The sequence below is a fragment of the Squalius cephalus genome, assembly GCF_949319135.1.
Source record: "Squalius cephalus genome assembly, chromosome: 12".
In the NCBI taxonomy this organism is placed as follows: domain Eukaryota; kingdom Metazoa; phylum Chordata; class Actinopteri; order Cypriniformes; family Leuciscidae; genus Squalius; species Squalius cephalus.
In genome coordinates, this window is record NC_137133.1 from 18,966,970 (window position 1) to 19,039,058 (window position 72,089).

Here is a 72,089-nt window from a genome sequence, read left to right on the forward strand (position 1 = left end):
ATATGTGCACTATACTGTATATATATATATATATATATATATATATATATATATATATGTATGTATGTATACACACACACAAAATATATAGTCTCAATCTCCCCATTTCAGATTTGTGATGTTAGCAATAAGTAAAAAAAGGAAAAAACAAATAAACAAACACTCACTTGGTGGCAGAATACATGCAGGAATGGATTATTTCCTGTTATAATTAAATTCCTGTTCAATTATAAATTAAATTTCTAATGGTTTATTTATTTATTGGTCATTTTATTTATATTCAATATTATATTATATAATATACTGTATATATTATATAATTATAGTATATATATATATAAAAAAAAATCTATTGTTTATACAGATGACCAGTGTGCACTTTTAATGAAACTATGTAAACACAATCTAGTTGCGACATATGAAAGTGTTTTAATGAGTGAGCTCTGCTGTGAACAGCTCTGTCGCTTCAGACAAGTATGAGAACGGCTCCTGCGAGGCTCAACACAAAAGCTCCTCCATCTGTCTCACATAATGAGCTAAATGATCTAACACATTTAAAAGGGGTCACTTTGCAGGTGTGCAATGTTGAAGTGGTGTATTTTTAGTGCTCAATTTGACATTATGACAAATGGCGTTTGACTTCCCTGCAGGCGATAACAGAACAGAATCAATTCCTGTGTGTATTCTGCCACCAAGTGACAGTTTCCCCCCCTTTATTCATCTATTGCTTTATTGCTATAGGCAAAACCTTACACCACAAAACTAAAATAGGGAATGAGTCTAGAACAGAAAGTGTATTTTTAACTACATAGGCCTGTTTGAAACCACCATAAATAACCACTGTGACTTATTGTATAGGACAAGGATGGGCAACGTCGGTTCTGGAATCTTGCTCCAATCCTAATCAAACACACCTGAATTACCTGAACAAGCTAATCGAAGGCTGCATTCGAAATCACATACTTCCCTACTATATAGTAGGCGAAAAAAGTATGTGAAGTCACTGGCTTCCAGTAATGGCGAGTCTAGTTCCAGCGGAAGAGTGACCTCTGACCCGACACGTCGTATTGACAAACGCGGAAGCGCAGATGATAGAGCAAAACAAAACACCGTTCACGAATTAAAAGTCTAAAATGAGAATTTTTACAGAGAAATGTTGGGGGAGCTTCAGTTTGTTGCCCAGCTCTATTTGATTGAACCGCAAGAGTCATCTACTCTCACCTATGCTTACGCTACTCCAACATCATACATCATGCGTCGGGTCAGAGGACACTCTTCCACCGTAATTCGACTCGCGTACGGCCGTTACCGGAAACCAGTGATTATAGTTTATAAAGTTATAAATATGAATATTTTTCTTACAAAAACATAATTTCCATTTTTGGGTCAACTAACCCTTTACATCAGTAGGCAGGCAAGTCTAATAATTGCATATAATAAATCTAATTTAATTAAAGTCATATATAATTTTATATGTATAAAATGTTTACAGATGGCATTCAAATAGCCTATTATATGTATAAAATATTTATACAGATGGCATTCAAATAGCCTATAATTTTACATTTTAAAGCTATAATGACTTATTTTATTCTCAGAAGTTAAAAAAAATCTAGATATTTTAAACAAATATTTGTAAAATATACATCCTTATGTTCATTCTACATTGTGTTATATTGATCAGTAACGGCAAATAATCACATTAATTGTGTAATTAATTAATAAGTTAATTATTCATTTAAAAGTCTTTAATAAATTCACAATATGAAATGTTTTATGATTAATCAATGGTGTATTTTATATGGTACAGTAAATGTAGGGGGAATGTAACTGAATTTACCATGAATACTAAACAAATAAGACAGCCACCATGAGGATAACAAAGAGAGCATTCCTTACCAGTGGTGATGGCAGAAACACAAAGAAACATAATTAGGATTTATTTCACACTAGATAACCATGATTCTAAATATGACAATCATTATAACGAAAAGCTGTGCTGTTATATTTTAGTCCTGTCACACCCTACTAAAAAGGTCTTCCATGACAAATCTGTCCTTGGAACTACAGGATATTTACAGTACCTTCTTCAATCTCTGAGAGTGACTGTGCAGATGAATCCACTAGAGGGCACGATTGACCGCGATTTCAACTGTCAGATCTTTGATTCCGCCATATCACAATTCATCACCATTACTTTTAAATGTATTATATGACAAAGCTAACAATACCTCAATCCTGTTTCTGTTGAAATATTGTGATAGGCTATTAAGTAGCCTATTTACTAAAACTATTGTGTGTTCACTGTCTGTTGGCTTTTGGCTTGCTTAGTTGGGGACATTTAATATTCAACAATATTATTGATCTGCCTTACTTAAGGTGGACGATGACGCAATTTTCTTCTAGAAACAAACTTTGTTGTATTATTTTAATGCTATCACTGTGAAGCTGCTTTGATACAATCTGTATTGTAAAAAGCGCTATATAAATAAAGGCAACTTGACTTGACTTGACCACTTAGATTTCAGAAGACACCATAAAATCTCTATGTTGTTTATGTTCATTATTATTGTAATGTTATGTGCTTTGAGACATGAGGTAGTTTAACGCTGTGTCTTGTGAGCATCTGTGTGTGAGTGCCTTCATATGGTTTGGAGGAAGCGTGGCTTTGGACGTCGATTCGCAGGGAGGGTGGGATCGTTTAAATGCTAGCAGGCTAACGTTAGCATTTCCCAGATCACCTACTGCACCTTTAAACTGTCTGAAAACAAAACAGGGTTCATAAACTGTCTAAATATGTTCACCATAAGCCGTTTTTCCACCGTGGGAACTTTCCCCAGGAACTAGAGACTTTGAGGTGGTACTCTGTGTGTTTTGACCGCAGGAACCAGGGTCAAAATGACTTTAAAAATCTAAATGACCGGATAAAAATTTCCCCCTCAGAAAGCCCTGCTAAAAGTCTGTTGCGGTGCGTGCAGTAAGAGATGTTTGCTATTTGAATCAACAATGGAGTTTAAAAAATACGACCGATGGACAAGACAACGAGGTTCAGGCTTTATTAAGCTTAAATTCATAGGATGAAATCCAGCGGGAACTGGAAAGAAACAGCCTTCGTCGCGCTACAGTGACACAATCGGCCTTCGAATGCGGCCTTCAAAGGATGCAGCCTCAATATCATACATTTAAATGCGTTTACAAGGCAGGGATAAACTGATGCTGTATTGAAAGCTTGAAAAGATCAGACTACTGTATATCAATGCAAGTGAATCACTTCAATTTAAATAATTTATCTAGGTTCACAGAGAGCTCAAAAGAAAACATATAAGCTTAAAGCTTGTATTTATTGAATATATTTATATTAATTTAAATGCAAAGATTAAAATAAACTGTTAATTCATATAATAACCATATGAATATACTATGTGAATTCAAATAATTATAATTAATGTAAATGTATTAAATAATTAGCAGCAAAAGATAGGAAATTTTGTCTCTAATATTCTTTTACTATAAACTGCTTTCATTTTGAGTGAGAGATACAGGAGGAGTGGCTTTATTGCATCAGATACATGTCACTTTACTCACAGCTGACTGGTCCAGTTTTACCTGGGTAGCAACTGAAACCGGCTTCATGCAACAGGCCTCTGGGTTTATACCTCTCCCATCAACAGTCAGTGCAGCTACTCCATTGTCTCTTGAGGCAAGAAAAAAAAAACATGTATTTAGTCTTATCATGAAAAAAATGCTGTAAATTGTTAAAAGTAATACTCACTGCTATTTTTTTTTCCATACTATGGAAATCAGTGCAACTGCAAGTCCCCCTGTAGTTAATAATTTTATCCTTTAAAACAAAAATGACACATTTAAATGTTTATTTTTTTCTTTGAAAAAAGTATTCATGTCATAAAATAGCTTGGATGTAACTCTACACCCTTGCTTCATTTAATATACGCGTAATCATGAATATGCAGATTAGCCCCGCCTCCACTCAGATCCACTCGGCCAACTTACTGAGGTAAACACTGTTCTTTTACTGTCTATGGGTAAACACTGCACAATGGTATGGCTCTTTACAACGCTGGACACATAACGGTAATTAGGCTAATGTGATTAGCCTTTAGCTTGACTATGTTATCAAAAAATAATGTGTTGCTAATGTTACAGAAACCATGTTCCTGTTCCCATCTCAGAATCAGGCAGCTGCCTTCTAACAATCATCAGAAACTTTGAACAACTCAGAACATCAGTGGAGAAAGACATAGTTCATCACATCATCGTAATAATAAACATCATACACTCGCTATATTGCTAAGTCTACCCGATTTTTCATATCAACAGAAAAATATACCTGGATAAACTGGCATCTCTCGAGACTCCCCTGCTTTGCAATTAATGATATGCTAAAGCCCGCCGGCACGTTGATCTGATTGGTTACAAAGTTGTTTCTGACGTCAGAAACACCAGCGATTACAAACTGCGTTCTTGAGACTGCCTTTGATTCACTGCAGTTTTAAAGAGAAATACACTGCAGCAGGCTTGATCAAAACAGTATTGCACAGTACATCCACCACTAAAGCCTTTTTCCTAAAATGAGCAAGCGGATGGTGAGCGTCTTTTTAAAAAATGTGGGGTCAAAATGTTGGTATTATGAGTAAAACAATTTATGTATAAATCATTCTAAATCATACATGTTTTTTTTTTTTTTTCAATCATGTAAAAATGCAAAAAGTTTTGTGTGATGTGTAGGTTTAGGGGTCGGATTAGTGTAAGGGGATGAAATATACAGTTTGTACATTATAAAAATCATTAGTTCTATCGTCATTAGTTCCCACAAAGACTGTGTGTGTGTGTGAGAGAGAGAGAGAGAGAGAGAGAGAGAGAGAGAGAGAGAGAGAGAGAGAGAGAGAGAGAGAGAGAGAGAGAGAGAGAGAAGATGAAACTGTGCAGATGAATCCACTAGAGGGCGCAATTGACCGTGAAATCACGGGTCAGATCTTCTGTTCACTGTCCCAAACTATTTCAAGACCGATAATCTAGAAGATCATCAACATTTTGCTTGCCATTAATGATGGAGCTTCCAGATTTAAAACAATATTCTCTCAGCTATAAGCAAAGTTTACAATAAGGCATATAACTTAAACAAATCAATTTATTCAATAACATTTTAATTAAATGTGTCTTTTGTTGTGTATTTAGCCTATGTATCTCCGTATAATCAACACATTCATTTCAATATAAGTCAAGTCAAGTTAAGTCTTTTATTGACTTTAATTAGAGCCTACTTGTGTATAAATGACACACATGGTTCAATCTCAGGGATTTCTGCAAAAAGGGTTTCATTAGTCATAATATTTGAAACATTTCACTCGTTTTAATGTGGGAAACAAAATCATATATATATATATATATATATATATATATATATATATATATATATATATATATATATATATATATATATATATATTATTATTATTATTATTATTTTAATGTTTATTTTTGAACATTATGTTTAAATTTATATTGACCTAACATTGCACTGCATGCCCCCCATTTTTATTTAATAAAATAAAAATATTATTCTTAGCATAAAGATGATCTATTAGCCACTCAAGCCACTTTCAAGTGTTTTATGGGTTTGTCATAATTTGGTCAACTCGAGATTTTTTACTGAATATCTACAATATCGATCAGCAATAAAGTAGGCCCTATAATAAAATAATTAAAGCCCGCCGTACATATAGGCAAGTCAACGACATGGCCAAAATAACAGCATAAATGTTTTTTTTTTGTCCTATAGTCTGTTGCGTGTCGGCGTCATATAATAGTGTTCCTCTCCCAGAGGCAAAAACGGTAACCAAAACATCATGTTTTATTGATGAATCAGACTTTGCTCTGGGCTCTGTACAGAGTTATTTCTTCAGTGTGAAGCGATATGCCATTTATCATTGTTCATCTGCTTTAAGTGATGGGAAGAAGACTTCAAGATGCCTGTTAATTGTGCTTCACATCTATTTTTAAGATAGTTTTAAGGTTTTAAGTTTATAGGCACATACCTAAAATTGTTGTTATAATTCACAATGTCTTAAGTCTAAGATTCCCTACATTTTTTAGACTAACACACCTTTATGTGATTGGACTTTTAATTCAAAAACTTATAGTAAATGAGACAAACTAATATAGCCCATGTGACAACTAGCCCCTGTATTGTTTTTAGGCGTATTTCCCCCGTATATGTGCATATCTGGAGCAGGTGTCGTGAAACCTGTCCTAACCCCTGTCTCTTTTACATTCTTCAGGTCCACTGTAGACCATTAGGTGGCGCTATTGGCTTAACTGAAACAGGACAAACACGTGCTGGGGGCCTATAGCACTCCAGATTATCTACCATAAATCTGAGCAAATGGGATCTGCAATGTATAGGCTACAGATAGGTGTATACATTGTTATTTTGTAAATTAATAAATGCAAAAGACAGCAAAGGATATTATGGTAGAAAAAAAACACTTTTATTTTATTATAGTTTTGTAGTCAAATACAGCACCAGTTTCTATTGTTTCGCCACATTGCTTTTATTTCAGTAAAGTTGCAATTATAAATACAGGATCTCCCCACAACATTGTAAAAAGCTTTCAAACTTTTGTTCATTTGTTTTTACACTAACAGTGATGGCTAATACCAAGTTACAGAAATGTAAAAATATTATTCACTGTAAAAATAAGTCATGACAACATATGTTTTTACATTACATTAACTCATCAAAACAACTTTTTTAAGTTATACAAGATTCAACTATTTTTTAAGTCAGTTTAATGTAATTTAAGTTTAAATGTCTTATACAATCAAGCTGATTGTTATCAAAAAATTGTATGCAGCTATTTGTTTTTACCGTGTTATAACGGTGAAAAAATGGGAAACGCTACAGTAAAAATTATGTTACCCTATACATATAAAAAGTTTTAGCTATGAATTTTCATAAATATTTACAGCAAAAATCTTTTTTTTAGATGACGAAACAATGCATGTTCTAAAATTAAAACGTTACATTTATTTCACCTCATAATTTACAGTGTAAATCTGTAAAAAATGACGTGCAGGAGTCTCTGTGTGACGCATCACTTTTATGATATTATATTCATCATCAGTTATATAAGCTACATTGGAGAGTTTTATATAGTGCACTGGTGTTTATTGCATTATTTCACCAAGCGTCATACGCTGTAAAAAAAATCATGGTCAAAAAGTTAGGACAACATATTTTTACATTGCTTTAACTCATCAAAATAAGTAAAGCAATTTTCAAGTTACTCAGTTTTTAATCTGTTTGATGTAATTTAAGTTGTAATGACCTAAACACCCAAGGTGATTGTACTTAAAAAAATTAAGGCAGCAACTTCTTTTTGTGTGTGTGTTACCCTGGTGTTTAGTGTTTGTAGCTCTTTGAACCTTTAATTCAGCATGTGCTCTTCTGTAAATATTGGTTACATCAGTAAACTATATTTTATGGTACAAATCAGATTTTAGTTTAAGCAGGCTATGCTGGAATATTATTTTAGGTTACACTTTATTTTAAGGTGTCGTTGTTACAGTGTAATTATATATTTAAGTACTGAGTAGGCTAATATTAAGCAACTATGCACTATAGGGTTAGGGTAGGATACGGATTTGGTTTAGGATTACAGTAGATGCATGTAATTATGCGTAAGTACATGTAACATATGTAACAAGGACACTGTAAAATAAAAGTGTTACCTTATTTTATTTAATGAAACATTGGCATATACGGTTTTGAATTGAAACAAACGAGCACCAACATGACATCCCATAGTGTCTAAAACGTTGTCATCGTAATGTCGGTGAATTTCTAGCAGCCAAAGTTGCCGTTTTCCCAGTAAGTTTGGTAGTTTTCGTTACTGGAGGGCATGAAGACCCCTCTGTACCCAGACTGCCGCCACTAGTCGCCCCCAGCGCCACGCGTCACATCACGCCCGTACTTGAACTTGAATCCCATTCCATTCTTCAGAGGCAACCCCTGCCACACACACACACACACACACACACACACGCGCGCGCGCGGGCGCTGGGTCCTCCCTGAGACGTGATTGCTCGGGTCCTGATTGATCTGGAGAGGAGGTGTTGTCTTCAGAGGTTGAGCCATTCTGCGCTCTGATGCCAAAGCGCACATGGAGGACTGTGCCAAAGACTGCGCTCACCTGGCGAGCCCGCCGTCCACGGATCTTGGATTTCCATTATAACCGGACAACAACTGTTTTACGACTTTTTAACAGAAAGAATACGTGCATTTAAAGACTCGGAATCGATGTCGTCAGAGGTTGTCGTCGGAGTGATTTCCTCACATCGCTGTCTCAGGTTAAGTGGCACTTAGTTACCGCTTCACAACAGCCGAGACCAATTTATTCTGTTCTGAGAGGACAAGTGTTCGTTTGAGCCGTTGATAACGACCCGCGAACGCAGTGGGAACAATACCTGGACAGTGGAGGAAAGTTTGGAGAGCTTCGGGAGCATTAGTCCGAGTGTCCGTGAGATGCTGCTGTGAATGCGGGGCGATGTCCCGACGGAAGCAAGGAAACCCACAGCATCTGTCCCTCACACAGAGGGAGAACCGACCGAGTGAGTAGCCTACACACACTGTCTCCTACATACTTCATCAAAACTTTCTTTCTTTCTTTCTTTCTTTCTTTCTTTCTTTCTTTCTTTCTTTCTTTCTTTCTTTCTTTCTTTCTTTCTTTCTTTCTTTCTTTCTTTCTTTCTTTCTTTCTCAAGCGCAGAAGGTGTAACCAAAACAACAATCATTATCAGTTAGTCAGACTGATATCTGTAAGTAAACGCGATTAGCTTTTTTTAATGTAGCACTGCTAGTGTTACACGTTTATGATTATCAGCACATAAACCATATATAAGTACTTTTTTTTTTTGCCTAATGTAATTATGTGCACTATACTATTATTACAGTTTTATTTATCGATAATCGATAACAGTTTGGGGCCTGTTAGTTTTTATTGTTTATGTCAGTCAATCACTATGATGATACTGTGGATGATTCACATTTACTGCGAATAAATAATTTGAAAAATTTCCAAGTTCTAAATATAATTCATAGCTTACAGTCACCCAAAATACCGAGAGACCCCCACGCTCATCTGCTCTGTCCCACCTCAGCACACACACACACACACACACACACACACACACACACACACACACACACACATAGCTTGACAAGTTTATTTTTATGTTGTTTATTTAAAAGGCCAAAACGTTGCTAAATAGCCTGCCGTTCATTTACATCTAAAAACAAAGTGCTTATACGTTTATAATTTGTAGTGTATTTTTATTATAATCTCTGTTTTACAATATCAGGGATCAGATGCATGGATGTTGATCATTCATCGTTCATCCTTAATTTAGCCTTTTATCTAAGATGCTTTACACACTATTTCTTGTAAAACTTTATGTAAAAGCGTCAAGTGCTCTAAACCCTTATTTAAGTTTTCTTTTGCTCAGTTTTTTTTATTCACCTAAAAGCTTTTTTATTTTGCACAATAAAAAAGAAGCATAAATTAGCTGAATAAATTATTCAGAATTACACAATGCAACCTAATCTGTCTACTTTATAAAAGCTCAGTGATATAATCTCCACAAAATGTTCATAAGCGTTTCCAACACTGATTGTAGCCACAAACAATAAAAGACCAGGAAGTTTTTATCCCCCCATTAATAATACTTTGCATATCATTGATATGAATTATCCCGTACTCCAGTAACAAATTGTATTGACTGACCTCAAGATGCATTTAACAAAATAATTCATATTACAAATTATAAAAAAAAAAAAAAAAAAAAAAAAAATCTAACTTGACATTTTTATGCTCAGTGCTTTTTGCCTTGTTATTTATTTAGTCATTTCTGGTTTCACTGAGAATGTGTGTACAATGCGAAGGCGTGCCTTCCTGAAAATATCTGATTCAGTCATGAGTAGATGGTCTTTACACGTCAAATTTGACACTGTTTATGATGTTGGCGTTTTCAGAAAAAGTGAAGACAGGAGATGAGAAAAATGTGTTAAAGGAGTGGGTGGGCTTATAGAGAGCCGGTGGCCTTTAAATTCAAAACCACTGCTAGTCAGCCAGTTCATTTCACCTGATGTGGTTTATTTAGCAGCTAGTTTGCTCCCCCCATAGTTATTGTTTCTGGTTTCTTTCCAGTTTTATTGATTAACAACAAACATGAAAACGTCGTGTACATAGTGCTTACTAACCTGTCCAGTGTATGTTTCAGTGTGCAAATGTGTTGAGCAGAATAATTATACTGTGTCTCAAATACAAACATCATTAGTCTGGCAGTAGTGTGTGTCGCTTGGCAAATGTGCAGTTTACATTGTGCGCTCTATACACTCCATCGCATGTGTACAGAGCGTAAACCGACACTTTTTTAAAGTGGACTCGGCTCAGGTTTGCACGCCACCCTCCACCCCAGCCTTCACGGGGCAAGATCCTCGCGCTCTTTCAGGGGTGTCTGTCCGCAGGGGAAAACCCAAAGGTGCCCTCATTTGGCTATGTCAATGCTCTTGGCACAAAAACATGTTGGTTAGCTGGAGGTTGCACAATAGAGAGAGCGACAGGACCTATAGATCACACTCAAGGAAACAAGAATATCCACATACTTCCCGTCTTGAAATAAACGCGGGGTGCACTCTCCGCCCGCAGGTGTGCGCATTAGAAAAAGACGTTTCGAGCCGCGACCTAAAATGGCAGGGCTCTCGTAGATGCAAAATACGGGCTCTTGAGGAAGTCTTCGAGACGAAAGCGCTCGTATTTAGATTTCCGCAACGGCAGCCTCAGTTGAAACTCATTAGTTTTTCTTCATAAGAAGCATGTGAATTATGTGAACATGTATGATTCATTACATCTCTGCTTTTTTTTTTTTTTTGGTGGGTCGGTTGTGGGTGGGGGCCGTCCATTAGGGCCCTCACTGGCTTTTAAAATGCTAAAACGACTCTTGCTTTGAATGTTCACATGACGTTTTCCGTGATCTTTTAGTGGCCGCTGGTCACCGTGAACCACTGGACCTCTGTGCCTTTGATTTCTGAGAGTGGAAAGGGTCACATCAGCCTTTTACAGCTGGCTGACTTTTTTTTAGGAGTGATTTTATAGCACTCTCCAGCCTCTTTGTGTGTGTGTCAGCACAGCCTTGGAGAGAACTTCTTTCACAGACCGTGTGAGCCGAGAGCTGTTTGATGGACGTGCGGTTACCCGCTGATCGGACTCGTCTGACCTGACTTGGCAAATATTATAGGCGAGTCTCTGTTCGGTTTATTTCACGAGTGTCGTATTTGCTGTTTTGCACAGCTTCAGTGGAGTGTAAGTGTGCACGGTTGAAGCTGATAGGGGGTGCTGTAAGTCCTTACGAGAGGGAAAGTGATCGTGTGTGTGTGTGTGTGTTTTCCTTGAGAATCTGATTACTGCCTTCAGGAACCATGATAACTGTATTTATAATGGTTAATACCCTAAATTGCTATCTCTTCTCCCAAGTGTATCATTCCCACAACAGGCTCAGTATAAATCTCTTATCTTACGCTAAAGGTAATTAATTCAGTTTATTGCTGTATAGACTTCACCCTGGGGAGCAGTAATATAGACGCTGTGCTCCTAAACATTTCACGTCCTCGCCTACACTAACTTTTTAAAACAATGTTTGTGGTTCTGCTTTCAAATATAGAGCTTTATGGGAGACTTCAGTCACTAGCGCACACGTGCATTTCAGAATTGTGCGCATTTGTTTGGCACACGTCCAGAAGCAGTTGAGAGTGTATAGGCCTTAAATGAAGATAAGCATGTCTGCATATGGAATTTTTTTTTTTTTTTACTTGCACCTGTGAGCTCAGAAATCACAATTAGGCAAAGTCTTTTCACACATGCTGAAGACATTAACAGATCCTCAAATATATAGCACTCACAATCTGTGAATTGTGCTGAATGCGCTCTGTGATGTTTGTTGTCTGCTACGTGTGTTTATTTTTATTTATTATTACTTTAATCCAGGGCCATAACCATCATCATAGATTTGACCTCAAATTATTCATTATATAGAATTATTCATAATTAGGCAAATTGTTGATGAGTATGGATTTTTTTTAATGAGTAGTTCATAAACGTTTATCTTTGCTTCCAACACAAATTACTCTAATTACTAGTGTTATTAAAATGTTTTTTTAACAGGATAACTAGACTTTTTTTTTTCTTCCTGAGGGTTATTCACTTTTTTTTTTATAGATTGTTTCATTACACACTTTGTATTCTTAGTGTTATGTATACGTACGTACTGGTTTCCTCTTCGTGTACATATTTTAAGTGGGGTTCAAAAGTCTGAGACCACTGCATTTTTTATTATTATTTTTATATTATTGTATATCAGTTTCAGTGAAATGTTGATTAAAACAATAGATGCATTTTTTGAAAATCTATTTTGTATGCCCCACCTTGGCTTTAAGAACAGAAGCACTTTAGCTGCATAAGCTGCTCCATTTGTGCAAAACCTGATTTTTTTCCCAGTATTATTCGAGAATGTTTCAATGATCGTCTGACACTTCAGTGCAAATCAAATCTGACTATTTGTTCCAAAGAGTTTGCATGGTCAGTGTCACAAATGAGCTTTTTTGATCATTGCCTTAGTGAAGAATCTTAAATCAATCTCAATCATTATATATCATGTTTCTTTGTTTTAAAATGGACTGTTTATTTCCTAATTTGAATTAGATTGCATATCTATGGACCTTTTTATTCCCCTGAATAGTGAGCAAATATCTGTAAATTTACAGTATTATTATTATTAATAGAAACCCTAGCTGATGATGTATGTAATTGATAATATCAGCCTTTAAAGGTGTATGTTTCGGCGTCTGATTGAAATATCACACCACACACATCATCTGCTGTACACCTGTGGCTCCCACAACCCCCTTCTCCTGTCGAGTCCGCTGCTTTCGTCTGGCCTGTTCGGGACGGCTCCCTCCCAGCGCTCAGTTCCGTGGCATTGGACTCATTCCAAGTCCACGATGTTTGTGTTCTCCTCCTTGGCGTTACTCCACTGCTCCGCTCTCGAGAGCCGAGTGTGTGGCAGCGGCCCGGTGTGTGTGATGTCGGTTTATATCTGTTTAGATATCACATGCTGCCGAAACTGACTTCAGTCAAGGGTTCCTAAAGCTTCCTCTCAGCTGAACCCCTTAGATGTAAAATATTTACTTAAGGTAATAATAACTTAATAATTTAACGACACAATCATATGTTCACGGTCCTCTGATGTTGATTTTCATGATTTGTTATCACAAGTTTTTATCTTTTGTCAAATGAACAAATGATAATTAATGTGGTTCAGATAACATAATATTTTTAGTTTGTTTTCATTAAACCAATGTTCTTCATTGTATTAACTCAAAAAAATTTATTTCAATGAACTCAAAATTTTAAGGCAACTTAGTTTTTTAAGTTAAACCGACAATACGTTTTTTAACAGCGTGTAAATAAACAGATCAAATATTTCATCTTTTTTAGTTGTAAGTGTTTTATTTAGTTTGTTTTCATTTTTAAATTCTTTATATAAATTCTTTGGCTGCACGGCAAAAATCACAGTGAAAGTGTTATGACATTTCATCTCGTATGAAAACTACAACTAAAAGTATATTTCAAGTCAAATCAAGTCTCCTTTATTTATATAGCGCTTTATACATTGATTGTTTTTAAGCAAGGTAACACTTTATTTTAGTGTCATTGTTACATATGTTACATGTGGTTACTAATAATAACTATAAATTATGCATAATTACACGCAACTAAACTAAACCAATCCAAACCCTAACCATATAGTAAGTACATGTAGTTAATTAATATTACTCTGTACTTAAATGTATAATTACAGTGTAACAAGGACAGCTTAAAATAAAATGTAACCCTATAATGTTAGGAATAGGTTTAGTTTAGGGTTAGTTGCATGTAGTTCTGCATAATTTATAGTTGTAATGTGTAACAAACAAGGACACTTTAAAATAAAGTGTTACTGTTTTATTTCAATTAATTGTGGAGCCATTTCTTTTTCTTTTTTTTACATTCAATTTAATTATTAGCTTTTCATCAACTCACAAACCCCATGGGAAACCCTGAACTGTATGATGTCAGATGTTCTAAATTTAATACAGATCAAGATATACTGTTTTAAAAGAACTCCAAATATCAATTTGTCACTAAATGCCCCAAGGGATTGTGGGTCACTGTGCTGAGTCAAAAAAAAATGCTACAGGAGTCAAGTTACTGTCGCTCTTCCCAGGACTCTGTTGAAGATTGTGTTTGTCTCTCAGGCAGAGACTGGAGTTGACTTGCTATCGGATCTCATACTGCTGCTGTTTTTTCTCTCTCTCTGTGAATCTGTTTTGTATCTCATTGTGGTTTTGTGTGTTGAGTCAGATCCATTTCGCAGCAAATAGTTGACTGTTTCGTCATCGATAATAATTTGGGCGTCGAGATGCCAAACAGGGAATTTCGAGAGGGTGCGAAATGACAAAGATGAGGCTGGTTTTCACACATGAAAACGGCTGTTTGTGAGGCTCCTTAACCACTGTTCCCAAGGTGCACCTGCGATGTGAGGCGACCCGTGCCTGAGAGCGTATTTTGAGGCTGTTTTGTGGCTTTTGCGAGCACTAGTTTGTCTGCTGCGATATACCTGTATGGTGCATGTGCACCTCTCCAACATCCGTCCAGCGTGCAGAAAAGTAGACCGGAAACACAGATACCACTGCAAGACTGCGACTGTACTACTTGCCACACACACACACACACACACACACACCCTCCACTCATCTTACTGTGCAACTCACAGGTGTTCGTCTATGCTGTGTGAGCTGCGAATTTCGCTTTTTTGCGGACAGTATTAGACACAGAGGACCATATCGACATATCAGTTCCAGAAAGAAATGCTTGAGACAGTTTTGAGATTGTAAATATTGACTTTGTAAATATTTGAGAGTCCGTTTTCCTTGATACTAGTGCTACTGTAAAAAAAAGGCTGCTGCCTGTCAACTTGGATGTTTAAGTTGTGTCAACTTAAATTACATTAAACTGACTTAAAAATTATTTGAATCTTGTATAACGTTGAAAATCGGTTCACTTATTTTGATGAGTTAAAGCAATGTAAAGAAAAAAACATGTCATTACTTATTGATCATGTCATTTTTTACAGTAGCTTGAGATTATTTTTTTATTAACAGATTCTGTCCGTTGCTTTTTTTAGACACTCGCAGTGATTTGTGAGGATAGCTTGCAAATGTGTGTGGAACATTTTGGTCCATGAAGTCGTTTAAAAGAACTAATTTGTCGTCTACTGAGTCTACGGTACATGCAATTCCCCGACAGGCAAGTTAATCATGTCTGGACCAGTTTGATATAGCCAGACAAAAAAAAAAGCAACAAATTTGCAACTCACAATAACTGAAGAGCAAAAATCACAGACACACCAATAGCAATTTGTCATTTAGAAACCTGACAGGTCCTTTAATTAGTTAAACCTACTATTTTAAAGTCAGCCTAGTGAAGGCAAGGCAATTATTTATAATATTCCACATTTTATATAGAACACAATGTTAATTCAAAATGCTTTACACAGTCATAATAAAGTAAAAAGAGCTATAAAGAGAGATATAAAAGACATATAAAAGTTAAAGCAAAAAAATAAAAAATAATTTGTCATTACTTTTTCACTCTCATGTCATTGCAAATGGATGCGTTTTTTTCTCTCCATAGAAATCAAAAGGAGTATTTTTGAAAAATCTTCAAGGAGCTCTTTTCCATAAAATGACAATTCACTGTCAAGCCTCATAAATGACGAAAAAAGTGGCATAAAAGTAGTCAATTCGGTCTTCTGAATTCATATGATAGCTTTTTGTGACAAACAAGACAGCAATTTAAGTTGCAATTCACTGAAAGTCTTTTCTTCTATCAAATATGGTTTACATTGCAGCTGAAGTAGAGAACATGAATTTCAGTGAACATCCTAAATAACTGTTATAAGTTCCCCACAAAAGCTATTAAATGATTTCTGAAGACCTGCAATATACTGTAGTGCTTGATATGTATGATGATGTATTTTTTTAGCTGTTTTTGGTCTTTTTTGGAGCTTGACAGCCAAAATAACTGTTTGAAGATTCAACTCAGGATCAGTAAAAATTTCAGCACAGTGGTTAATTTGAGAATGCAAACAGATGTTTTCAGTCCGGACTTGAATGTGGTTACCGTTGGGGAACTTCTGACATCTTTTGGAAATCAAATAATCTTCACCTGTACTTGCCAAACATGGAATGTTGTTCACACTGCTGTAGTTAGTCACACTTGTCGCTAGCAGCAAATCTTGCAAATCACAAATGACAGCCGTCTTTGGTGAATCAATATATATATATATATATATATATATATATATATATATATATATATATATATATATACAGTAGTCAACATTTGAAGTGGATCAAAAAAGTTCATCAAAGTTGTCCTAAGACGAGAACGGGTATTGTTCAAAATTCATGGATAACTTTGATGAAAGGTTTTGATCCACTTCAAATGTTGACTACTGTATATATATTGACAAATATATAGCTTCAGTGGTGCATTTTGTGACGTTGATAGTTACAGAAACAGCTTTGATGATTTCCTTTATTTATAATTTGGTATTGACTTAAGGTTGAAACTTAATTTAAATCTAATAAGGTTCAGATGACCAAAACATTAACTTAGACCCTTATGGATTTTATCAATGATAAATTAAATGGATTGGAAAATATATATAAAAAAAGAGAAATAGCCAATGAAAACAATATTCAAATTGATTCAAACAGGCAGAAACACATTGAAAGACTTTTATATCTACAGTTACAGTATTTGCAACTACCAGATTGATCTGTTACATCTCAAAATTGATTATTACAGGCCAGTCATTATTATTATGCACTGTACACTGATTGATATTTCCCCCACTGTGTTTCACGCCTCAGCTGGGCCAGATCATGACGCAGGGGTGGACCAGTGCCCATCGGACGGCTCTGTGGGCGGAGCCGGAGAGAGTGACCTGCTGACCTGCGGTCAATGTCAAACCAACTTCCCCCTGGGAGATATTCTAGTGTTTATCGAGCACAAGAGGAGACTGTGTCCCGGACCCAGCGTCTGTTTCGACAAACCGACCGACTCCGGCGGCTCCCCGTCCCCCAGACCCCCACGGGTGGAAGTGTGCCGGAGGTCTGGGCCCGTGGAGGTTGGGATCCAGGTCACGCCAGCAGAGGAGGAGGAGGTGAAACGACTGACGCCCGCCAGAGGAATCTGCCCCAAGCAGGAGGGCGTCCCAACAGGTAGGTGTTTTAACACTGAGAGCTGGAGGAGGGGAAGGTTTAATAGTCTGAAGCTTGGCAGGAGAGAGAAGTCTGTGAACTTACAAACACACAAAGACTCTTAGTTATATTCTTGAAATGGGTAACACTCTTAAAGAACCAACAAAAAAGTATTTTCTGGTCAAGAACCTGTTTAGGGTTCTTCCGATTTTACAGTACATAGTAACTAAAAACCTATTTTTGATACGCTTTAAAAAGTGGTAACCTGCCATTGTTAAGTTAAAGAGCTATTTCTACCTGACCGTACCCTTAAATTTAGTTTTATTGGTGTAACCTAATATATTTAGATTAATTCAGTCATGTTAAAAAACATTTTTTATTTGAATACAATCAATTAATTTAGATTATTTAGGTTACCATTCTTTTAACATTTAACAGACAATTAAACTTTTATTAGATGGTTACTACATTATTATACAGTATCAATATTAAAACCCATTCGATTCTAATTAGAACCTCACTTATTTTACATATTTTATAATAAATATTATATTTGGAATATTTTACACCAAATGACTCATCATGTCATTTCAACCCTGTGCTATTTTCTTTCCTCCGTGAAACACAGAGATGGCTGAGCTTTGAACAATGACACTAGTTTCAGATGATGTTGATGGGTTAAAGGTGCCTTTCTTAAATTGAAAACAACCAATCATACAAATGATCTCATTTGAGATTTGTGAGCTCTGGAAGAGAATAAGATTTTTCGGTCAATAACAACATTTTTATCTGTTCTTCACACAAAGCTATTGTACGACTTAAATCACCATGAAATCAAATTTGATGATTCTTGTTTTGTAGAGAATATTGCAATATTTATTATAAAATGATTTATCCGCGCACATCATTATTTTTATTTGATTCACATTCCCTCGTAATCTTTAAGCAAAGTAACTTCCTCTTCCTCTTGCAACGACTTCTCTTCTCTGATGATGCGTTTACTAGCGTGAGGGCGGGGCAACCTGTCACTCACATGAGATCCACCAATAGCAAACCACAAATCAATTCCACATGGACAAAATCAAGTCTCGCCCCACATTTTTTCTTGTTCGAGAAGCATATTACTTAATAATAGGATAGAAAAGAGGATATCACAATTTCTGTTTCATGCTGTCTTTACAAAATAGTTCCATAAGAGTACTTTTATGCTGCTTTTTAGACCTTTTTGGAGCTTCACAAGTATAAATCACCATCCATTTGGTTGTATGAAAAAGAGTAGCTCAGATATTCAGCCTTGCATTCCCTTTTGGAATAATAATAATTATAACATTGGGACATGTTTTTAAAATGGTACTGGGATGAAATGAGGGTGAGTAAATGATGACAAAATTACTTTATTTAAGTAGTTTTAAATGCTTAAGCGGTCCACGCACAGTCCATGTGATGTAATGTTCGTCATTGTAAAAATTGATCAGGTGACTTAACTTAAAAAAATTGAGGAAACCCGTTGCCTTATAATTATTAAGTAAATAAACTTCATGCTTAATTGAAAAAATTAAGTTATGTGAACTTGACAATTCCACATTACTTAATTTTTTCGATTAAGCATGAAGTTTATTTACTTAATAATTTTAAGGCAACGGGTTTACAAACAAATTTTAAGTAAGTGAACTGAACACTTTTTGTTCACTCGCACATTCTTTTTCGTGACACGCGTATGGTGCGCGTACAACAGCGCATACTCACGGTGAATGTTGAGACAGAAGAGTCCGCTAGTTGGCAATATGCACATTTCTTATGTACTGTTCAGTAGTCGAAGAAGAGTTTGTTAATAGCGATACTAAACAGTAAACAAAGCAGTATACCCTTCTCCATCATTTTTGTTTTGGCTCTTGTTCTAAACTTTGCGCACAATGGCAGGTACACAACTATTCTTCTTCTTCTATCCGTCCGAGCGAATGCCCTGTAAATGACACGACTCAGTGCTGCCCTCTGACGTCTAGTAGGGTATAAAAAAGCAATTGTACTGCGCATGTATACCTTGCAAGTATACCTTGAAAAGTGTGCGCGAGACGGAGTGGACGCGGAAAATGAAGAATACCCAGGCCTTTACTTCTGCTTATTACAACACGAACACACAAAGATATATATGAACACACATATACTGTTCACCGATTCTGACTGGATCGCTTCTCTCAAAAGGTCCTTTTCTTTTGACTCGGGCCTTCAAGAGGGATTAACAGCCCTTGCATGATTTTATTAGAGCAAGACGCAGCATCTCTGTCTGTCTCTCTCTCTCTCTCTCTCTCTCTCTCTCTCTCTCTCTCTCTCTCTCTCTCTCTCTCTCTCTCTCTCTCTCTCTCTCTCTCTCTCTCTCTCTCTCTCTCTTTCTCTCATCTTTAAGTGAAACATAACAGCCCTGAGTGCGCCAGCAGCTGAAACCAATTCTCTAAGAGGAACAAACTCCAGAAATCCTCACCCGACGTGTTTGGGGGAAATATCATCGTATTAAGGAAAAGAGAAAAAAAAAGGCTAAGAAAGCCCATTAAAATTCAAGTGCTAAGAGACATAGTTTGGGGATTAATGAAGAAGATTCCTTATTCCGAGGGTTAAAGACTCAGTTTAGCGTGCGGGGCCTGGAGGGGCCACATGTTATCTTCCACCACAGTGCTGCCCACCCTCCTCTCAGCACACACAGCCTGGACAAGGAAATGCTTCACTTGCTAGTCAGAATATATGACAAATAGAGACAAACTCAGCAGGACCCGTACTTCAGCCTCGTCAAGAGTTTTTTTTTCTTCTCTTTTTTTTAAGTTATTAGTTTTCTGTATTTGTTTGAATGTGCCTTTTTAAAGCACAGAGTTATTATAATTTTTTTTTTATATATATATATTATCTGAACTTTTTACTGAACAACTTCAGCTTTAGTTTTGCTTCGTTGACAGAAGTCGTCAAGGTTATCCACAGAAATGCAGGGCAGGAAGGTGCTTAGGGCTTGATTTTAATATTGCCAGAGCATGAAAGCTTAGCTCAACTCCTTAGATTGCCACTTAACTGTCTTAAAGTTTCAGCCAAATTAGATTATATTTAATGGGGCTAATTAAATACAATATGGAGCTATGGTCGCCTAGAGGCAAAATCCATTCATGCTGTGGGCCAAAACGCCAAGTGTTAACCCCTTCTCTTCTCATCTCATCTGGAGATGTTATGATGAATGCTGAAAATGGCAGTTCAGTTCAAAAGTGATTTAAGATAAGTATGTGTGTTAAGATTTGTTAAAGGTTAAAATAAAATGTAAAACATTTAGAAATCTTACACTCCACTGCAGCTCTCAAATCTATAGTTTACATTACGGGTATAAATCAGATTCCAGAGTAAAAACAAACATACATTCTCTGTCTTTTTTTTTTTTTTTTTTTTTTTGTATCAATAATGAGTTTTAATTGTGCATTTTTATTAAATAAATAATTAAATAAAATCACTTAATTATATGTACTTTTTTTAAATAATCCAAATTAATAATATATTAAAACAATTGTTTGTTAAGAATGATTAGCTAAATACAGCTTCAAGAGAACCGTGATGCATCAGAGAATCTATATTTTTTTCTCCCACCCCTAATTTTTATGCATTCAAATACAGTATTGTGCATTGAGACGTCACACCAGATTTGACATCAATGACACTGTGCAACTGATTGCGGAAGTTTGAATATATGCATAGGCAAATGAGATTTGAGAAGATTCTAAGTAAACTTCAATTTCTATCTGTTCTTCACACAAAACTATTGAATGGCTTTAGAAGACTTAAATATACAGTGCTTGACATTTTTGGAGCTGAACAACCCCAATTCACTTTCATTATATGGAAAAGAGCAGCATGGACATTCTGCTAAACATCTCTTTTTGTGTTCTATGGAAGAAAAACATTGGAGCAAAGTACCAAAAATAGCAAAAGCTTAAACAACCATTATTTATTTATTAATTTTTTACCATTTTTAAATGGCATTACTTTATATAGTCATATATAGATATATTTCTCTCTGTTCCTCTAATATAGAGAATTCAAGCTATTTTTTCATGCTAGGTTTATTTTATGCTAGATAATAGTTTATTTAAAGCATCTGATAGTTCTCAGAAAAAAAAAAGATATGGGATTTATACATCAATTTCTATCCTATTCATGAGAAGTGCCCTTTACCTGCTGTTTTTGATAGGATTCCGCCGTCAAGTGTGTACCATCATCATTCATGCTATTTTCAAATCTTTTCCCTCATATCTGAAACTGCCCTTAGTTTCTAATCAATCTCTGAGCTATCTAGCTAATCATACTCCACGAACGCTGGAGAAAGTGTATACCGCATCGTGCGCTTGTCCTTTCCACCGCTCCTCTAATCACCTAGCATGCGCTCATTTAAATATTAGAGTAGGCTTTAATCATGGAAAGTAATCAGTGTCATGAATATTCATACCGTGCCGGTCTAACAGTCTCATTGTCTCACTCCTGTGCCAAATCGTGTCTTCCTGCCTCTCAGCTGTCTGCTCTGATGGCCCCAGTCTGGTATCAATGGAAAGAAGTTTAAAATAAATACACTATTCATACATGATCCTAAGAGAACCGTGTGTGTGTGTGTGTGTGTGTGTGTGTGTGAGTGTGTGTGTTGTGAGAGAGTTTCAAAAGATGAGGAGACTGATCCCTGTTCCAAGTGATGAATATTTGCACAGCGGCTCAAGAAGACGCCATTTGCATAATGACTTTGTAGTTTTGCATTAATTAAATTTGCATATGAAACTGCGTTAATTACCTCTGATCATCTGTTTTCAACGTTGCAGCATTTGATGTCCAGCCTTCGGGGTTGTGATTAGGGGTTACAGTGGCTGTTTCAGACTGTGTGTGTGTGTGTGTGTGTGTGTGTGTGTGTGTGTGTGTGTGTGTGTGTGTGTGTGTGTGTGTGTGTGTCAGGGACTGAAGCAAAGAAAGTGAATTTGATGAGTCAGTTTCACAGTCCTTTTCCCTCTTTTTTAGATCCAAACTCTTGCTAATTTTCTGGCATGGGAAAACAGCACTTCTGAATTCTGTAGTTAAAAGAAAAGACATGTTTTTGAAGTTCAGAGCAATTTTTTAAATGCACAGTGTTCTTCAGCAAGCTCAAGGATCAGCTTTTGAATTTCCATGAAGGTGCTGTTTCAAGTACTCTTATACAGGCATTTTTAAAAGTAAAAATCATCAAGAGGTTTTTGTTTCTGTACATCTTTTTGCAAAATTTACCACAGATCCAGCAGTGCAGACAGATACAATGTTGTCTCACACCTTAAAGGAAGTTGACCACAAGACCTCAACATAAATCTCCAAAACTGTTTCAATATTCACATTTTTGGTTCTCAAATGGTTTTGTCTCTGGACCCATATTATACATTGGATACAATTGTTTAATAGACTTAATTCTGTTAAACTTAAAATAAAATGTGTCCTTATTACAGTGTAATTGTGCATTTATTAAGTAATGAGATATATCAATTAACTACATACTTACTATAGGGTTAGGATTAGGTTTGGTTTGGTTTGGTTTAGGGTTAGTTGCATGTAATTATGCATAATTTGTAGTTATTACTAACTACATGTAACATGTACCAATCACACTGTAAAATAAAGTGTTACCAAAAATGGACAATTTTATAAATGCACAAGCAACCATAGAACAGTGATTTACAGTCTTTATAGTTTTGGTGTTTGTTTTATGAATGTAAATTGCATTTTGATAGTTCCATGCTTTTGGCAGCCAATAATTCACTGCTAAAAACACATTGTGGTCACACAAATCATATTTATTTTATCCTCTTTATCCTCTTTTATGTATTTTAATGTCGCCTGGGTCATATTTTCTTTTGCTGTGCATAGTTTTGTTCATGGCTTTTGGGATAAGAGCATGCCACACAACCTGCCCTCATTTTTTCACCCTTTGTAAAACCATTTTTTATTGACTATCCATTTATAAGTAATTGCATTTTATTATTTGCATTTAGCATTGCTTTTCTTCTGCTGTCTGCAATCTTATCCAAACAGATCTGCGACCCATTTTTGTGTCGCCACATACCAGTTGAGAACGCTGTTATAGATTAAGATCAGTTCATTTTCAGTTCAGCAAATTCAACAGCAATAAATTCTCAACTCAAATTCAAACTAAAACCAGTACATCTTGATTTTTTTTTTTACAGAAAATATGAACTAATTTAAAATACAGATTATGTAATTTCACTGACAAATAGAGGCAAAACATACCATTGTATAACCATAATTTTTTGGACATGCCATGGTACTATTTGTAAAAACAAGGCACTTACAGTACCATGGTATGTCATATTCCTCCACAGTACTTATTGTAAGTGTTGACTTAAAAATGAAATAAAAAAAAAAAATATTGAAATGTACAATTCCCCAAGTTTTTATAAAGGAAGGAGGATAAAGATGAATGGTTTGAAGTATGTTTTTTAAAAAACAAACAAATAGAGAAACAGGTTTCTCCCCTCTCCAATTGGTCAATAAACAGATAGCCCCGCCCAGTATTCATAATTTCCAGGGAATCAACCTCACTGTGAAATTTTTTTTTCTTACTCCTTCTCCAACTCAACTGAAAATTTACTTCTCCAACTGAAAATGTACTTCTCTAACTCAAAATTTTGTAGCGACTGGTCACATCTAAATTTTTTCATTGCCCTAATTGAATTTCTGTGAATGGAATTTTGTCAATTGTGGCAACAGTCTGTTAACATTGGCTCAATCAGAAATAATATGTTGAGCCATTGAAAAAATCTAGTTTACCAAACTTAATCTAGTGTTGTTGGTCCAATTTTTTTCTCACTTTGCCAAAAGAAAAAAAGAATGTATGAAAAACACAAATACATTAAGCAAAATACAGAACCCAAGACAACAAGGTTTACATTTTATCACATCACTTTATTAACAAATCAATTCCAACACAGGATATTTGGTGAAAATATCTTATTAATATCGTAAAAACACTGAATACATTTAAGGAGTCTTCTGTATAACAGGATGTGTTGATGTGGCGAAGAGAACTTTTAAAAGTGGCACTGCATGGGTTAAAAATCTCCTCCACCACATCTGGCAAGTGACAGAACAGAAGTTACTGAATGATATAATGAGGATGAGACTTGTCAGTCGATGTAGATTTTGCTTTATCGTTTATTTCATGGTATGTAAATATCCAGCTTTTCAGTTGCTGATACAAGCGATAAAAATAAAATGAATGGATGAATAAGAAAATCATGAGCTTGACGTGTTTGTTTTTAAGGCAATAAGCCAATCTAATGCAAATTACATCTCAGAAGTTGATCAGACCGTATTTTAGACATAGATATGATATGAGGAAAAATAAAATAAAATAAAATCAAAAATAAAACTACTGGCTACCATCAGATAATTATGTGGTAACAAGGCAAACACGATCATGAAACCAATGAATGCATGAATCCTTAATAATTTTAAGTGAAGACCTTAAGCTATGATTAGTACAATGCATCTTTTTGCATGGCGATCATTATTTGGAAGTCATTTATTGAGCCAATATGTAAGTGTCAGTTTCCACAATTTTTCGAAATGACATTTTTTTACAGTGCTATAAATGTCCTATTTACTATGTCAAAGTAGAATAAAGTATTTAATCATCAAAACAATTAAACACTTCATCTTTTTGCTGATCTACAACAAGTCATCAAATCTCAAATCTGGTCTCAGATCTCTCTATTGTGTTTGATGGACAGTACCAGTTTCAGTCTCTCTGACCAGCAAAATGCAAAGCCATGATGCCTGGCACTTAACGAAAACCATACCCATGATCCCTTGCAACACCCATGCTATGCTATGCTATGCCAGCATTTCTGTTGCAGGGTGCCTGTGGTTAGAGCCTCTGGGATTTCAGGCCTACTTATATTTTGGGATCCGTCCAAATGAGACCACCCCTTCGCAGTCTGACTGGTGCTGTCTGCCGGCAGGGGTCAACCTGGTCCATGTTGGACGCATTATAGAGCAGGACAGCGCTGCATGTGCGCTCCACGCTGAGCCCTGGAAAGAGTTAAAGTCTCCCACATGAAGGCATCAAACGCTCCACATACCACTTTATTGTAGTCATATGGCAGCAGATTTGATATTTTTCCTTCCACAGCAGGGAATAAAACTCGCCACTAATTTGGACTGTGAGCGTCGCCACTAAATTTCAACATGTGCCGATGGTGTTGACCAGATGTGTAACGCTTTTTTCCCCCTCTTCCTCTCTGTCTCACTATCGCTCTTTCGTCAAATTATCCATGATTGGATTCAAGTGAAATATTTAAGAAGAAATTGCAAGGATGGTGAGATGACATGACAGTGGTTCATAAACGTTGGATGTAATTTGCACTGCTACCAATGGAACACTGCAGCTCTATGTCAAAACCTACACTTATAAGCTGGTTTGCTAGTCTTTGCTGGTTTAAAGGATTAGTTCACTTCAGAATGAAAATGTCCTGATAATTTACTCACCCCCACGTCATCCAATATGTTCATGTTTTTCTTTCTTCAGTTGAAAAGAAATGAAGGTTTTTGAGGAAAACATTCTAGGATTTTTCTCCATATCAACGGGTTGAAGGTCCAAATTACAGTTTCAGTGCAGCTTCAAATGACTCTACACGATCCCAGCCGAGGAATAAGGGTCTTATCTAGAGAAACCATCAGTCATTTTATTAAAAAATTAAACATTTATATACTTTACAACCACAAATGCTCGTCTTGCACGTCCACGACTTCAAGCATTACGTAATCACGTTGAAAGGAGCGCGTGACCTGGGCAGAAGCACAGACCTAGTGTTTACAAAGCGAACATGCAACGACTAAATCAAACGCCATTTACAAAAAAATTGAAAATAAAAATAGGTAAAACAACGATGTCGGACGATTTTGAAGTTCGAGGAGAAAATGAGATTTAGTTTTTCGCCCTACCCTACATTTTCCGCCTACTCAGGTTACTGCCTGACCTTTCCAACGTGATTACGTAATGCGTGGACGTGCAAAATGAGCATTTGTGGTTAAAAAGTATATGAATGTTAATTTTTTTTAGAAAATTACAGATGGTTTGGCTAGATAAGACCCTTATTCCTCGGCTGGGATCGTGTAGAGCCGTTGAAGCTGCACTGTAATTTGGACCTTCAACCCGTTGATAACCATTGAAGTCCATTGAAACCATTGAAAAATCCTGGAATGTTTTCCTCAAAAGTGAGTAAATTATCAGGACATTTTTATTCTGAAGTGAACTAATCCTTTAAGCTGCTCTCAAGGGTGGCATGATATATTGTAATTAAATCAATATTGTGAAATGATTTATGGTTAGAGACTGGTAACCCGAAGGTTGCGGGTTCGATACCGGTTCTCAATACCGGCAGGTGCCCTTGAACGAGGCACCGAACCTCCAATCGTTCCCTCTGCGCCGCAGCAAAATGGCTGCCCACTGCTCTGGGTGTGTGTATACTACTCACTACTCCTAATGTGTGTGCACTAACTTGGATGGGTTAAATGCAGAGAACAAATTCCGAGTATGGGTTACCATTCTTGGCCTTCAAATGTCACTTTCACTTTCACTTTTTCACTTTACATGCGTGCAGCTCATGATACAGTGTTTCTGCATCTCGGTTTACAGTAAATGAACCACGAGATGCTGAAATAACGTATAATAAGCTAAATGTGTTTACTGTATATGAACACAGTGAAACCCAGCTTCACTTCACTCTGAAACCCACAGAACTTATCATAGGCAAAACAACAAAAGCACGATGGTTGAATATTTGAAATTTGAGAAATTAAGACATAAATTGTTGTACTGTAATTTTCACATAATTTACACTACATATATATTGTTTAAAGTCCCCCTGTGGTTAAAATCAAGCTTTTAATGTTGTTTATATGTCTATGTGGTGTTTTTAATATGCCTTAAGACAAACCATGTATAAGATGGTTTGTCAACTAAGTCAACACCATTGCTGAGTATTTTCTTCTTAAAACTGCAGTGAACCAAAGACAGTCTCAAAAACACGGTTTGAAATCGCTGGTGTTTCTGACGTCACAAACTTTGTAACCACCTTGTAACCAATCAGGTCAACGCGTGTACTAAATCAGGCAAGGGTGTAGAGTTACATTCAAGCTATTTTCAGGCATGAATGTCATTTTGGTTTTAAGGGATAAAATGATTGACTACAGGGGGACTTATTGTGATATTCACAATAAAATTATTCAAATTATCAAAATAAATTTATTTTATTATAAAATAAATAATATTATTTTATAGTCATATTGAGTGGATCAAAACAGCGGGAATGTGACCTATATGCAAAACTTACGATTTTTTTTTTTTTTTTAATTCTGTACACATTATGGCAATATTTTTTCAAAATTGTGCAGCTTTTATTGATCTCTCATCCTGTCATTATCTGGTCTTCCAGTCTGAACAGCTAGTAAGTCCCCAAAACCCCTCTAAAACTAGACTCATCTTAGGCTGGTCTAAACTGTTACTGTCACATCTATTCATTTAAGTAAAACAGACAAGTCTTAATGCATTTGATTTATCTTTCCCTTTTATTCACTTGACATTAGGATGTCTCTATACCAGTAAGACATTACAATAGTCTTGGCACTGCAGGGTGAGAAAGCGTTTGCGTGGAGAGTTATTTGCCAAAGACTGACTACAGTGTCACAGTCAGGCAGCCAAGCCACACACACACACACACGCACACATGCACACACACACACACACACACACACACACACACACACACACACACACACACACACACACACACACACACACACACACACACACACACACACACGCTGCTGCCCAGAGGAGAAGACTCTTCTGGCGGACTCTCTCAAACCTGCAACATGTGCAGTCTATCTACTTTAATGTCCTCTTCCACGTGGCACAGTTTATTGACAACAAACATTTTACGTGTTTAGTTTAGAAAATCTCAGAGTCTGTGAACATTTGAAAGGATGTTAATAAAAACAGTGTCATTATCAAGACGAGATCTTGTTGACTGCACTGAATTAAAATGCATTAAACAGCAGTTTTTTACCATTGCTGTGGTTTAGTTTCAGAGTTTGGTGGCAAATTTCTGTCATTGTGTGTGGAGTCCTGCTGGGTGGCACCGTAAAAGTAGGGCTTTTAAAGGAGATTTTACTTTTTTTCTCAGTCCGTCTGTATTTTCACAGTATATTAATGCCGGTTCTACAATAATGTGGGAATTCCCTGGGAATGAGCAATGTTGTTTGTTTGCACATACTGTCTGTGTTTTTTCAGCATACTCCACCCATAAATGAAAATTCTCTGATCATTTACTCACCCTCATGCCATCCCTGATTACTTTCTTTCTTCAGATGATTTTTAGAAAAATAATCCATGTGAGTCCGTTTAATGCAAGTGTTCGCGACCTTCAAAGTTGACGCTTCAAAAACCACACAAAGCAAACATTACGGTAATCCACACAACCCCAGTTGATGAATAAATGTCTTCTCAAGTGAAACGATAGGTGTGTGTGAGAACAATACTTATATTTTAAACGGTTACACTTTATTCCAATGGTCCACTTTAGACATTCTAATGACTTTAAGTAACTTTGCAACTACATGTCAATTTATTATACTAACCCGAACCCTAATGTCTAACCATAACAGTCTACAACAGTCTAACAATACTCTAATGAGTTATTTGACATGTAGTTGCAAAGTTACTTATAGCAGTGTCTAAAGTGAACCATCAAAATAAAGTGTAATCTTTTAAACTTATATTCCAGACAACTGTCATATGTACGTTTGTTTGATGTAAACGTCAGGACGTTGTGAAACAATTTTCAGTAGAAATATGGAAGGCGCTATTACGCAACTTCCAAAAGAGTACTGAATCTCCTAATCAAAACACAGGCCAAAAAAAAAAAGTAGAAACAAGCGATAAAAGCATTGCTTATGAACATTGTAATCTTTAAAGAAGAAAAAAAACTCGATTTTCTCAGCTTTTTGTTTAAAATGTTGCTTTTTCTGAAACTTTTCCACATTCGTGTTGAAAAAAAAAAAAAATATATATATATATATATATATATATAAAAAATGCGTAAAGCAGAGGCTCTGTTCTTTATTTTGATATATGGCATGTTCAGATATTCATACAACCAAATATTCATATCCATATAAATATATGGGGGCCATGACATTTTTGTGAAAATGATTACAAATGCTGGCAAAGGCTGGAAACTGCTGAAAAATGCTGGCGAAATATTAGTATTTTTCTTACACACATCTCTCTTTTCACATTGATTTATCAACTGTGGTTGTGTGGATTTCCATCGTGTTCCCTTTGCATGGTTTTGAAGAGAGGGAATTTTGATTTTTAATCTCAATTTGTGTTCATCTGAAGAAAAAAAGTCTCATTCTGGGATGGCATGAGGGTGAGTAAATGAAGAGAGTTTTTTTTTATTTCTGGGTGGACTATCCCTTGCATACATTAAAGGAATAATTCAAATCAAGTAATGCAGTTTGCATGTTGCAATTCTTGCAGGTCGCTTTGCAGCAGACTACTGCATTCTGGCATACTTTACTGGGAATATACAGTTGAATGTCTTTAGTATGAGATCACAGCAAGTTTTATTTATTTTTTTCATTAGCTGTCATTTTGGTCTGTTCCCATCTCAGAAATCAGCACAAAGTACTTGAACGAGAGTCTACTCCAAAATAAGGGGAAGGGGCTGCTCTGTCATATTGATAGTGGTTGATGACATTACAGTCCGAGATTTTGTAGGATGAGAGCCGCCATGATAATTCAGCTTTAAACCCTCCCTGGCATCCCACTGAATGAATAAACCCTGGATCTTATCAGTTTTTATTCATGCCAGTAAGGCTTGTTCTTGCATGTAGTGTGCGGCAGATGTGGCCCTCCCGGTATGTTTGCTGAAGGCATTGGCTAGATGAAAGACTGTTCTTAACCATAAGCTATGCGGGGAGCTGTGCCAAAAAGCTGAAAACGCATCATTGTGAAAACAGCCCTGGGAGAAGCTGATCTCCCCCAGCAGAGGATGAAGAAGGCTGAGGGCGAGATGACACACCACGGAGAAATCGGCACTCTCTCTTTTAACTTTTATTCGCGTGAATATGACTGGCATGAAGCGGTTAACCGTCGATGTTGTCAATGAGATTATAACTGTAGATACAAAACTTCTCCTCGAAATTTGCATATTTCTAAAAGCAGTACATGGATGGAAAGTGTATGTAGTAAGATCAATTGTACAGGTTAATTTAGGTCTCACAATATTTATGATGCACAGTAGGAAAGATGTAAAAGAACAAAGGTCTACTGTCTGACAAAAAAAAATGTCCTAAATAATAGAGGAGGGACTTCTGGGATGCTGGTTAGTCCTAGAAAAAGCTCAGAGAGTTATAACAATGGATTTTAATATTGAGTTGGGTATTAGGCACGTTTGTGTGTGTGGTCTGAAACAGAGTTGGATAAACATGCGGTAATAAGTATAAATAACAATTATAATGCACTTTATGGACATTGGCCTTGAGATAAACATAGAAAGTATTTTATTTTCAACATGAGAACCTTACATTATTATAATGTATTTTAGTGTATATGCATGTTAAATGCAAAAAAAAAGTTATGTTTAACATTATATTTAAAAACATATAGGTCAGAGCATATTGTTCGTACTCCATTCTGAACATATAGTGCAAATCTAAACTTATAAAGATAAAAGAGTCCACAATAAATAGCCAATATAAACAACATCTAATATTGATAGATTTATTTGTGTGTGTGTGTGTGTGTGTGTGTGTGTGTGTGTGTGTGTGTGTGTGTGTGTGTGTGTGTGTGTGTGTGTGTGTGTGTCTGTGTGTGTGTGTGTGGTCTGAAAAAAAGTGTATAAACGTGGTATTTAAAGATAAATAACAATTATAATGCATATAACATTTGTAGTGAGGTAAATAGAAAGTATTTCATTTTCAAAGTAAAAATTAGAACTCATTGTGTATACATTACATGTTATAAATGTATTTACATGTTAAATGCAAAAAAAGGGTCACACTTTAGTTTAGGGTCCAATTCTCACTATTAACTAACTATTAACTACGACTTTTGCCTCTATAAACTCCTAATTATTGCTTATTACTAGTTGTTAATTTTATGTGTTGGGTTGGATTAAGGAATGTAGAATATGGTCATGCAGAATAAGACATTAATATGTGCTTTATAAGTGCTAATAAACAGACAATATCCTAGACATTTGCAGTGAGTAGACACCGTTCTAACAGAAAACTCTTAATGCGCTCCGACCCGCTCATTCGCACAATTTTCATGCATGCTAATTTTCTAGTTGATAGTAAGATTTGGACCCTAAACTAAAGTGTTACCAAAAAATGTATAATAAAAATTAGATAAAGACAAAACGGCACGACATCTTTAAAAGCAATTATGCTTTTCAAGAAATAGTGCTTCTAAATGGGTTAATATTGGGATAATCTGGTGCTGTTGTCCCTTAAGATGATTATTGTATGCTTAATGATTATAATACTGGTATTAATGCATGGTTATGTAAAGTAGTATTCTGAAAATACTGTAAATCTTATTCTAAAACATCATCGAGGCACAATTTTTTTGATGATTTGAGACTTATTTGAATATTGCACACAATTTAGCATGTATATTATGCAGCCAAAGCTTTAGTCTTGAACTACATGCTTTTGATTTGGCATCTGAGTTTGTGGTCACCTGTATCTGTGCAAGGGATTCTGGGTACTCACTGATTCTTGCACCAGTCGTAGCGCTGCAGCGTTGGTCCTGCCGAGCGCAACAGAAGTGGAATCCATTCACATGACTGGCATGTGTTGCAGATCCCGGCACATGAGGTATCGAAGGAGCTGTTTTACAGGGCCCTGATTGTTTGGGAAGGCGCGCTGAGGGCCTGGGGATTTTTTACAGTGAGCTTTAAATGGGTATAGAAGCCTGGGCCCAGCTGGGGACCATTATAGTAGACGTAATCCAAAAAAATACCAGGGCAATTATTTCACATACGGGATAGCTCTCTTTTCTGCTTCCCTTGCTCACACACATGAAAAATCCAAAATTTTATGTTGGTCCAGGCTGGTTTATGCTGGTGATAGTACTGGTCTTGCTGGAGACAAGCAACCTGCAACCAGCATCCCATGCTAGTCCCAGCATGAAAAACATATAATTACTTAAGGTATATCTTAAAATTACTTAGGATATAAAAAAAAATATATAAAAAAAGATCAAAATGAAGTCAAGTCAAGTCACCTTCATTTATATAGCGCTTTTAACAATATGGACTGTTTCAAAGCAGCTTTACAGTGAGAATAGGAAATTACAGTAACAGAGATTGTTTTGGTTTTACAGCAACTCTAGAATAAAGTTATTGTCCAGCTAAAGTTAGTTTTGATTGATTCACTTCCATTGCAAAGATCATTAGTTATTAACTTAGAAGCCACTAACACGACACCGTTCTAACAGCAAACCCTTAACGCGCTCCGGCCCGCTCATCCGCACAACAACAGTGCCTGGCGGCTCAAGAACGCAAACCTTGAAATAGATTCCAAGGTTCAAGCCTTGAAGAAAATATACATATACAGTACACAAAAATGTTTTTTTATGAAAGTTCTGTCATAATTTACTCACCCTCAAGTTGTTCCAAACTTATATGAGTTTTTTTCTTCTGCTGCACACAAAAGAAGATATTTTGAAGAATATGGTTAACCAAACAGTTTGAAACATAATTTTCATTTTTGGGTGAACTATCCCTTTAATTTAAAAGGAAAACAATTTTGTTTAGCAAGTTTTTTGTTGTTGTTGTTTTAAGCGTGAAGTCACTTAATTATCATACATTTTTCAGAAATCAAGACTTATATTATGTGATTTTGATTTTCATGTAATTGTGTCATCATTTAAGAATGTTTAGATATTTGTACTTGAAAATACGATAAAACTTTTTTTTTCTAAGTGTAGTCAGATTTAACGTTTAATAAAAACGTTTGTGTCCAGAACTGAGCGGCCACGAGCAAAATGTCAGAATTCAAACTGTGCACTTCTGGGAAGTCCTGCGACAGCCAAACAGAGATGAATGAGTATGCTAACGGATATTTTTTTTTATCGATCTTTACTTCCAAAAACATGTCAAATGGAAAGGATTAAAAGCATCTAAAAGGCAAAACTATTTCAAAGTAACAACTTAACTAACGCAAGGCTATTTTCATTCCGTCTCATGTCAAACATACAGAGATTAGCTATTAGCGCAAACCGCTAGATATACGGCTGGGAGATTTTGATTTTGATCCAGGTTACGATTGCGATGACATGGAGCAATGTTTGCTTTGAACTGGTCCCTCGCTGTCCCCCTATTTGCTTTTTTCTCTCCACCCCGCTAGCTTTTCCGCGTCTCCCTTCAGCCGCAAGCACCAGTGTCATCCATCAAGTTCCTGCAGCTCTTCTTGAACGGCCTTTTCACGCCAGCCAGATCTTAACACAGTGACGCAGACTCCAAGCTATGATTCAGACTAGTTGCAATGCCACAAAACGCTGTGCTAATGCACTTCTCTCTGTTCTCACCGAGCCAAGAGTCATAGCTCTTACTGACAGTTAAGTCTTTCCAGTTGTTTTTCACTGTCCTTTCCCGTCTGCGCCGTAGGACGTCTTCGCTCTGGCAGTATCAGATGATGACAGGGCACTCTAGGGTGGCATATGTTTTCATTTAGATGGTTACGCTACCCTTGGCTGGCCTGTTTCTTCATGAGACTGGCAGTAAGCATGCAGGAGAAAGAAGAAGGCTGATGGGGGTGTGTCATTATGGATAGGATAGGTATGAGGCTCATGGTGCACTGCAAAAAAAAGTATTTTGTCTTGTTTTAAGATCTTTAAAGCAAGATAAATTTACTTTTACACTATATATATATATATATATATATACATGTACACATTCATAAGATAACTCATCCACACCACTAGGTGTCAGTATAAGTCCCAGAGGAATGTCATATTAGCCTGTGCAAAACAAAACAAAAAAAGTACAAGTGGATCCTTAACCCTTAAACACATTCCTCGGGTCTTTATCGACCCGGAATGTCATTCACTACCCTGTTAAGTCTGTTTTCTAATAATTTTTTTGTGAAAACTGTATAGGGTTGCTAGCGACCTGAGGTATTTAATAGTGTATGTTTTTTTCCCTGCACAAAAATAATTGAATCTCTGATGACTTAATAAGTGCAATTCACCTTTATTCCTCAATGATGACTCATAGTTCATCAATGACAATGTTCACTCATAGTTACCTCAGGCAGAAAACAAAAGAATAGGTAGTATCATCAGCAAAAGTTGAAATGGTTCGGTGATTTACTGCAGATTAAGTACTGAATGCAATCACATATTAGTGTCACTGTTACTTAATGCTGGATCCGATGAAGATGCTGTCCGTCATCAAAATATTGACTTTGATATGATAGCTTTGAGAATATGTTTGAGATGGTGAATACAAGCCAGATGCTGAATGTACTAGGAAATGAGCTCTGACGAGGACAGTGATGATGGTATAAAACATCTGTTTTATATTATTAAAATATCAAGAGAGTTTAGAGATCAGTTAGAGATATATCTGGGTCGATAAAGACCCGAATATGTAGTAATGATTGGCGAAACATTCATGCATTAAAGAGGTAATACACCTAAATAATAAAAATGTATCTTGTTTTATTGATGTTTGTACATTTGTACCAGAAAACAAGGCAAAAAATACTGATCAGATTTTTTTTCTTCTTTGCAGTGCAGGCCATGAGAATTGGCCTTAATCCAAACTGCTGAATGTATATTGTGTGTTAATGGGTTTGGTTGGATTTATTATGGTGGTCAAGGTTTTCTTTTTCTTTTCTTTTGTCTTTTTTTGGTTTGTGATGGCTGAGAAAATATAAGTTTATTTGTTTTCGTTGGTGTTGGTGTGACTGTGGGTATGAAGGTGTTTTTGCATGTATATGCATCAATATGCTTGTGTGTTGTGTGCTGTGAGACCACAGTTTGTGATGTCCCTCCTCTGTGCTCCTGCAGATGGAGACAGATTGGAACAGTTACTGCAACAGGCCTGCTTTCACTTAGACAGGAGACATAAGTGTGTGTATGGATGTGTGTGTGCCTGCCATAACCACTATGCCTGCCACTATCCTCTGTGGCTTCTCTACACACAGTTTTTCCACTGTAGAATGGGAGTCTTTTCATATACAGTTGTCCGTCCTTATAATGGCCCGGAATCACAGATAACTTGATAACGGTGAAATTGATAACGGTAATCACTAGTTCAGTATTGCCAGAGGCTTTCACACTAAGCCAAAATTATTCATTTCTTTGTCATAATCATTCATAAAACACAATATCATGGTCTGTTAAGGCTCACAGCTCAATCAATGTACAGTCTATCAAGTCTATCTATCATGAGGACTGAGAGAAATCCAGACAGACAAAGAGAAACAGTAAGAAAAGGATAGACAGTCAACCATCTATAAAATTCAAGTTCAAGTATGTCATTAAGTGTTCAAATTTTTAAATCTCAATGTGCAGAGTCAGTTATAAGTAGAGTTAGGGAGGAGTGTTCAGAAAACCTGTCGGTAAACCATCATTATTTTTGCAGTTCCATTTGGTACCACTAAAGGCTTAGAAATAGCAGGATACATTTACATGACAACGATATGCTTAAAACGGAGAAGTTTTTCCTTTGAGTTTTCCACGTACAGACGACACCATTGTCAAAACGATCCCCATTCACACGGATCAGCGCAAACGGTTAAAAACGCTGTATTCTGCTGCCAGTCCATTAGATGGCAATGAAACACTATAGACTGAACACGTAATACGTATGTGCATGACATCATCGTCTTCAGAGATTCGCGTTTTTGCTGTTTACACCGAGACCGTTTTTCAAAAACTTGCACTTTGAAACCCGTTTTCAAAACTTTGCGTTTTCAGGCTCAAAAAAATGCTGTTGTCGCGTAAACGAACGGCCAAAACGCATAAAAAGTTTAAACAGGGTGTCCAATCCTGCTCCTGGAGGGCCATTGTCCTGCAGAGTTCAGCTCCAACCCCAATTAAACACACCTGAACCAGCTAATTAAGATTTTACTAGGCATATTAGAAACCTTTAGGCAGGTGTGTTGAGGCAAGTTGGAGCTAAACTCTGCAGGACAATGCCCCCGCAGGATGAGTTTGGACACACCTGATTTAAATTGACTTCAAAGAATCAGTAATACTTTAAACGTTTTTTTTTTTTTATAACATATTCCACTGTACTCTTCCCATAGCAGCGCATAGACATTGTTTATCTCTCTCAGACACAAACACTCGCATCTAAATCACATCACCAGTCCCTAGAGTGTGTTGGTGGCACAGACAGCAGAGTTGCACTACACAGAATGCTGCACCTCTGTGTTTCTCATTAGCATAGTGGTCTGGCCCCCTGATTAGCCACGATCATCACAAACAAGACATCAGTGATGCGAGGTGAGGCCCCACAAGCCCCTGGGAGCCCAAGATCAGAGGCATGCTAATGAGGGCCCGTGTTACTGCGGTGTGAGGTGTCAGCCAGGCTTGTGACAGGTGCACAGAGGGGACGTTTGGGATGGGAGGGGAGGGTCCGGAGGGGAGTGAAGGCGTGTCGTAGTCCCCATGGCATCACCTCATCCTTTGTTCTTTATGCAAATCCACCGCTGTGGCTTTCGACAGCTAGGAATGTAGCGGGTTCAAGGGGCAGAGCTGTGAGATTGCCAGGACCGAGTTGTACACACACATGCACATATATTGTTGCATTGCAATTTTAGAATTGTGATATCATCATACTGGTTATATGCATTTACATGGGCACGTATGTCCTTCCATTGTGATTTAATCAAGAGTCATTCATGCAAGCTCTTGTCTTTGCACACACAGAGAAGAATTTGCGTTGTCACACGAGTTTCACACAATTGCACACGCTCATTTGTCTCTATGTTGTGATATCATCAAAATATGAAATCGCATGCATTCATACGTGCACTTGTCTTTGCGAAATGATTACAGAATACGTTGAATTCACACATGCACGTCTTGCAATGTGACCAACAAAACAGTTTCACGCATTCGCACTTGCTCATATGTCCCTGTGTTGTGACATTACCAAACAAGCTGCACATTATGCCACACACATATGTTCTTATTACGGCAACATCAAACGAGTTTCACACATTCTCACATCATCCCATGACTATTCCATTAGTCCAGCTTCGGTAAGTGATTGGTTCACGGTCGGGTAATGCTGGAGACAGCAGTAGCTAACGCTAATGTTGTTTCCCTCATGAAACAGCAGTGCTCTCAAGTCTGCCAGATTTGTCCGCAGATAATTAAAAAACACCCTCCAGCCCCTCCTCCTCACTTCTCTGTCACTGCATTCATGCTCTTAAAAGGAAATTAATTGCCACAAAATGTTGAAATCAACATATCTAAACCCAGGTTGGAGGTCCCTGAGGATGGACTAATTGGCCGTGAGGTTTTGTAATACTAAACCCAAGAGGGTGGATAAGTTTAGTGTAAAACCCCCTCTGCGCGCACACACACACACACACACACACACACACACGTTTGTCATTAATCACATATCCTATACACACACACACACATACACAAAGACATGCACCTAGACATCCCAGCACTGTTTAACACAACGAGAACGCTACTGCAGAGCATGCACGCCAACAGCCAGCTCTGTAATATAACAGCCACAACTCAATTTAGCTGTTTAACCTGTAATCCCGTCAATATTTATTGAAGTGCAAGAGGGAAGAAAATTAGGCTATTAGGCTCTTGCAATTGAATACATTGAGAGGAGAAAAGACACTCTGTTAACTGGCAGTTGACCTCTGCGGCCCGCAGCGAACGGTTTCATGGACGCGGACCGCGGTAATTACTGCAAATTGAATCACAGAGCGAACAGCGATGATTCTATAATGAGCACTTTTATTGGCTGGAGCGCTTTGCTGTGACATGGCCCTCCCAGGCCTCTGTAGTGTAGCACACACACACACACACACACACACACACACACACAGTAGGACCCAATGGACCATGATCAGATGGAGATTTGTGTTCCTGAGGTGCCTGATGGGTAATTTCACACCATCATGCCACACAAGCTGCTGTCACAAGACATGGATCTCTGATGGGTCATTAGCATATCCTAACTTGTTCACTATGGGTTTCTCTCTCTCTCTCTCGTTCTGGCTTGTTTGGAAAGTTGATGAAATTTGTCTTTGGTCGTCATTAAGTCTGCCTGTCTGTTAGCTGACACGGTCCCTTAGTAACATATGGTGTTTTTTGTATGATGTGATAGGATGCAAATTGCAATAGCTCAAGCACACAATGTCGGGGTAAGAGCCCGAGCACACACACACAAATGCATATATTAGTGCATGCACGAATGCTCTCTTACACCCTTTTTGTCCATCCCATGTTATGTTTAGTCCTGTACAGCCATATTTTATATTAGAGGAATATGGGATGTTAATAAGGCTTTTTTTGGAACTAGCGTTTGTGCAGAATATGTCCATTGTTGATTTTATCCAGGCTTGGGCTCCTGTCCAGGGCCTCAATATGAAAATGAACAGCCTGTGTGTATTTTAGTTTCTCTCTCTCTGTTACTCTCTTAGCATCCAAAATCCCTCTTGCCAGGTGTCCATTTAAAGGCCAGCCAAACCAAACACAGGCTGTGGACATGTCATACACAACCATTTACACACCCAGTGTCTTCCTCTCTTCCTCTTTACTGCATCAGTCAGGTGTTTTTCGGACAATCCTAAAGTCATATCTGCAAGGAATCACTCTCAACGAAATATGATGATCTTAACAAATCCTCAATATCACACCTTAACCATACATACTTATGGTTCTGTGGGGACATATGGAACTCTTTTTTTTTTTTTTTTTTTACAGCAACTAGTAGCAAGTGCAAGTATGGATGATAAAATATTTTAAATTTGAATCAGTTAGCATATCAAAGTCACTGGCTCCTTTGCCAACCGTTTTGGATCAGAATGATTTTTTTTAACCTGTATTATATATTATTTTACACAATTCTCAACATTACTCTATTTGGAAGAAAACAAAACAAGATTTTTTTCACATTTCATGGAAAGAGAGCATGATTGCGTACAGAGTGGCCTTAAAAACTGCTAGATCTGCTTATTTTTCAACCCTATTAGAAGAAAAACAAAACCCTAGGTATTTATTTAAAACAGTGGCTAAATTAACGAAAAGTAAAGCTTCAACCTCAGACTTTACCAAGCAGCACAGCAGTAATGACTTTATGAAATTCTTTACTTACAAGATTGATAATATCAGGGAGAAAATTGTAACTATGCAACCGTCTACTACAGTATCGCATCGGGGAGCGCATTGTAGTCTCCTTGAGTAAAAAAATTATTCATTCATTGCTATAGGAAAGGAAGAATTTTCTAAATTTGTTAAATCATCTAAATCAACAGCATGTATGTTAGACCCTATACCGACTAAGCTATTGAAAGCGATGCTTCCAGAGGTCATAGATCCTCTTCTTAATATCATTAATTCATCTTTGTCATTAGGATACGTACCAAAAACTTTTAAGCTGGCTATGATTAAACCGCTTAAAAAACACAACTTGATCCTAGAGAATTAGTCAATTACAGGCCGATCTCGAATCTACCTTTTCTGTCAAAGATACTAGAAAAGGCAGTACCCCCACAGCTATGTTATTTTTTTAGAAAGAAATGGTATCTGCGAGGATTTCCAGTCCGGATTTAGACCATACCATAGTACTGAGACAGCTCTCATTAGAGTCACAAATGATTTGCTCTTATCATCCGATCGTGGTTGTATCTCTCTATTAGTGTTACTCGATCTTAGTGCTGCATTTGATACTATTGACCACAACATTCTTTTAAATAGACAAAAAAATTATGTTGGCATTAGTGGAAATGCATTAGCATGGTTTAAATCATACTTTATATATCATTTATATTTATTTTAATCAATATTTTATAAATTATAAATAAATTAGAAAACAAATCCTTAAAATAAACATGTTTATACTTTAGATGGCAACTTCTTGAATCTGCAATCCTATTACAGTATTTTTCACAAATAAAGTAATTGTTTAAAAATATATGAATATATGAATAAAAAGGAAGTAAACACTGTAACAGGGCACTCAGTAATCTGGTAATTTTGTGCGCACTGGTAATCATATTTTTTCAAATAAAGACAAGGTAACGCTAATTTTACATACAACACACAGTGAAAACGATATGAATATGACACAGTGGGCAACTGGATATAGCACATATTAATTGGATATAATCATTTTAAAATTAAGGATTTAAAGTTTTTCGTTCGCATCTCCTGTGAAGCTGATCTTCTGTTCGCATTCACTCACTTCGCAAGGACCGACCCTCACTCGCAGTAACACGTTTATGCAGGCTACAAATGCACACTTCACAAGATATCACAGCTGGATTCGATTAAATCTGCAAGGTTTGTGAAATTAAATGTTTATTAGATATCCAGAGATTTGTTTAAATTATGTAGATGCTTATTTGCTGAATGTTGACAGTAAATGATAAAGTATTTTAGCCTGATTCTTTGGCTTTTCTGTTACAAATAATATAAAAGCAATGCTTTACTTTTTCCCATACCATTTACTTTCTTTGTTTACCAGTTCTGTCTAACAAAGTATTAGATATGACTGACAGCGATTGTAAACTAATGAAGACTGAGAATGTGAGTGAGCGCTGCCGTTCTCTTCTCAGGCGCTGGTGTTCTCAGCGCCACCCGTCAAAATAAATGTCCGGAGCGCCGTCAAAATAAATGTCCCGCTTCCAACACATCGGCCAATCAGAAAAACTAATCGTCCGATGCCGATATTTTAAAAATGACAAATATCGGCCAATATATCGGCCGTGGCGATATCTAGTGGGCGATATGGAGTACCACAAGGCCCAGTACTAGGACCATTGCTGTTCACTCTGTACATGCTACCCTTGGGGGAGATATCATTAGGAAGCATGGCATTAGTTTTCACTGTTTTGCTGATGATACTCAGCTCTATAATTCTTCACGCCCAGACGAAACTTACCAATTCACAAAATTAACAGAATGCATAGCTGATATAAAAAAATTGGATGACTAGTAATTTCCTACTACTTAACTCTGAGATTCTAATTATTGGACAAAAAACATCCTCACGTAATAACCTAGAATACTGTCTAACACTTGATGGCTGCTCTGTCAAACCTTCGTCGTCAGTTAGGAACCTGGATGTGCTCTTTGATACCAATCTTTCATTTGAAAGTCACATTTCTAGTATATTGAAAACGGCATTCTTCCATCCTAAAAAGATCCTTTTCCTATTTAGCACCAAATTTTAAGTATTATCCCCAATATTATCCCCAAAATATCATATTTTTTCATAACCACTGGCCTTTTTAAACATGCACAAATAATACATCATCTGTATCAATGCATGAGTTCAGATTACACTTCTGTCTGTACTAACATGCAATGTGATTTGCTTTATATTATGAAAAAACAAAAACTGACATGAATGTCTTCGCATGGTTAATATTCTTTTTTTTTTTTTTCAGCGTGAAAGCATGCACATGAGATATATTGGCATGTATTTGCAAAGTACATTTTACTGAAAATATCATATCACAAAAATATAAGTGTATGGGGGACTGTCAGTAGCTAACTATGTGCCTGACTTTGTCAATGTATGGACCTATCAACGCGATTCCCTTTCATTCTCTTTCTTCCTTAATCCTCTCTTTCTCTTTCTTTTGCCACAGAATTATCTCCATATGGAAATAGTGAAAGGTGGGGGTGTCGGGGTTTTGAATGGGGAGTTCTATATTAACGTCTGGCTGACATTAGCATTAGCACAATGCGTTGTGGCCTGTGGGCGATACCTGCCATCTGCATTAGGCTCCAGCCCTCTGGGAGCTTCCCTGCTCTCACTAACCCCCTAGTGTGACTCAGATTCTGGGTGAGTCACATACAGGCAGATCCTCTTTGACACAGCTTTAGAGAGCAGCCGGCCCTGCCTCACAGTAGATAACCCGCTAGGCTATCAGAGAGCTCTTGTCTCCCCTCTTAGGGTGATGTAATTTTCATTCAATCTTATAAAATGGCTGTCGCCGCAGCTCAATGAAATATCTTTCACATGTTGCCTGTTTAATTTTTAAACAGAAATGATCCATGAACCTCACCATAGAGGACTCTTTGCTTTGATTACATTTAAAGCCATCACCGAGAACAAACAGATGCGCAAATGACATGAAAGCTATTAAAGTGTGCTATCTCAACCTCCCCTCGCAACAGATCAGAGAGTTAATAGCTAATATGTATATATTAATTACATCCACTTGTTTTGTGTCTTCCAGGAAGAGATGAGCCCTCCAGTTACATCTGCACCACTTGTAAGCAACCCTTTTCCAGTGCATGGTTTCTGCTGCAGCATGCGCAGAACATCCATGGGATACGCATCTACCTGGACACCCACCCTACTAGCTGCTCGCTTACCCCTCGCATGGCCCTTCCTCCTCCACTGGGGGCTGATGCCTTGCCTCGTTCCCCTCTAGCCAGTTTTCTGGGTGATGGCAGCAACCCTTTCCAACTGTTTCGTATGGGTGCCCCACTGCTAAGAGAGCCTCCACCACCCGGATACATTGAAACCCGCTTGCCATCTACCCCGCCCTTTGTAAGCCCTCCGCCACCCCGTCATCCTCTGGAACGCCTTGGCCCAGAGGAGATGGGTCTACTGTCCCAGCATCCAAGTGCTTTTGAGCGAGTGATGCGGCTGAACCATCAATCAATGGGCATTGAACCATCCATGGGCTTCTCTCAGCGTCTTCGTGAATTGGCGGGCAACAACAACAACGGTGGTCCGACTCCTCCTCTTTCTCCTAACCGTGTACCCCCTATGCATCGGCTTCTCAGCCCCACTCTCTTCCAGCCTGGCTCCAAACCTCTACCTTTTCTAACCACACCCTCACAGCCACCATCAGTTCCGTCCAGAGGCCATTCCTCATCACCACTAAATCAGGTCGGCAAAGCCAAGTCCTGTGAGTTCTGTGGTAAGACTTTCAAGTTCCAAAGCAACTTGATTGTGCACAGACGTAGCCACACTGGCGAAAGACCCTACAAGTGCCATCTCTGTGACCATGCATGCTCGCAGGCCAGCAAGCTAAAGCGCCACATGAAGACGCACATGCACAAGTCAGGCTCCATGGGGAGTTCACCTGAGCAGGGAGGGCAAGACTCAGCTGGAGAGGGGCTTAAAAACAGTGAGGACAATGGCACAAGGGAGGGATTGGATAATGAGGAGGAGGAAGAAGAAGAAGAGGAGGAAGAGGAGGAGGAGGAAGAAGAGGAAGAGCAGCAAAATGGGAGCAGGCCTGCATCCAACCTGAGCATGGACTCGGAGTTGAGCAGAAACAGAGAGAATGGCCCAAGACCCTCCCCAGAGGAGAAGCCTCTGGCCACTGACAGAGTGACAGAAAGCCAATACAACAACCTCGACAATCACTTGAGACTGCCACCGGGCAGCAGGCCATGCCAGGAGATGGACACAGTCTCGGCAGCCAGGGATATCGACAGAGACAGGCGGCCCATGGTGAATGGCAGAGGCTGCGGCCCGGAGGATTCCATCTCAGCGATGTTTCACCGGAAGCCAGTGCCTATTTCCAGCTCCAGCCTCTCTGGGTCTTCTGCCAAGAGGATCAAGGTGGAGAAGGATATGGAGCTGCCGCAGGTGCCCGTCATATCCCCGGAAAATGTGTATTCTCAGCTGCTTGCCGGTTATGCTGCATCTCGCCACTTCATAAGGGAGCCATTCCTGAGCTTTACCGACTCCAGGCAGTCGCCTTTCGGCACTTCTTCCGAGCACTCTTCATCTGAGACAGGCAGCCTGCGCTTCTCCACCCCTCCAGGGGAAATTCTGGAGGGTGGTGGGATGTCAGGGCGAAGTGGTAGCAGTACACCTCATCTCCATCTGCGGGGTCCTGGGCCAGGGAGACCACCCAGCTCCAAGGAGAGTCGACGGAGTGACACCTGTGAGTACTGTGGGAAGGTGTTCAAGAACTGCAGCAATCTGACCGTGCATCGGCGCAGCCACACAGGTGAGAGGCCTTACAAGTGTGACCTGTGCAGCTACGCTTGTGCCCAGAGCAGCAAGCTTACCCGGCACATGAAGACCCACGGGCAGTTTGGCAAAGAGGTGTATCGCTGCGATATTTGCCACATGCCCTTCAGTGTGTACAGCACCCTGGAAAAACACATGAAGAAGTGGCATGGAGAGCATTTGCTGACCAACGAGGTCAAACTTGAGGAGTCGGACAGAGCTTGAGACCACTTTTCAACGCACTGCATTATGGGTTTAGCTGGATAGCCTTTTTCTTGACTATATATTTTTTGGAGTGATTTTTTGTTTTTTTGTTTTTTTGTGTGAAAACAAACTGCCACCTGAGAAACAAGAACACAGGGAAATGTTAGTCTGCGGTTCTAAAAACCCTTCCTGCATTTCCCAGCAACTAACAGAGGAGTAGTCCATTAGGAATTCATGGAGCCTTTCTACTGTGCAATAATTTCTGTATTTATTGGATTATTTGTAATGACACATGGCATGTGCAGGTACATTATCGATGGGTTTCTAATGCATTCAATTCCTGAAATTATATTTCTATACACCCCATCTTATGATATGACAAATACTGAGATTTTGGCTGTCAGCCAGTTATGTGTTCTAAACTAGTTTCCTCAAAGGAAACAAATGGGTAATTTCTAAAGAAGAGGTCGACTTCTAAAAATCTGAGAAATTTTCATGTTATTGTTGCTGTCAATGGCCCCACTCATCATGGGTTATATTCAGTAGATAGACGTAAAGCACTGAATGTCACTTTGACAATAAAAATATTCAACAATTTTAAGGGTAAAAAAAAAAAAAAAAACCCAGGGATGTTTTAAGGCAGCTGATGCAGTTTGACTGCATCTGAATGATTTTCTATTGACGACATTTTAAATGAAAGTAAATTAAATTAAATGAAAGTTCATCAACCATGACATTTGTGTGCAAATTGACAATATTTCCTCTACATTAATATGATCCCTGTATATAAACAGTGTTGAGGCCGCCAGTGTTGCATTCCTGACATTTTTTTTTTTCATATCCCAGATTTTACTTTTAAAGATCAAAATGTTTACATTCGCTCAAATTCACATCCATTGCCATTTCTTCCACCCTCATCTATCTCTTAATTGCGTTCCAGTGATGTCCAAACCTTGTACAAGTTCAAATCCTTTCATATGTTAATGGTATTATAAAATGTTTATTGTGCAGTCTTGACTAATTCAGACTGGATTCACTTGTTTCAAGGGATTTCATAAGCTCAAATTGTTGCATTTACTATTCAATTATCAAAGGAATGTGTTCATTCACAAATGAATCAATTCTGAAATCAAAAATGATTTAGCAGCTATTTGGACACCAATATAAAGCACAGGTGCTCACCTGAAGTATTCCTTTGAGTAAACGCACACAGGCCATTCATTTGTAGCAGCGTTCTATGCACCATCCTGTGCGTTGTTAAAACTGCAATCACTGAATTGTGTTGGGACTCTCTGGAAGCCCTGGGTGACTGCCTGTCCTCTAAAGGATCCTGGGATTAAATGATTTCCTCATTATGACCTCTGTTCCTACACACTGAATCGCCTCCACCTGTTTCTTTTCATCACAAGCTCAAATTTACACGACAGCCATCCCTCGCCTCCACTCGGCATACACCACTGTTCTGTATCTGCATATTCACTATTCACAACATCCTGCCGTTTATGTTCATGACTTTTTACAGTTTACATATTATTTGTGACTTGATTTGAATATAAGCTAAGGCTGCACATGTTTCCCGCTCGAAATTAGTCAGCGGGGCACATCATAAAGAAATGAACAACACAAGGATGAGTAATTTTTTAAATATGGATGCATAGTTTATCACCTACTCTTCAGATACTTTGCAAACTGTCAAACCTCTCTTTGCGTAAATGACAGGAAGTGGCCATAACTTGAAAGAAAATCAGGAGGAAATGTGTAGTCAAGAAAGCATGTTGAATTTAAGTGCTACAAATGGCTTTCGAGACAGACATAACCAGACAACACGGACGTGCCTCAAATTAATATTCAGCCTTTATCTTCTGATGTAGTTCAGACTGGGGGGGGGGGGGGGTCCATGAACAAACTATCACTAACCAGTATCATTTGAATTAATTAAGAGGAATCAAATCATATAAACTTGTAGAGGATGATTGTCTGTTTATTTGGGAAATGTAAAGTGTGCTTCATTTTTGAGAGAAAGTCTTAAAGCACAGATTTGTTTGAGAAATTACTAAGCCATTTCTTTACTGATTTATTTAGATGGACTAGAAAATTATTGACAGTGGAGGTAAAAAAAAAATCAATTGGATTTAAAAAAAAAAACTAAGACACTGTCTTTAAATTATGTTTACAGTGTTGAAGTAAGAATACTGAGCTCTTCTGTATATGTGTTTTAAATGAGACAAATGTTTTGTCTTCTGTTTTTCTACAATATTGAATATCATAGCAGGGTTTTCTCCTTTTTCCCTTTGTTTTTTTTCCTTCCCCCCTTTTTTGGTGCAGGTATTTCCGTAAATTTCTATGGATATATGCGCGTGTATGTTTTGTTCATTGTTAAATACTCAATGTATTTGTAATTTCAGTGGCATTTTATGAAATGATGCAAAAAATCTTTATATTTTGCAGTCCATTATGAAATTGTGAGTCTATTCAAATGTTTTGTCACTATATCTGTTCATAATTTTGGTAAATCCATCCACAGGAGGATGTAAAAAAATAAAATAAAAATGAAAACAAACAAGAAAATCATCTTTTGCTAATTATTATTTTTCAATGTAATTAGGCGGGAGAATCTTTTGTCTGTGTTATGTGATTGTGCAAAGAATAAAAGTTATAATCACTTTAGTACCATATCATACCATTAATTAATTTTTGTTTTTTAATTCTCATGTTAATTTTTCTGGTCTCTGATTTAATGGCTAAATTAAATGTTGGTAATCAAAAAGCATGTCTAATTAAATCATGAAACTTATTTATTTAAAATAAATTTTTTTCTCTATTCTGATTTAATACAAAGGTAGTAATCAAAATGACAACATCAAACAATGTATTAATATTTTAAAATGTAATACAAATTTTAAAATCTATATTTTGGGGCAAAAAAGGTTTACTGTTCAAATTAAATCAAAGAAGAAAAATTGTGATAATTTCTAAAAATTTTAATTATTATTATTATTATTATTAATATTAAATTACTTTGAGAGGTACATTTTACTCTACAATAGTAATACAGACCCTTTCCAAAAAATTTGAATATCATGGAAAAGTTTATTTATTTCCATAATTCCATTCAAAACGTTAAACTTCCATAGATTATAGATTCAGGGCCCACAACTTAAACGATTTCAAGTATTTAGTTGTTTATTTGTACATAATTTGGGCTTCCAGCTCATAAAACCCACGAAAACAGGATTTCAAAAAATTTGAATATTACATGAAATCACACAGTAATTACACAGTGATACCATGGTCATTGAACCAGGTTTTGGTTATTTTGGCAGTGTGGGCAGGTGCAAATCCTGCTGGAAAATGAAGTCAGCATCTCCATAAAGCTTGTCTGCTGAAGGAAGCATGAAGTGCTCTGGAAATGTCCTGGTAGACGGCTGCGTTGAGTGGACAGCACAGTGGACCAACACCAGCCGATGACATGGCTCCCCAAACCAACACAGACTGTGGAAACTTCACACTGGACTTCAAGCATCTTGGATTGTGTGCCTCTCCATTCTTCCTCCAGACTCTGGGACCTTGGTTTCCAAATGAGATGCAAAATTTGCTCTCATCAGAAAAGAGGACTTTGGTCCACTGTGCTTTATTAAATCCAGAGTCAACGCAGCTGTCTACCAGGACATTTTCAGAGCACTTCATGCTTCCTTCATTTTCCAGCAGGATTTGCACCTGCCCACACTGCCAAAAGAACCAAAACCTGGTTCAATGACCATGGTGTCACTGTGTAATTACTGTGTGATTTCATGTAATATTCTAATTTTTTGAAATCCTGTTTTCGTGGGTTTTATGAGCTGGAAGCCCAAATTATGTACAAATAAACAACTACATACTTGAAATCGTTTAAGTTGTGGGCCCTGAATCTATAATCTATGGAAGTTTAACGTTTTGAATGGAATTATGGAAATAAATAAACTTTTCCATGATATTCTAATTTTTTGGAAAGGGTCTGTATATGTCCGTCACAATCCCTTCAAGTTAAACTGAACTTGTATTTGTTTTCGTTGTGAAGACCTTTGAGTTTCTGTGTATGACGATTGTTTTTTCTTATGTGAAATGGTGAAATGCTGGTGAAGTGACTCTCATGTCCTCATATAGTGGGACGGCAGATGCTGAAAACACCACAAACTTCACGTGTGCTTGTGTATGTGTAGTAAACGAAACCGTGCCATTCATTCACACAGAGACACACAGAACATGCAGAATATTCACAGACACTAGTTCATATCACGATTTGACTAAGTGTACAGTCCTAATTTCATTTTTTATGACTGAATTCCATGATTCCTTCCCCTTTTTCCGGATTGCGAAATCATAGGGCCCAACATTAGATAGTCCGAGGAATCAGCAAACACATTTTTATCAAGTCTAAATGCATCTCTTTGTTCGATTATAATCCACTTAAACTGGCAAATTAATCCCAACAGGGCTGATTTGCAATTGACCTTTGACCCAAGCACTTCACTAATATGTAAACCCTCCATCTTCACTGCACCTGCCCTTCCTCCTCTTTAGTCTTGAGTGCAGAGCGCACGAAATCTGGTCTGACCTCTCTTGACCTCTCTCATCTTGCCTCATCCCATCTTGTCTTTTGTGAGGCAGGTGGGTCTTTTGTAGCTCCAACAATGTTTCATGTCGGGGAGGGGAAGCACTTAAAAACTCTTCATAGAACATTTACACATGGCCAGTCACAGCATAGACATTTCCTTCTGAATGAGCCACTCATGTGGAGATCCATAAGCTAAAAACAGTCTGACCTAGAGATATTGTAAACAAACAATTGTTTCACAGTTCATTCATCCCACGTTGTCTTGTTTAGGCAACATGAAGTGAATGTCCCTTCAAAGAGGAAAGGATGAATATGGTTACAATGGAGCCGGACATCTGGGAGACATCTTCTGCCCACAAACATCCCGGTCCCAGAACATCCCTGACGGCTTAAGAAGTCAAGATTCCCAGAGCCTCATTCATGGCACTAGTTTCCCCTCGAGGTCCCACTTTTTTCACACTCTAATTATGACCGGCCACACCAATGAGCTGCCAAGTAGCTCTTACCACGTCCCCACATGAGCTGGTGTCGAAGTTCAGATATGATGTGCCATTTAAGGTCTCTTTTAGTCTCTCATAATGGCAGGTCCCACTGGGCCTGTCCTCTCTCTGCCATGAGAAGAGACATATCTCTCTATGGTGGTAAAGTAGCCCCTTATTTTGTCAGGCCAAAACGACTAGGATCCAAATGGGTCACACACAGAGAGAGTGGCAGGCAAATGAGGGGTCTGAACGATGCGCGGTCGCAACAAACGGGTTGTCAGCAGAGGTTGTGGCTCATGCCTTGACCATGCATCGCTACCGCAGAGTCCTAGGTTTTTATCGGATGACAGGGAGTCTTCCCAGCAGTCCCTTGTTCTATATATCCAGTTACTAATCTATGTTCCCCTGACCACTGCCCAATCAAACTGCGTCCTGTGAGCAGGACGAGCCCATGAGGCAGACAAGACGGCAACCAGGGAAAATCTGCTCCAGCTGGCTTACCGTGGGAATGAGAGGGTATGGAGAGGATTTCTTTATAAAACAGAGATGCAGGGATGTTTGGTTACGCTGTGGCTATTCAGCAGCGGTGGGTTCTGAAGATCTGTCTGAAGCAGAGATATGACCTATAGGAACAAAGACCTTGCAGAGTTGAAGACCATATATACAAACTTCCTGTCCTAGTTTAAGATGCCTCCCGTTCCATTGCGTTACTGTTGAATGATGATGAAAACTAAACTGATATCTTTCTTGTTATTTATATGACTTAGGCTTCACAAAAGCAAATGTATGCAGAACTGCCTGTCGCAGAGTTCTACATATTCCCATTCCCTTATGTGTTCATGCATTAAATATTTTGGCTTTTATGCATAATGCTTGGAAGCTACCAATAAAAATGTACACTGTTAGAACATCCATGGAGCTTTTTCAATGCACAAAAGGTTCTTTGTAGTGGAAAAAGCTCAATCCATGCTCACTGGAAATATAGGACTCTGCCTAAATTTCTGAAAAAAAATAACTATGCATACATTTAAGTATGTAGTTGCCAGCTAAAGTAAACACTAGAGCCATTAAAACACTGACCACTTTTATTAATTTCCACACAAATTATGATTAATGAAGTAAATTATCGATAAATAAAAATGTATTTTCATGTGGTTCCTTGCACAATACTATGTCAGGACCTCAAAACACTTTTTGAATTAACACTTTTGGACGTTCGCATCACATAACCAGCTCCATATGTATGGCCTTCCTAATGTAGTATACTTGATTGGTAGCTCACCTGGTAGAGTGTTGCACTTATGATAGTCTCAGCTTCAGAAGTCACACCCACGGACCGCTGGCTGAACATCTGATGCATATGGCACACTTAACTGGAAACACTTCAGGATTTTCAAAGTCTGATTGGTTGAATTCTACAGGATGTCCGGAAGACGTGTGTGTCGGTCCGCCTGTAAACAAACCTGCCGTGACGCCAAACCCCCTCATTGAAGAAGAACGCCATCGTATTTACAACTGTGACAATGAGGATCAACTTAATGCTGGATTTTCAAAAGTATGTTAAACACCGTTGTAATCAAAATTATTCAACCCCCATTGCAAATCAGGTTTATTGACAACATTTAAGCTTTCAGCTGTATGCAATAAACAAATCAAACAAAAGTAATTGCACAACAAATGTTTCAAGTGGTTTCCCCAAATTCAACTGAAAATGCAACTTTACATGACTTCTGCAGTCTCAAAATTATCTAACCCCTTCATGGCAAGCATCAAGTTCAGTAATGTTCTTGGGTTTGCATTCTCCCACCAGAGATTTTCTTTGGGGTTCAAGTAAGGTGACTGTGATGGCCACTGTAGGATCTTCCAGGATTTCTTCTGCAACCAAGCATTGGTGGAATTTGAGGTATGTTTGGGATCATTGTCAAACTGAGATTTTACAGTGTGACATGGATTACATTGGGGATCATATTTGTACAGTCTGACAAGGAGCAATCATAAAGGACTATTATAAATCACACAGTTTGCACCCAGCTTTACTGTGCAAGCTGAAACCTCAGTGCCTGTTGCCACCAAGTCTTGCTGCAGGTCTTTTGCAGTCACTCGAGGGTTTTTCTGAACCTGCATTCTCAGAAATTTGGTTGGAGCCGTTCATAGCTTCCTTTTTCTGCCTTGTCCAGGTAGTGCAACCACTGTTCCTTTAACTTTGAACTTGCAAACTACGCTTCCAACGGTATCTCTAGGAACATTTAGTGCCTTCGCTATCTTTTTGCATCATGTTCCTTGTTTTTGAAGGCCGATGATATCTTCTCTTAACTTTTTAGACCATTCTTTCGACTATGGGCCATATTTATAACATGCATTTAAACTTGACACTCAACAAACCTAGCCAGTTCAGATATTTCATGTGTTCTAGCTCAAGGAAACCTGGTGCAACTAATGAAGCCCTTGATTAGTTGCATCACGTGTGCTTGAGACACCTGTTTTGCAGATTTGTGCTGTTAGAGATTCTATTCAGGTGATATTTTATGAAATTATGAAATATTTTGAGACTGCAGAAGTCATTAAAAGGTTGCATTTTCGGTTGAATTTGGGGAAACCACTTTTTTTTGTGTTGCACAACATTTGTTGTGTTGAGCTATTTCAATTACTTTTGTTTGATTTGATCATTGCAAACAGCTGAAAGTCTGTAAATTTTGCCAATAAACCCGATTTGCAATGGGTGTTGAACAGGTTTTTTGAATACAACTGTATGTAAAGTTTGTGGCATAGACTCTTTAAAATACCAGTGTGTTATTGTAGGGACATTGACATTACATGTCAGGCCCCTAAACATGACCCTGAACAAAACGAACTGTGATTGGTTGCTTCATATGTCAGTCAGATGTCCTCTTGGGGCGGTCCATGGCCAATTAAAGCTGCTATGGAGTCCAGACCTTCTGCCATCAGTCTGAAGGTCTGGCTAATCTCTGGATATTGCAGTCAGAACGCTGATGTAGCATGTTATAAACCGCTAATCATTGGAAGAAGTAGCCTTCCTTGTACCTGAAAAAGCTATTCTGCTAAAGAAAAATATATTTAAGCTACTAGTGTTGCTACTGGTTAGATCCTCCTCAACACTGACTAAATGTAGTTTTTAAAAATGGTTAACAACCAATGTTTTGTTTAGTTGCTAAGCTTGTGAGATATACGTCACGCTAGAAAAGGGGGTGAGGGTGTGAAACTACAGTATATGTTGTTTCAGTCATATTTTATTCAATGGCATGCTGACACTCATTCTGCACAGTCCGATATTAATTTTCCCCTGCAGAACAATTCCATTTGTATAAATGAAATATGAGCTCAGGTCATGCTGATACAAGCTCTGGAGATACTTGATGACACATTGGAATGGGGGAAACAGTGAAGCGTAGCCTGTATATAATGAAAAACCACACCTACGGTCTGAATAATTGCCACCACTCTCTCCAAGTTGCAGTCATTTGAATTCCTGTAGTCAGACCTCCCTGGAGCACCCAAACAGAGGTGAATTACTGAACTATTTAGACTGCCTCATCTCTACCTCGGGGGGAGGGGGGGAGGGGGGGAGGGGGGGGGGGTCAGTGTAATTGTTGACACTAGAGTCCGCGAATGTCCCGGCGAAATATGAAATCTTGTCATTTGATTTGGACTGTAATTATGTCGTAAAAGCAAACTGGCTGTGAAACTGCTGCCCCGCCAGTTGAATTTGCTTTCATCAAGTGCAGACTGGCTTAATTACAGAGTACACGATCAGCCATCTTTCAGTGCACAAGCCTCGTCTGTTGTTTTATTTTCAGAGCCGTATCGCTCCTCTGTTTGATGCTAATCACAAGGTGATTGTGCTGTTCACAGCGGCTTGAGAGGAATTTTGACAAAGAGAGCAAAGAGTCTAGGTGATCTCTTGTGCAACTTTCAAGGTTGGATAAACTTCTAGCCCTCCTCATCTTTTAATGGTCAGGTATTTCTAGTGATAGCGCATTTTAATAGACGCATGCTACCGCAAGAAAAATGGGTCAGATATGCCATAAATCAATGTCAACACTGCATGTGTATAAGTGTAATTTTTTTCAAGGTTAAAATATGCAGAGACAAGTACAAGTAAGCCATTCATAGGTTGAGCCCCCTTAAAAATGCAAACGCTGTGGCTCGGTGGCACTATCAGGACATGTTTGTTTGCGCATCCCATCCAGCGGTGCAGTTCCGTCGTTACCAACACAATTCAATAAAACTTGCGACCATAGTTTGGATAACTATGCTTTTGGGAAATGCACCCCAGCCCAAAACAGCAACATATGCTCAACCAATGGTGTGAATCTGGGGTAGGACTCTTTATCAAAAATCAGTGTCAGAAAGGGGGAGTGTTTGAATATAATCATTATATTTGCCCATTTGTTGCATGCCAGTGGTGGGTAAAATACGTATTTTATTATAGTAACAGATTTAAAACAATAAATGTACTTGCTTTACTTTCTTATTGCATTAATAAGACTTAATAAAAAAGATTATTAGTTTTTCTTACATTTATTTTCTTACCCTTTTGTAGCCCTATAAATTGTTTTATAAATCCAACAAAATGTAACAAAATTAAACTAACTAAAACTTAATTCAAAAGGGGCTACAGAATTCAGAAACATTTGTTATACAGTAAGTGACACTGGTGGTCATTAAGTGAACTGCACTTATTGAAGCACCCCACGAGACCATAGGGTGTCCCATTTGTCATTTTAGGTTTCAGAAGTGTGCTCGCGAGCACCCCCTTTGCAGTCAGCATACGCCCTTGAAGCGCACTTTTGCCAAGCCTGCACTGAAGTGATCTCTGCAGCAGACTTCTACCCGACAGTCAAAGTGGCATTACGGCATTAAGTCACGAAAAAGTGCAGACTTCTAGGAAGACCGCGAATGTTTAGGGTGCCATTTGGGAAAGGGACCTCATTTCATGTTTCATAGAACTGAAGAAAGGCTCTCAGGAGAGAGCTAAAACGTCACATCTTTTGGATTTTCCCAGAATAAGTGGCCAGAGTCCTTCACATAAAAATCACATGTGCCGTCACATGGGTCAAATTTGTTAAACTGAGATTTATACATCATATGAAAGCTGAATAAATAAGCTTTCCATTGATGTATGGTTTGTTGGGTTTATTTACAATATTTGGTCGAGACAACTATTTGATAATCTAGAATCTGAGGGTGCAAAAAAATCTAAACATTGAGAAAATCGCCTTTAAAATTGTCCATTTATGAGCGCGATTGTGCTGCATTCACTCACAAAAATAAACGTTTTATATATTTACGGTAGGAAATTTACTAAATATCTTCATGGAACATGATCTTTACTTAATATCCTAATGATTTTTGGCATAAAAGAAAAATCGATAATTTTGACCCATATAATGTATTGTTGGCTATTGCCACAAACATACCCGTGCGACATGTGACTGGTTTTGTGATCCAGGGTCACATATGAGAGACTGCCCATGAATTTTCTTGGCAATGATTTTTCCGGGGTAGGTTGCCAGGTCTTTCTCCAATCCTCCGCATAACATGATCTGGAACTCACACACACGCATTCACACCTATGGACAATTTAGCATCTCGAATTCACCTATACTGCATGTCTTTGGATTGTGGGGGAAACCGGAGCACCCGGAAGGAAACTCACAGACACAGGGAGAACATGCAAACTTCACACAGAAAGGACTCCTGGCTCAGTCAACACTCAAAACGGGGACCTTCTTGCTGTGAGGCCAATAGCCAAGACAAAATCTGAACTTGTGAAACGCAATATATCATTTGCATTATAAAATTTAGATATGACAGGACTGGTTCTAGACAGAGACCTTCCATTCCTGTGTGAATAAATATGTGCTCTTCTTTTACAAGCAGATAATTAGCTCCTCATATTCAAGTGACTTTTATATCTGTCTGTTTTATGGCAAGACATCTTGAGAAGTGTCTGCTCAGCACAGAGCTTGTTAAGCGGTAAGTGAAGACAGATACTTTCACTCAAATGCTCCAGCAGGATACCATACGCTTTCAGGTTGTGCTGTGTTTCTGTTCACATTTAAACCCTCTAGACTGTCAAATAAATTGAATAAGCCTCTTTGTCTTTGGTTAACACCATCCATAAAATGTTCAAATCTGCCAAAACCTATGTAGTCTTTTCACATCTTGCAAAATTATGTCTATACATATAGCCTTCACATCGATACTACTGCGAGCCACCTTAAGTGAAACGCATTACAAAATCACAGCAGTCAAGAGCCGACCGACCATTTTCCAAAACAGGAAGACAGAAGCTTGAAGACCTCATGTGGGGTAAATCCCCAGTCCAAAACATGAGCAGATCACTGAGGTAGAACAGACGGAGTAAAACAGGCCATGCTGGTGAATCTGGGCTGTCTGGAGTTTGACCTCTTGTGTCTCAAGTGCATGCTGGGGAATCAATGGGAGGGTCTGGAGGGCCCCGGGGTCATTGTGAGCGTGTCTGTAGGATGCGTTCCCATTGTGAGCGCTGACGGGAGTTCTTTATAATGCAGTCACCTGTGTTTGGGCAGGTGGCTGGAGAAGAGCTCACATCTTCCCGCATGAGGGTCCTCTTTGTCCCTCAGCTTAAAGGCTTTTAAAAGGGTTAAGGAAAATAGACATTTCTGTGGCGTGAGAGAGAGGCACTAGAGGGTGAAGGTGAGAGGAGAGAGGGGAAACGCTTTTGATTCATTAATGGTGTGTGTTTTCACTCGTTTTAAAGATTACAGCTGATAATTAATTGTTGTTAATGTTACTGTAGGCTAATTGTATTAAGAGCCACATTTGATCTGGTTTTACACAACATAAGTCATACAGTGTTCTCTAAAATAAAATAAAAAATATTACAGAAAATTTTTAATTAGTTAGCTGTATGTTATCTTATACAATGAAAAATTGTAAATGGTTTAACATTGTTCATTGCACAGTAAAATACTTTCAAATTTATGTTTTTGCAAGCAAAATATTCCCTGCATGACAAAGTTTTTTGTTACATTTAATGTTATTTAATTAATGTTAAATACATTATTTTAGTGCATTGTGTAAAGGCCCGTTCACACGAAGAACGATAACCATAAAGATAACTATAATGATAACTATATTAGCGTCCACACCAGCAAACAATAGCGCTCCGTTTACTCTAATCGGGCTGCGGTTTAAGTCGTCTGCTGCTTTAAATGTTCAAGCTCTTTAAAGCAGGATGGATTCTGATTGGCTGTCAATGTTTTTAATTGTTAATCAGCTGGATAAAATCATTCTGAAATCTTTTATATTTAGAACAAATTTAAGATATCTTGATCATTATCGTTATAGTTATTGGCTTTGGTGTGAACGGGCCTTAATCGATGTATATATATATATATATATGTGTGTGTGTGTGTGTATATATGTGTGTTTATATATATCTTGTTATAAATCTCTTTTAAAATCTATAAATCTCTTACCCCTCAGCAGATTTTGACTCATTTCTCTATTTATCCTTCTAAATCAGAAAATACTGTCAACACCCACATGTCCTGATTTTGACGAGTAAGACACGTCAACATATTTTGTTGATCCTGACAACATTCCTGTCCGAAAAGTTAATCATAACCATATCACTACCACTAGACCTAACCATACCCATAACTTATTCCTAAAATCAGAGGGAAATGATAGGTGAATAACACTGATGTAGAAGCACCTAACCATGGTTGTAAGCCTAAACTTGACATAAACTGTAAACTTGTCCCTTAAATCTGATTGATTGATTGGAATGTTGTTCCGGGAACAAAAAAAGATGTTGATCAGGAACATTTTGCACTTGGTGAAATCAGCTACACTGTAAACAAATAAATAAATAAATAAAATCCGTTAAATTTACAGAAAAAAAGCTGTGGTTACCAGAAATTTCCCGTAAAAAATACGGTAGCAACATTTTAGGTTTACAGACTTAACTTAAAATTTACAGTATTAAACCGTATTTCATTATCTGATATAATGTTAATTTACCGACCTATTGAAGTATTAATTTCTGTTTTGTACAACATTAAACAACATTAAATGTAACATATAACCCTAATGTACATAACTGATTAGAAAAAAAAATAAGAAAACTATGACGAAACAGTTATTTCAACAAAAATACATTAAATGTGAAGTGTCACGCAGGGAATTGTGGGAATGTCAATTTATGTTTTTTCAGTGTAAATTATACAATTACTTGTTCATTTTCACTTCCAAAAACTGCAACGGTATTTTACGGTAAAATTACATTAAATGTACCATTAGATCTATCACAGTTATTTACCGTATATAGTAAGGAAACTTTCTGTTAACCAATTAACAGTTTTTCACTGTAGCATTTTTACAGTCTTTTACTGTTAAAATCACGATAATTTTTTACAGTGTAGGAATAAAACTGTAAAGTTTTTGTAAGAGCTACTGAAGTGGGGATTTTACACGTAATGTGTAAAATATGAGCAAGAAAAAAAAACTATTGATGATGTAAATTCTGGCTGAATGAATGGATGGCTGTTTATGTATAAGAGACTGAAGTGTAACTTTATTACAAGCTAACTAGATAAGATGGTCAGGGAGATTAAATTTGATCACATGATCATGTTAATCCAAGTGTTAATCTGGAATGATGAACCTGTTTGAAATGTGTGCTATTTTGGCAAGAAAGAGTAGCGGATAAACAAATTTCAGGACTAATGCAAACGTAGCATTACGCATGACACAGGGTCATCTGCCGAACTGGCGTTCCAGCTTTCATCTTCGTTGCGTGGCTCTATTTATAAAATCCTATTAATTATCCATTATTTTTATGTCTTTGCATCAGGGTAATTTCCTGACACTCGAGGTCTCCTTCCTGTCACTCATTAGCCTTTATTATGTGGCGTGGTGTGTTTTTCTTTGCTAGCCCCTCATCCGCCGCAGCACAGTCGTTTGCGGACCACCAGCTGGAGGCACTTACACGTCTCCGCAGTTCAGATGCCTTGTGTCCATGGGAATCTGCAATCATTAGCCCAATTCAGCAAGATCATTTGCTCATGTTGTTGGAATAATCCTAAAGAATCACTCTGAAGCTCACATATAGGCCATGTAAACCCCTCTTCTCTCTGTTTGGCATGAGGTTTGTTTTGCTCTTCACGATTTGGCAGGATCTTCACCCTCCAGGTAATGTTATGCTGCTGAAGTGTGATCAGTCAGGCAATTTGAAGAACTTTCATTGAGTGCGGAAGATTGGAGGAAGAGACAGGGGATAAACACAAGCACACCCACACGCAACGCACACCCGACACCGACCAAACACAGCCGCTGAAATTTGCATGGTGCTCGGTAATACATTAGTGAACATCACTTGGCAATCTGTTCATTCCGGCTTAATTGGATTTTAATACCGCCTCTGATCTTGTTTTCTAATTAACGGCAGTGGCTGGCAACCAAGCAGAACCGTGCAGTGAACAACACCTTTGATCCCGGCCATATGGAGCTCCTCCAAGCATTCCTCGGATAGAGAAATCCGTCACCTCGATGCAGGGTGTAAAGGTATGGGGGTGAAACGGGTGGGGGGGGGGGGGGGTTGGGGGGGTGCACGCCGGCGCTCCGGGTGGCTTTCCTATTGATTAATTTTCCTCACGATCGGTTGTGATCACTGATAAATAAAACATGAGCTGGTGAACTGATGCAAATAAGCCCTTGCATGCTTTAGGGAAATGTCAATTGCTTTTCTAATCTGTTTATTTCTCCCCTCGTGGCCTCCCTCTCTCTCTCTCTCTCCTCTGTTTCTGATGAAGACCTGCTGAAATGTATTCCTTTTCTTCCTCTGGCATGTCTTGTGAAGTACATCCTGAACTGGTTTTGTTATTGAATGCCATTTGAAAAAGAAAAGATGCCCTAGTACAAGCAATACACTGCACTATGTGATCGGTATACTGTATCTTCCCCTTTGGCATATCTGGGTGATTTTTTTGAATGCGTTTCTGTAAGATTTCACACATTCCAAGAACCAAAAGAACGACTTTAAGAAATTACTACCATGTATTGTGCGCATTATTTTTTGACAGACATTGATGTTGAGATATTGTGATGTTGTGATATTTGCATAGTGCCATCGCAAGCTAAACTAATAAGCTTGACCGTTTTAAAGTTAAGTTTGAATAGTACGCTTGTGGTCAATGTCATGAAACTACTTTTTTTTTGTTACCAACAAATGAAGGAAAAGGTAAATGAAGATTGTTTTTAGGACCCAAGTACAATACAATTAGGTAAAAGTTTATTTCGATAGTCACCTATATTTACTTTCACTATTAGCTAATCAGTAAGTGAAAATGTTTCATACCTCCCAGAGGACTATTAATAACTACTATAAACAGGTTCATAATTAACATGAATAATGCATAATGTGTTACTTCTAAAGAAAAGTGACTCAAGTATTACCAAATCCTTTTATGAAGGATGTCATTGTAAGTCATTGTAAGCTTTTGAATTTTTTGGTTTTGGATTTGAATGACTCAAGTGTTACTACATCCTTCTAAAGGAATCACTTATTATTTGGATCATTATTCTAAAGTGAATATCATGGTAACCCACTAGTAATGACTCAATTGTTACCATGTCCATCTGAAATAAATTTCTATCCAAAACCTTACAAAAACCTCAAAAGTTTACAATGACTTCAGTCATTACTAGAGGGTAATACTTTTCACGTTAGAATACTGTACCAAATAATTAGTAATGCCTTCTGAAGGATTTGGTAATACTTGAGTCATTGCTAGTGAGTTACCATGATCTTCACTTCAGAATTAATTATACATTATGTATTCTTCACATTAATTATGAACCTGTATAGTAGTTCCTCTGGGAGGTATGAAAAAACAATAGTTACTGATTAGCTAATAGTGAAATTCCACATTCAACTAAGCACTATTACTTACTAATTCATTAATCAGAGTTTCTTGTTAGTTAATAGTAATTACTAGAGTGTTAATAGTGCGTTACTCATTTGTTCCTGTGTAGTTATTCATCAATGACGGAACAGTATTCTGAAGTGTTATCAGTTATTCTACTAACCCTTCTACTAACAGTCTATTAGTGTATGAGATTTGAAAATTAGATTTTTAATTTCAGTCAGAAACATTAATGACCATTCAAACAACATTTGAGCCACGCAACTTGCAAAAATTTTTTGGGAAACCTTGTCATATCAATCACGATAATTGTTACCCATGCACATGTAAATTGAGTCACACCTTCTGCTTTAATTTAAAAATAAATAAATAAAAATGTGTCATAATTTACCCAATCTAATGTCTAAACATCAAAACTGCAATCTAAATGCTTAATACAGTGTTTTAAATACATGGCACACTGAAAAAACAGTGACAAAAATGTAGCCAGTGATAGGCTTCTGTTAAATTATATAGAAATAAAACTACACACACACACACACACACACACACACACACACACACACACACACACATATATATATATATATATATATATATATTTTTTTTTTTTACTGTCAAGTACAGAGAATGTCCTTCTGCTGAATAGTGAACTAAAGTACATCTGTGCAGCTTCACCCGCACTGCTCTATGGGTTCCACTTGAGAAACTGCTATTGAAATGATGTGTTTGCCCTTCAGAATGTAATTATTTATCTTAATGTGTAGTATCTTTAAGAGCGGGGCTCTTTGGCTAATATCGTTATGTGCTTTACCACACAGTCCTGGTTTAATTGCAAAGGCTCTATTGTGCTGCTACTAATGATTAAAAACTATATGCGAATATAAGATAACAGGATTCATCAAGGTCCAGGTCTAATTATTGACAAGCTTCAAATGTGTTTTCTAAATGCACAAATACGGCTGTCAGTGATTGCATGCAGAGTCAAACTTCTGCTTTAGATCTGGGCTTGTCGAAATTCTTGCAATAATAAAGACATTTTAACAAAAAAGAAAGAAAGAAAACAAACAAACAGGGCAACTGCTTAATTAGCAAATATACGGTATTGTATCATTGCAACTGTTTGGTGATGGTCTATGTAAAACTAAATGAAAGCCCACATTGTATACATTATATACATTATATACATTAAGAGTGATTCAGTCACTCTTAACACACGTCACACCACGCGATTCTCAACACCGGAAAGAAATGACTGAGGATCCGAACACCCAATCACTCCCCGGGCACCGCAGCAAAATGGCTGCCTGGTGTGTGTGTCCATGGTTTGCAGTGTGTGTGTGTGTTCACTATACTCCTAGGCCCTGTCCCATTTCTCCCCCCTTAAAACTTTCACTTGGTTTTGAGTGCCCTCGAAAGTAAAGTCCCCCCAACGAGGGGAAGTGGAGTTGAAGATCTTTCCCTATGAAATGGGACACCACTATATGCAAATTATATACATGCACATAACTATCCCAGTTATGATCAGGAAGTATCCATAATAATATGCTAGAAATCTAATAAAGTAATTAAATGTAAAATAACACAGCATAGTTTATTATAAATAGATTAGCCTAATGCTCATTAAAGCTAAAGTTATTAATTCAAGAGCTGGGAGTAATTTTCTCTTTGCCTTTAGTTGTTTTATTCACATTAAAGTGTAATCATTAGAAGGTTTATTAGACGCTGCCACTTTAAGACCGAATGCAAATCTAATAATACACATTTTCTCCCAACTATTCCACAACTAACTCCCATTTAAGACATAAACTGTGTTAAAGTGAATCTCCAAACCGGTCATTTAGCCATATTTTTGTCTGTATTTGATCGTTTAGACGCGCACATGAAACCCAAAGTATAGTTTGCTTGTCTAGTTGCAGTCCGTTTCCGAACGCGCGCCGCCATGGGAACAGGTCAACGTCTCTTGCGCGGATCATTGTGCTTATAATAGCTCTTTTTACTATCAAACACCTCCCGCAATTTAGAATCAGCAGACACTGCATTTTACAACAATCACTGATTGTGCTCAGTGCTGATTGGGTTTAACGTTAGGGAGAAGTGACAGCGCGCTGTGAAGAAAAAGATGAAGCACTAGACGAACGCCGCTAGTTTAATAGTTTTACCTCACATCTTCTTTTTATAATCCTTGGAAGCCAAAATCGAAAATAAAATTAGATTAACCCAGATAAGAGGTATATTTGATGGGCAGACTCTCTTGAAGCACTCGGCAGATATCATGAACATCGTCAGATAGCTTCGTGAAATATTTTCTAACATTAGTGTTCAAAACTTTACAGTCCATTGGATGTGTATCAAACTAACATGTTCCAACATATTTAGACATTTTAACATGCTCCTGGGTAATTTCATCTTCCACTTCGTTTTAAGCCTGCATCGGACCGCACTATGTTTTGAGGGTTGATTTTAAGGGGAGAATAGCACTCCTCAGTGGCGGTTCTAGAGGGGGGCCAGGGGGGGCCAGTGCCCCTGTGACAACAAGCTTGGACCCCCTTGTGGCCCCCCTAAATGTGGAGTGTGAAATAATTTTTACAAAACTGTTTTTTTGCTATCTTTGTTTTTCACATCCGTTATTAGACAGTGGCAACGCGGAACAAATTTTACCCACACATTTTCTAGAGTGAGAGCTTAAAGCGGATCTGCAGGGGTTTTTTTTCTATTCAGAAGTTGGTGGACGTTTTGCGCGAATATTATAGTTCAAGCAAAGAAGGAAATATGGTGAGTAAAATATGTTGTATTTTTATTAAACGCATTACAGAAGTTTAACGTTAAACTCCTTTTCCCTCCTCTGCGGCTGTCAATCATTCGATCATCTCCATTCAGTAGCCTATTCAAACAGCGCGCGCGCCTCGTCCGGTTACAGCAGGATGCACGGTAAAACTCTCTCCAATATGATATATTCACATTATAATGCTTGATCTGTAGATACAAGGCTGTGGATTTGCATACAATGACTTTATTTTATGTAGGCTATCTACTCTGTATTTTATGTTTGTTGTTGTTTTTAAATGACTCGCTGTGTGCCTGTTAGATCACAAAGACTGATGATGAATCGGCATCAAACGCACAATAACTGGAATTTAAAACTGTGAAGAAACAAATTATAAATAAACTGTTGGACAGATATACACTAGGATTTGTGCGCTCGATATTTTTTCGCTCTGTGCCGTGAACTTTTAAATGCGCACTTTGACTCCATGTTGCTTTGAGCACATCACCCGCGATGCGCATACGCGCTTTGTGCGCTCTGTTTTGAAGCGTTTCGTATTATCATGGTTTTTCCTATATTTTTTATACCTAGTCTGCACAATACATTTAAAATAAGCATAATTTAATTGTATGTTGTATATGCACTAAAGTTGGTGAAAACCTATATCACAGGTCCACAGTGTCAGATAACAGATTTCCCCTTGTAATATATTTTATTATTTATTATTATATTATATATATTTATTATTTATTATATATATTTATATTATTTTATATTTTTCTTATCAAGGTTTTTTTTTTTTTTTGGCCTTCAAAAGCCCCAAATTGCACATTTGTAGGTCAGAGAAATCCAAATTTTCTCGGGGGAGTATGCACCCGAACCCCCGTAACTCACATTTCAGTCAGTTTTGACTTCCCATTTTTATCTTTACATTTACATTGTGAAAAAAAAGGTTGTGTTCGGTATCTTCATCATATCAGTGTAGATGTAGGTGGACCAAAATAAAAACATTAAAATAAGTATTAAATAAGTACTGTGCCACAGTGACACTCTTGTCCCAAATTATTTTTATTATTTTATTATTTAATATACCACAGTACTCAATATGTTGTCCCACGTGAGTCATTTTTCCCTGTTGCACCTACACAAAATTTGAGGGTTCCCCCACCTGCCAAATCCCACTTTAACCACTGCTAATACTGAATATGTAATGCAAATGTAAAAATATAATGGAAATGCAAATACATTGTTGAATGATTGTAAACATGGTCTTTTGCCTGTTAATGCCTGGCAGTGCAGTGCAGAAAATGATATGACAACAATAAGGTCTAAATGTAACTGGCCCCTCTAATACTAGAACTGGCCCCAGCTTGGCCCCCCCAGTTGAAATGGTCTAGAACCGCCACTGTCCCCCTTGCTCTTTAGAGTACTGGGACACCCTACCCCTACACAAGAACGCGCAAAAACAAGGGTTAGGGCAGAAATCTAGGGTAAGGGGAGGTATTGGGACAGGCCCCTAGTGTGTGTGCACTAACTTGGATGGGTTAAATACAGAGTTTGGGTTGCCATACCATACTTGGTCTCGACGCCACTTCACTTCATTATAAAAATGTAGGCCTATGTGTTTTTGGCTGTTCATTTACATGACAAAGGCGTTTTAGGGGCCTGAAAATGCAAACATTTGAAAACGGGTTTTAAAGCAACCATTATCGTCTCCGTGTAAACTACAAAAATTGAGAATTTGTGAAAACGGTGACATTATGCTGTGTATTATGTGTTCAGTCTATAGGCGCGTTTTCAGTCTATATAGTGTTTCCTTACAAAGTTACATCGCCAACTACTGGTCTGGCTGCATAATACAGTGTTTTTAGTCGTTTCCGCAGATCCGTGTGAACGGGATTGTTTTGACAGCGGTGTGGTCTGTATGCAAAATCACAAAAGAGAACATTTTCAGCACATCGTTGTTTTTAGTACATCTGTACCCTAAACAGAGAGGAGAAACAGGAACAAACGGAAACAAAAAAATAAGAAAGAGTCAACAGAACGGAACATAAACCTGACACATAGTAAGCATGAATCATCCCTGCTCTTTGTAGCCCTGGTGAAGTGTTATTGTAACTGTAACTTTCTGGAAACTGTATACAACTGCTTTGTGTCCTTTATGCACCAGTGTCTTGGGGATTGGAGGGCCTCAGTAACTGCTCTTGTTCAAATGTAAAAAAAAAAATTTGTATTTTTTTTTTTGTTGTTGTTGTTGTTGTTTGATCAACTTGAAAAATTATTTAAAAAACCTCCAACCTAAACTGATACCACTGAACCAGTGTTTCTGTGTCAGGCTCATGGAGTTAACTATTTTATTCTGCACCCTGCTTATGACACTCAATTATAAAAAAAAAAATATATATATATATATATGTGTGTGTGTGTGTGTGTGTGTGTGTGTGTGTGTGTGTGTGTGTGTGTGTGTGTGTTTTTCAGATCAATCTCATATTTAAATTTCAGAATTCCAGGATCTTCCCTTCAATCTCAAACATTAAACCCCTTTCCAGTTAACAGGTCTTTGATCTCTTACCTGACTGTCTGAGGCCTTACAGTCAGAAAAGCTGGAATAAAGAGAACTCCAGAAAGCCTGAAAGGACACAGTAACCTAGCCTGTGTTAATGCCCACTGGCAGAGACAATCAATTCAACTGTTGTTAAAATGTCCCAGCAATGTCAATCAGCTTGACTCCCTCCGGCAAAACAGCAGTTTAAAGTCAAAGAGATGCACCTTTCTACCGGTGCATTAATTTCAAGACATGTCACTCAAGTTGGTGAAAACAACAAAGGTATGTAAAGGATCACACATGCTGAAGACGACAAATCCTTAATCAGAAACATAATGATGTTGTGTATCTGTGTATGATTCATCACTCGTTTTATTTCCTGTTCTATGATACATCCTCCTGTGTATTTGCTTGAGTGTGTGTGTGTGTGTATAAGTGAGAGACAGATAAATAGAGTGAACTTAAAACTACTCCCAAGATATGTATCATAATGGAGATGTGACACATATATTGAGCAAACTTCTATGCAAAGTTCTGATGAACAGTGGGGCAAAGGTTACCATTTTCCAATTTTTTTTTTTTTTTTTAAGATGACACATTACACAAGTTTTGAGATGAATTGCTTGAGTAATAAAAACAAAATAATATTCATCAATGAGTCATTGTTGGCTGATCATTTGGTCAGATAGATTCTATTACATAAGCATTTAAAATGTTTTCTAAATGTTTAAAATTTATTCCTATGATGCATCATTACTGAGTGTCACATGATCCTTCAGAAATCATTTTAATATGCTGATTTTGTGCTCAAGAAACATTTATTATTATTATTTAACAGTTTTGCTTAATGATTATGATTATTTTTTCTCCAGGAATATTTGATGAAAAGAACGTTTAAAAGAAGAGCATTTATTTAAATATAATTAGTAATTTGGATTTTTTTTTTTGGAACATTATACATGTCTTAAAGGGATAGTTCGGCCAAAAATGATATTTAACCCATGATTTACTCACCCTCAAGCCGTTCGAGATCCATATGTCAATCTTTTTTCAGACGAACACATTTTCAGTTATTTTAGAAAATGTCTTAGATCTTTCAGTGGTTATAATGTGAAGTTATGGGGTCCACCTCCTTCAAGTCCCAAAATATGCATGCATCCTTCACAAAAGTAATCCATCCGGCTCCAGGGGGATAAACGAAGGCCTTCTGAGGGTAATCCATGCGATTTTGTCGTAAAAATATACATATTTAAAACTTTATAAACGAAAATAACTGGCTTCCGGTAGCGGTCGACGTGCGTTCACGGAGATGGATGCTGGCGTATGACGTAGGACGTAGCGTAGGAAGCGTCGTGACGTAGAACGAACGTAGAGTTTTGTTTTGCTCTGCTCTCTGGCTGCGCTGTCACGTTCGTTCTACGTCACGACGCTTCCTACGCTATGTCCTACGTCATACATTTTCTAAAATAACTGAAAATGTGTTCGTCTGAAAAAAGATTGACATAATGGATCTCGAACGGCTTGAGGGTGAGTAAATCATGGGTTAAATATCATTTTTGGCCGAACTATCCCTTTAACTGTCATTTTATTGCATCCTTGCTGAATACAAGTATTAATTTCTATTCAGGAAAAAAAAAATCTTACTGACTCTAAACTTTTGAATGTGTTGTATATATACAGTTAAGTATAAGGAATAATTTTGTGTGATTGTTCAGTTTTGATGACTTGTAGTAAATGTAGTAAATGCATGTGTCCCCGTTTGCTTAGTAGTTTTTGAATCAGCATAAAGAATACATTTTTTTTATATCAGCTACTTAATAAATGGACTATAAAAGTGTTTTGCATGGATACTTTAAGGTTTAACCAATTAAAAAAACGGCCTGCATAAGATGGCTATTTGTTCATTATGGCCTGCAATCTAAAATGTGTTTGACATGGGAAAGTTTTTGATGACCAAAGATGAAATGATGCATCAGGGTAAAAAGACAAATGTGGCCACACAGGTTTAGGCTGAACTACATTTACAGCCACCACACCTTCTGAAACCTGATATTTGATCAAAATAAACCTTTATGGTTTGACTCACTAATAGAATAAAGCATATAGAATGGGAAAGAATATATCACACCCTTATTTAGCAGCTGATTTAATGGATGTTTTAGCCATCTTTGAGATAAAAGATATTTCCTTTGTTACTTCCAGTGAATACTCCACACCCACGTTTCTGCTAACTGACCACAACACCCAAAACCACAAGGCAAGAATCAACATCAATTAATTACAGCGGCCAACATCAGTTAAATACCAGAAGAGTGACATGTCAAATGATAATCAGGTCCATGGGAAGCCGCTTCAGGTATACTGTATTATTGTGACAGAGCCTTGACATTAAAAACGCAGGAATGTTCACCAAGCGTACTTGATTTACAATGTTTGTTGACCTGCCAACTGCCTGCTGTTGCATGTTGGGACGGATTGTTTGGAGGGACTTGAGATTCTAAAACCTTGCTGTCTACTGGCTAACTGACACTGACCTGTTTGGAACGCTCCAGGCTCTGGAACACTCTATAGGCAGCAACTCCATATGCCATAAAAGTAATATTCCTTTCACAAAGCACAAGGGTAGACTCGTCTCACAGTGTATTTGAATAGTTTGATGTTAGCATATTGCTAAGCTAACAACATGGTACTCTAATAGAGTGCTGCATGGATGACATATTTTTGTGGGCCAAAACCCGGAAACCAACACGTTCTCACTCCCAACCATAGACTATAAATAAAAATGGACTCTGCTTCCTTCCATTGTAGAAAAATGAAACTAAAATATCCCAGTAACGGTCGTTCTGAGCCAGAGTTTGCGCAGTAGTGATCCTGAGGTCGAGCCGCGGTATCAAGGTCCCGTTCACACTCCCAATATTGCAGACTCAATCGCAAGCACAGCTGTCAATCATGACGTTATTTTTGTAGCATCAAATAACTAACTAAAACCAAACTTTTTGGGAAAACAAACACTTGAACATACGTCTGCGTGATGAGAACTACCTTAATTGACAGAAACCATACTTCGGAAAAAAAAATTTATCGGATTTTTTAGTTTGACTTCAATTACATGGAGAGGGCGGTGTTTAAGATACTGCAGCCAGCCACCAGGGGGCGATCAAAATGCTTTGGCTTCACTGTTCAGGACTTGTGCGTCACACTTGCTCCCAACTGGTCACATAGAGGCTGCGTCCGAAATCTCATACTCTTGAGTAGGTACTTATACACAAAATGTCTACGTAGGCAGCACAGTAGAGGGCTTTCGCACCGGGCAGTTCTAGGAATTCAGTTATAGAAACTAGCCGCCAGGGTGGTTCCCCAAGAACGAAATGTTCCCTAGGGCTATTTTCCTGGTTGCATTCGCAGTAGAAACTTAGCTTAGCCAGTAGGAACTCTGAAGTAACATAAGCGGCCAACAGTGACGACATTTAACAGCGGCATTTACCAACGTCAACAACTGGAGAATGGAGGACATCGTGGTTGGAGTTGTGTTTTTGTTGTGTGTTGTGGGATTCGTGATAACGGAGATGGAATGTACAGTATACATATAAGTTATTCAATGGGAAGAGCAAAAAGGAGGGCTTAGAGACTAAGGGCCCAATTTTAACGATCTAAGCTCATGGTCTAAACGCAAGTGCACTTAAGTGTTCGAATCCACTTTTGCTAGTTTAACGACGGGAAAAATGGATGGTGCACTCGCCGCATGGTCTAAAAGGGTTGTCCCTATTCTCTTAATGAGTAATGGGTGTGTTTTGGGTGTGACTTGCAATAAACCAATCAGAGTCTCATCAACTCTTTCAGTTGGTTAATGGCGCAGTCTATTTCAGTTGCCTCAAAATAGCAAAAAGATGCCGGTCATTTGAATTTTTGTGTCCAAAAATTTTAAGCAATAAAAACTGTTTTCAACATTGATAAAAAGAACCATTATTAAAAATAGATTACAGTAATGTAAATCTTGACAAAAAGGAATGGAATGTGTACTGTAAATCTTGAGAAACACACAGGCACTTTATTAACCTTCTAATGCTTTGCCTCCAACACTAGATTTCACATGGCATGAATTCAACAAGGTTCATTTCATATGAAGTCAAATAAGAAAACAGACGTCTCTTCTGTAGTGCAGTTGTGTGTGCAGTATTAGCCCACAAATGCCATTTCACATGAAATATATTTATAGAAGAAAAGTACATCTGGGTAAATTTTACATATCATTTTCAATGTACCCATACTATGATATTACTCCCACGAATCCTAATTTTGCATACTGTTTAGCAAGGATATGCTTTAGAGCCGAGGACATTTTGTAAAGTAATATGCAGAGGACATTATGTACAAAAAAATAAAGTATTTATAGACCACATTATGGTTTCTCAAACCCCCGATGGCTTGTGTAATATAGAAAAACAGGCCCACTTATAGACACATGCATGTACCACCTCAGTGAGATGATCATATACATGAGAACTAGCTAACGACAACACACACAGCAAGACCACAGACTTGAACATGAGGCTTTACTGCATCTTCATCAGCTTGTCTTCTTGCTCTTTGCTCTCTGTTCACTGACTGTTTCTATCTATTCTGTTTTTTTTATCTCATGATTTTTCTTATGAAGTTCATAATGTGCATGCCCTAGGACATACAGGAGTATTAATTTGAAGTTTATAGGATGAAATAAAATGTAATATACACACAATTGCAATGGTCAGCATGTTTAAGTATCAGCATAAATATTTGTATTTTATTTTATAAAAACTGATGCACTGACCTGATGAATTTCATTATGCAAATTTTGATTGTATATTCAAATCATATTTAGCTAAAAAAAATTGTATTCACCAGAGCAAATGTTTAACCTGATGAGAATATTTTTTCCTTGAATTTGATCCATTATATTAATCATATAGAGCAAATGTTAACTTGTATATGTTATTTTACTATTAAATTACAGTATGGCCTTTTAATGCTTTATGGGTCTTCGTTGGCATATTCTAAAATAGCAACGCGCCAACAATGCGCCTGAGCACACCTCGTTTTCATACCAGCACGCCCATGGGTGCAAATGCATTTGTTATTTAAACAACATGGCGCAGGACGTGAAAATGATAACTGCGTCGGGCTGAAACTAGCAAAATACACTTGCGCTGCATTGTGCCAGATGTATGATAGGCTCCTTAATCTCCTACGACAACTTGTGGTGCTACATATCATCAAGGCTGAGAAAAGAACACTACGCCGCAGACAAAAGCGGCAGGTAAATGCCGTTAACATTAGCTTTCTGTATGTTTATGTCTTGTAACACTTTTTTTTTTTTAAATGGCGGGTGCTGATTCGTATGGCATGCGTTCGGCCAATTTACTTACACTTACAGTACTGGGTTAGACTCTACTCTGAAGTAGGAGCTAATTTAGTTTGTCAAAAAAGCGGGTACCTCCACCAATAGTTCAAGGAACTATGAAAAGGTTATGTTTTGGAAGGTTGGCTAATTTCCATTATTTTTTCACTCCTTCCTATTTGAGTGATGCGATGATTTCCTGCGTACTAAATTTCATGTTTGTCTAAAATATTCCACACCTCTGATCTCACATCCCTATCAGATGTCACTGTGTGCAGACTTGTGTGAGAACTATCTGTTAAAGTCCTGCGGTGAGTCAGAATGTCAACACGTCCCCCACCCCACCCCCTCCGTTTATACCAGATTAACTTGTCAAACGACCGGTCCTTCGCCAGACTGGTCTTTCTGAACGGATCTTAGCGTCTGATCCTTCATGGGCCAATGGCAGAGGCTTAAAGTACAGGGCCGATCAGAAGGAAAGGAAGGGGGCTGTGGATTTAGGATTGTTTTACCTGGATATGGATTAGCCCTTCAGGTGCG

At 37.7% G+C, this 72,089-nt stretch overlaps 1 protein-coding gene across 1 annotated transcript; it reads left to right on the top strand.

Annotated features, from left to right (window-relative positions):
- Positions 1-8,179: 8,179 nt before the first annotated feature.
- Positions 8,180-46,162, top strand: bcl11bb (BCL11 transcription factor B b). The gene is made up of 3 exons (XM_079888654.1): positions 8,180-8,631; positions 17,054-17,404; positions 42,911-46,162. Exons 1-3 carry the CDS (start codon positions 8,568-8,570, stop codon positions 44,872-44,874), a joined length of 2,379 nt encoding a protein of 792 aa, XP_079744780.1. The 5' UTR covers positions 8,180-8,567; the 3' UTR covers positions 44,875-46,162.
- The last annotated feature ends 25,927 nt before the right edge of the window (positions 46,163-72,089 follow it).

Excerpts from the sequence above, each read along its gene's own strand:
- bcl11bb (XM_079888654.1), top strand. The coding sequence starts at position 8,568 with ATGTCCCGACGGAAGCAAGGAAACCCACAGCATCTGTCCCTCACACAG. Across the intron at positions 8,632-17,053 it reads ACAGAGGGAGAACCGACCGA|CTGGGCCAGATCATGACGCA; the intron begins GTGAGTAGCCTA and ends TTCACGCCTCAG. Across the intron at positions 17,405-42,910 it reads GCAGGAGGGCGTCCCAACAG|GAAGAGATGAGCCCTCCAGT; the intron begins GTAGGTGTTTTA and ends TGTGTCTTCCAG.